The sequence below is a fragment of the Lepidochelys olivacea genome, assembly GCF_965140295.1.
Source record: "Lepidochelys olivacea isolate rLepOli2 genome assembly, chromosome: 1".
In the NCBI taxonomy this organism is placed as follows: domain Eukaryota; kingdom Metazoa; phylum Chordata; order Testudines; family Cheloniidae; genus Lepidochelys; species Lepidochelys olivacea.
Genome location: NC_140411.1, coordinates 226,617,692 through 226,678,639, shown reverse-complemented (window position 1 = coordinate 226,678,639; position 60,948 = coordinate 226,617,692). Strand labels below are relative to the sequence as shown.

General features: G+C 40.7%; 2 protein-coding genes across 2 annotated transcripts in view; one reads left to right on the top strand and one right to left on the bottom strand.

Annotated features, from left to right (window-relative positions):
- Positions 1-7,377: 7,377 nt before the first annotated feature.
- Positions 7,378-37,505, top strand: PPARA (peroxisome proliferator activated receptor alpha; the record flags this gene model as incomplete). The annotated part of the gene is given in 8 exon segments (XM_084634718.1): positions 7,378-7,397; positions 7,399-7,482; positions 7,484-7,575; positions 14,158-14,318; positions 15,892-16,030; positions 17,367-17,569; positions 29,316-29,763; positions 35,468-37,505. Coding segments are annotated over 8 exon segments (1,395 nt in total). The 3' UTR covers positions 35,716-37,505.
- A 13,742-nt stretch (positions 37,506-51,247) lies between these two features.
- Positions 51,248-60,948, bottom strand: part of CDPF1 (cysteine rich DPF motif domain containing 1) — a 20,014-nt gene continuing 10,313 nt past the window's right edge. The window contains exons 2-4 of the mRNA XM_084634719.1: positions 58,541-58,661; positions 55,743-55,854; positions 51,248-51,423 (exon numbers count right to left, since the gene is read on the bottom strand). Of these exons, the coding sequence (XP_084490845.1) occupies positions 51,274-51,423; positions 55,743-55,854; positions 58,541-58,653 (375 nt within the window). The 5' untranslated portion in view covers positions 58,654-58,661 and the 3' untranslated portion in view covers positions 51,248-51,273. The remainder of the gene's footprint in view (positions 51,424-55,742; positions 55,855-58,540; positions 58,662-60,948) is intronic.

Below are 60,948 nucleotides of genomic sequence, written 5' to 3'. Positions count from 1 at the left end.
GCAGAACATCTGTTTATTCCCTACCATTCCCCAACCCATTTCTTGTGAGTCGTTTCAGTGCAGAACATCCCCTGTAGTTCTCAGAGCATAGATACTGTTACTCTGGGCTGCCCATACATGGGCCACACAAGGGGAAAAGGCTCTTTACTCCCTCCTTTCACTGCATGGCCATGTAAGGGGGGTTGCAGTCTAACCCTTTGTTTCCTATGTATTTCTTTTGTGGAAGAATTTCCTTAACTAAAGTAATGATGCTTGATGATGTACTTAGTAAAATGTGAGGTGCCTCGTGTAGTCCCCCAGGGACCAGTGTTGGACCTAGTTTTATTTAACATATTTACTAATGACCTTGAAGAAGTAGTAAACAGCACATTAAATTCAAGATAATGCTAAATTGGAAGATGTTGCTAGGGCAGAAGTTATGCAAAGGAATCTAGAGATTAGAGCTATTGGCAGAAAATAACAGTGATGTTAACCCCAAATAAATGCAGCCCATTTGGTTTCTGTTACAGAAGCACGGTCTTTCCAAGGCCTCAAATTTATGTCACATCTGAGTTTCCTTTAGTTTGCAAGTACTATTCTGAACACGTATGGCTGGCTTAGCCATAAAATCCATGTCTGTGGATAATGATGATGACCATCCTTGCCACCTTCATTGAGTATATGGCCTCCCAGTCTCAAAGCATTAGGTTTAATGTTTCTAAGCACAGTCCTAACTATAGTGCTGTTTCTGCAACCCTTACTTATGTTGCTGCTGCTATTTGCTTTTCTTGTTATAACTACGTCCCCTTGGGCATGTAAGCTATACTCGTATTGACTTATGACAACTTATCGTGTCTTGTACATCTCTATTTATATCACCTGTGAGTCTGGTGAGCACCAAATTTTATTTTTCTCAGTGATGTGGCCAGATTAGTTCAATGGGTTTTGTAAGTGAAATAAATAAATAAAGATCCTTTTATGGAGACTGATGACCAATTGTGTCATAAGTGAGCTGGATGTTGAGGGAAAGATAAGACCCTCCTCCAGGAGCACAGAGGATTGTTATACCATTGACAACAATATGATTTTCAAAGAAGATGAGTGTGGAGATTTTCCCTTTTATATAACCACTTAAAATTACATCAGATCAACAGGGACCATCTACTCAATAGTCATTATCCTCAGGGCCATGTTTAATTATCTCTAATATTATATATTAGGGTTCTAATAATATATAAATATTTACAATTAATCACAATTTGTATTGTTTGGACACTCTTAATTGAACAGCTGAGCTACCCTTTAAGTTCATCCCTCCTCAATGAGGTTGACTCATGTGGGACAGCCTGAATTGATATTGAGAGCTCAGATGTGGTGCTGTCAGTCTGTCACCTTTCCCGGGAGTAATACTTATTTATATGTTTTCCGCACATTTGGTCAGGAGAAGAATTCTGTTGGAATTGGTCTTGCCCACTCCTTCCTTTCCAATCATGCCATTCCAAAGCTGCAAATCATGTCCAACTCTTGCATTAAAATTGCCAAGGAGTATGAGCTTGTCCTCTTTGGTGATGGCGGAGAGAATTCGGTCAAGGTTGGCATAAAATCTTTCTTTTGATTTCATTATCAGCATCAAGGGTTGGAGCATGTGCACTGATGAGTGTTGCATGTTGACTTTTGGCAAGTTTAAGACAGAAGGTCCTGAGTCATTCATTGATGCTAACAGGTAATTCTGGGAGTTGGCTGACTATTTTGTTTTTGATAGCAAAAGGAACACCATAGATTCGTTGTTCATTGTCGCTGTTCCTTTCCAGAAAAAAGTGAAACCACCACCTTTTTCCTTGAGCTATCCTCCTCCTGTATGTCAGGTCTCACTCAGTGCAGCAAAGTCGATGACATGCCTCCTGAGTTCTCTGGACACAATTGCTGTTCTTTGCTCTAGCTGGTTACTTTTCAGGTTGTCCATCAGGCTTGAACGTTCCAGGTTCCAAATTTCATTGTTCACTTTCGACCACAGTTAGGTGATACCTCTGGACACGGTTATCCAGTCGGGGGGAGGCAAGGCAGACTGTTAAGGCACCTTCAAAAAATAGTCAACACTTTCTCTGTGGCCTACAACAAACTTGGGCTCATACTCAACACCAAGAAAAATGAAGTACTCCACCAGCAGGCTGTAAATCACCAGGATCCTGCTTCTATAATTCAGATCAATAAAGAGACCCTAGAGAATGTTGAGCACTTCCTTTACCTGGGCAGCTGTCAGTCGCAGAAAGCTGACATTGATGATGAAATTCAACACTGCCTTCAATGTGTCAGTGCAGCTTTTGGACGCTTGAGAAAACAATCTTCAAAGATCATTACATGAGAATCAAACCGAGCTTCACGGGTATCAGGCTGATGTTATCCCTTCTCTCTTGTATGGTGCTGAAACCTGGTCAAGTACAGTAGACACCTCAAGGTTCTTGAATGATGCCAGCAATGGTGCCACTGAAAAATCTTCTGAGTCAAGTGAAATGACCGATGCACCAACATCAGTGTTCTGTCCCAGGCCAAAGCCTCCAGCATTGAAGTGATGATCATCTACCACCAACTCCATTGGGCTGGTCATGTTCTTCAAATGCCAGAAAACCAACTCCTGAAGCAGGTCATATTTTCATAACTGAGCCATGGCCAAAGGATGAGGGAAGGCTCAAAGACATCCTTAAAGCCAAGGAGAGAGGGGAGACCTGTCCTCTCTCTGGTCCCGCAACGCCTTGAGATGCCTAAAAAAAGGATCAGCTGCCGCTGGAAGTGGTGTGAGGAGCGCCAGGAGCTGGGAATGCTGGTGCCGCAAATAAAGACCCTGGACCACACCATCATCACCCCGACCGCTGGAAAGGATGCCATCCGCTGCCACTAGGCTGAGAACCTCAAGCAGAAGTCGAACCAGGGCAAGGTATTCGAGGTGGGATCCAGCAAGTGGGATGCCAGCAACCACTTCCTCTCCAGGGGGCAGCTTCACCAGGTTCGCTGACTGGCGGTTCATCCACCAGACCCGACTCAACTGCGTTCCCCTCAACGGAGCCATCCGCCACGGCAACCGGGACAAGCGCTGCAGGAAGTGCGGCTACGCCAATAAGACCCTGCCCCACCTCCTGTGTGGATGCAAACAGTACTTCGGAGCCTGGCAGCACCGCCACCACACCATCCAGAACCGGCTGGTGAAAGCCATCCTGCTGTCCCTGGGGAAGATCACTGTCGACTCTGCCATCCCTGGGACAGGCAGCTGACTGCGACTCGACATTGTCATAACCGAAGCAGAAAAGAAGGAGGTCCTCATGGTAGACGTCACGGTGCCATTTGAAAACAGGTCACCAGCCTTCCATGAGGTCCGAGCACGGAAAGTCTTGAAGTACACCCCACTGGCTGACACCCTGAGAGTCCAGGGCTACAAGGTCCAGATCCACGCCCTAGTCGTGGGAGCTCTGGGAGCATGGGACCCCCACAACGAGCAGGTACTGAGAGCGTGCGGAGTCGGTCGATGCTATGCCCAGCTCATGAGACAGCTCATGGTGTCTGACACCATCAGGTGGTCCAGAGACATCTACACGGAACACATCACAGGACACCGCCAGTACCAGATCGAGTAACCAAGAATGCCAACCAGGGAATAACCCACTTTCTTCCCTGACGAACCGAGGGATACACCCTACCCATGTACTTATTCTCTACACCAATACTGACTTGGACTCTTAATACATCCCATGGGTGGCATACCCAAGCCCACTTATCCACTGATGCTTTAAAAACTCCCACACCCCAATCTGGATCTGTGCTGGTTATGTGATATGTATGTACTTCGTGAACCTTGTAGCTGATACTTGCAATCCCCCATAACCCAAGCCCGACCCCAGATGTACAGTACCTTCCCTCTTGCCCTTGTGTATATTTGATTTTAAACATTGACTTAAACTCATGGGAGACCCAAGCCCTTGGCTGATAAATAGAAAAAGACCTTGTGGCAAGCATCCCAGTATTTTGAGAGCCAGCAGAGATAACAGGAAATGGAAAAATGGGAAAGGAGGAAAGAATGCACCACAGCCCAACTCAACAATCCAGATTTGCCTTTTCCATTGGGAAGTGTCTGCATCAGTTGTGGATCCCAGATTAGCCACCTGTGTATCCACCAGTGATAACTGGCTATAATTTTATGGAAGACAATAATCCACAAACTCCGAGAGATCACTGATGGCTTATTTATATTTGGAGTTCACTTTAAAAATGTTTGTATACAGTTAAATTAAAGGAAATTAAAATGTCCTAACCATCATATTACCTATCAAAATGGGCAGCTGGCACTTGAGTTGATCTTTTTTAAAATCACAATGTAATGTATAGAATAAATTGAGTGGAACTGCAGCAAATCAGACTAACGTTAGTCAGAACATGACCATCGCCTGTGGCAGCATCCAGTTGATGGATAGTTTTATGATGATTGACTGAATAATTCTTGTTAGTCTCAGTATCATTCTTCTACCACAACACCTGATCTAGTACATCTGTTTTAGTTGTCATCACTTCTTTGCCCAGTCTCATTCTGTAGCATAGATGTTTTTAAATGTTATAAATTATAAAATGTACTTAGAGATGAGTTGCTGCTATTTCAAGATCTGTCCTTTCTTTCTGTCAAATTGATTTGTATTTGTAATACTGTTTGTATTACATGGGTTGTGCCTGGCTTGAGGGAGCAAATCTTGCCAAGAAATCTAGCACTATAAACAAGATTGTCCATTTTTCGGAAATGTCTGGCAACTAGACAGGGAAAAGCAGTACTTCCTACTCCCAACCAAACCGCCTACCCATGTAAGGTAGAGAACCTTTTTAATAATAGTTGTCTCCATATCTTGAGTTTGCAGTTCAGCCACAGTCATTGTCTTTTTTTTATGCAGCCTAAATAAATAAATCTTGAATGCTGTTCCCTTCTTCTTACAATTTGCTACCTGCAGTTTTTTTCAGTTTTCTGGTGCACAGAACATTTCCCTGGTCTGGTTTGTACAATGTTCTTCCTGGAAAAGCTTGTATTGTAAATTCTCTGGGCCAAATACTGAATTCCTTAACCAGTTTTTTATTTGGGTAAAACACCCAATTGGTGTGATGTGGACCAAATGAAAACTGAGTGAAGGCCCTATATCTATGTGTCTGTACTAATCTTACAGTTCTTTTCCTCCAGATACATACATGTTGTGTTAGGCCATTGATTATGGTGGACCCTGCATTTCTAAAATAACCCAGTGTTATACATTACTATGTGGTTTGAAGAGGAAAGAGCCCCACAGTAGTAGCCAAACTTTCCTGGCAAGCAGATCAGGGAAGCAAATCCCAATTTAAAAAAATACTTTGCCTTTATGTACAATGTCTTTTGTCAGTGGACCTGAAAGTGCTTTACAAAGGTGAACAGTGTTTTCTCCATTTCATGGATGGGGACAGAAGCAGAGAAAAGCTTAGTAGCATGCCCAAAGTCATACAGATCATAATTAGATGAAAACAAATATGCTGATTTATGGACACATACTCCAACTCGAAGCATACTCCCTAACTTTAAGGATTAGAATCTGTATTCCTAGTCATCCATTATGATCAGAATGAGTGAGTGTGGATAAGTAAGATGAACCACAGTTATTCAGGGATCTACTTGAGAACTGGGGGACTTTAATATTAATATGGAATTTGACAGAAAGCCAGTGCAAACATTGTAAATGACATTAATTGCTCAGACAGTCCTCTGTTGGTAAGGATGCAAGCTACAGCATACAAATTACTTTTATATATACTTATCAATTGCTGTTTCCTATTTTAGTTTTTTACCTTACAATGTAATTTGGTATAATAAGCACACACTGGAAAACAGTACAGAATTTTTTGTATATGCTAGTGAACTTTTGGAAAGTATAATGAATATCTGAGAGACTGCACTACTATAACAGCACTTTGATCATTAAAGATGACTAGTAAAAACTGTGTGTGCAGTGTGCATTGTTGCAAACAACTTTTTTAGTCTTGCACAGACTCATGTTATACATACTGAATCACTATCTGCCCTCAGTTACACCTCTGCAACAACTTTGATGGGCCAGACTCTACGTGACAGGTCCTCCCTGAGTGTTTCTGATGTTTATTAGTCTTTAAAGATGATTGTCCTTTGCATTGTAAAAGATAGATCCCCAGCAATCAGCACAGCCTGTCAATCATAACTCTGCCCTTGTTTCAGTTGCATGCAAAAGAAAACAAATTAAAAATTTTCTCCCAAGATAAATGCTCAAAACTTAATGAGCCAAATGTATTGTGCTGTGGTTATGCGTGGAAATTGAGTGGTTCCAAGCAAGCATAAATTGCTTGCTATTAAAGATATTCACAACTTTTAACAATGTCAAATAAGAAAATGACTTTGGGGTTGGGTGTATATGTTTAAAACTTCATTTGCTAGCATATACCACAGTTTTCTCGTAAACTTAGAGGTAAAAATTGGTAAGAACATGGTATGTTGGTAAATGTCAAGTCTTCATGGTGACTAAAGTAACAGTCAAAGATTTCTGTAACCAGCAGTGCATATTCAGTGCATGGACATACTGAATTAGTATGTGTTCTTACACCAGTTGAAGAAAATGCAGCTATAAGTGTAGTTTCAGCCTCAAAGGCCAGCTTCTTTTAATAGCAGTACTTCTTGGCGTGAGTAGCAACATTATACAGTATGTGCCATTGTTTCCTTTTCTGGCAGATTCAACTAAAGAAAATTTTAAAATGTGAAATCAGGGGTGAGGGTATTCCAGTGTAACTTTACTGACTTAGCAGGTTTGCATCCAGAATGAATGGCTCATTATTTCCCAGAGGTTAATACCATAAGGTAAAGTTGTGATCTCTGCGGAATCACAGGATATACTGAACAAATTTGGGAGGGATGAAGATAGCACCTGATGCACATCTTCTGACCCTAGTCAGACTACAGCTGTGGATAAACTACTCCCTAAGTAAAGTATTTTGATGTATGATTATTCATAATTTGTAGATTTATTTATTGACATTTGCCATTTACCTAGTACAGTTCAAGCTGAAATACTTATTGTCTGCAATAGAAACATAATTTGCCGCTTTCAACAGCAGAAGAGAGGGAGAAGGCAACATAGATACTTACTTAGCCATAATCTTCTTTTGTGTGGTCAATCTATGGGGATTTTTGCCATCGTGTCAGTATTTCATTTTACACAATGCTTCTGAAAAAACATTTTAGTACAAAATATTTTACTGCAAATTATGGACTCCCTTATTTTGTACCTGTATGTAATTGATTCAGTTTATAGAGCTTTTAAATGTGCTATGATATTACATATATATCTTTTTTTTTTAACAGTCTAATATGAGGATTAAATGGTGGATGCAGAAAACCAGTTTTTCCCCCTTAGAGGAGGATGATCTCAGAAGCCCCTTATCTAGAGAGTTCCTACAAGACATGGAAAACATACAGGGCATCTCTGTCTATTGGTGATGATAGCCCTGGAGCATTCAGCGTAACAGAGCTCCAGTCTTTGGGAAATGGTCCAGGATCTGATGGATCAGTCATTACAGGTAAGAGTTTAGAATACAGTAAATCTTCATCATTTGAGATAAGATGTATTTAATTGAGCTAAGCAAATCCTTCCTTTACATTACAACAGTTGTTTCAGATGTGTAGATCACACTGGAAACAAAAACCTTTTAGCTGTTTATAATGTCAATAAATTAACTCCAGTCTGAAATTTGTGAGTCAAATGTTACTCCATAAAAAAGTGATATTTTTAAAACAAAAATTTTAAATTATTTTATTGGTTTCACTGATGAGGTGAGGTGGAGATAAAAGTATGTTGGCTTGTTTTGTATAAATTTGTGCTCCCTTTAAAATGAAATTTTGCTGACTACCTTTAGTGTACACCATTTTTTACCGGTATCTTTCAAAATAATCACAACTGTTACTACAAAAGTAGCTACATTCCTCTCCAACTTAGCAGATACTGTTTAATATTTATAATACCTCAAAAAATTTTCCACTGATTTTGCTGTCTTTGAATCAGTCCCATGAACTGCAATCTGTGTGACTCTTATAACCTACACGATATGTATAGTAAAATCTGTGCGAAAAGGAGATTTGTTATTCTGACTGCTAAAAAGTTAAACTAGAACTCAGTGAAAAGGTTTGTCTGTAACTTTTCATCTCTCCAAAATGCCTTTATTTAAATGTTGGTTTCTCTGTTGATATCAGTAACACAGTTATTTAGGCAGAGAGCCATTAATCCTCAGATCTTTGATTACATGAGGTTTTTATTATATAAAAGGCGTAAATGAGGACTGTAGTGCTGCCATTAAGGTTATTATGTACCATTTTTGTTTATCCAGTACAGTGACAATAGGAGGTTTTTTTCCCACCACTTTTGGAGGACATCCGATGAAGTGAGCTGTAGCTCACGAAAGCTTATGCTCAAATAAATTTGTTAGTCTCTAAGGTGCCACAAGTCCTCCTTTTCTTTTTGTGGATACAGACTAACACGGCTGCTACTCTGAAAGGAGAAGAAGATTAAAGTTACTTTAGAATAGTGTTTGAAATCACAGATCTTAATGCTGAAGGTGCATAATCTGGCATGTTTATGCAAATGAATTTGTCCTAACTTGCTTATTGAGTAAATATACATGATTTATTTACATAAATGAGATCAAACGTTCTGATTACCAGAACGTAAGACTGACAAGGCTACAGCATGGAATGAGCTTTAGGAACATAGGGATTTTTATGCTCCTGGCTGACTCGGGTATTTCCCTAGGCCAGTGTCCAGCTAACTCTGGAAGCTGTGCCTTGTTTCCCCTAGGCCTGGAGTGGATGCATATGAGGCTGTGGCTGGGTTATTAGCCCGTGTGGCTGACTGCTTCTTGCCCTCTGCTGTCAAGGAGATCTGGTTGCTTCTTGCCATCAACTGGGAAGTGCTCTGCCTGAGCTGCTATACCTGGGTGTTTAGTTCTGGCTTCTCCTTTCTCTTTGGTTGACCTCACCTACTGTTCCCTGACAGGAGGGTGGGAGCTGTGGCTGCTGCATGCTTGTCCCTGTGGCAAGGGAGAAATGGCTAGAGCATTGCCCAGTATCACTCAGGTATCACTTGGGAGTCTGTGACAGAGATGTAGCCTAGAGCAAGAGTCATTTACAGTAGAAATCCTGCCAAAAGTGGCCCTAATCATAAAGATGCCGCCTAGAATATCTCCTTAGCGCTCAAGCTTCTGTGCAGGAACAGTTCAGAAAGCGGATTTAAAAACAGGATACTTCTGGCCAAAGCAGGAGATGTAACACATCTGAGTTTGTGACATGGTGTTACCAACTCTCACAATTTTACTGCCTTCCTGATTGCAAAGAAAAAATGGAAAACATGAACCCAAAGGCTCAAAATTTGGAAGGCAAATAAAAGAACTTAAAAAAAAAAACTTCTAAAACATTTAAAAAAAATCATTTTGGGTGGTCTGAGTCAAGATTTTTTGAGGCTGTTGAGGTTGGCAATACGAGTTCTGAGTTAACCTGATTCTAACATCATATGCCTTGACCTACATTCATATAATTGTTTTAATGGATTTGTTCAAATAAAACACCTGTGAATTTGGTAAAATCTTACAGTGTACTACAAGATATAAGGACAAGTCTTCTAGCTTTAGAAAATTTCAAGTTTGGTGGAGTTTAGGTTCTAGAACAGTGATATTCACTTAGATCTACCAGCGGGCCGATTTGAGAATTTTAATGATGAGGCAGGCTATTTGTGCAGAAGGCTGACAAAATTAAAAACCAAAACCAAAAAAAAACTTCGGCTGCCAATAAATAAAGACCTTGATTGCAACATAAGTATTAGTGTTTCTATCTTTTAACGAAGTTTATAAATCAACATTATTACCTGTGTTTGTGGCAATCTCTAATGGGAGAGGTGATATAGATGATTGCTGGCAAGTTTTGTGAAGAGTGGTTTGTAGGAGGTCAGGGCAAGGTGCATGCACTGGTGAAGATGCTTATCTGCCAGGTGATTGCAGTGTTGGTTTTAATAGTCACGTTAGCAAACCCAGATTCACAGAAGTACGTTGATCTGAACATTGTTAAAAGATAGATGGCTAGATTCTGGCTATTCTGAAACTGGTCTGCATATTGAATCCAGAAATCACAAAGTCCCACTTCTCGGAATTTTGCCTTGAAGACATCTGAGCTCTGGAGTTTTACAATTTCTAATTAAAAGTCACCTTCATCCGTTGAATCAAGAATGTTCTTTGCTTCAGAAAGGCAAGGTCCATCGGCAGTTGCCACAAATGGATCATGAACAAACAAAAATGAATCCTTTGGAATTTTAAAATTCTCAAATCACATTTAAAAATTTGCGATCGGATTGTTTAGGAATTCTTGCATCGTTTTCATTGACGTTTCATCTGTAGCAACAACACACAATGTGGGAAAGTGCAACATCTTTCCTATTAAGTTTGTCTGAAACGTTTTAAGATTCTTCTGAAAGCACACACTTTTTCAGACCTCCGACACTGTTTTCATGGCCTTGGAGCTGGAAGTTGAGGCAATTCAAGTGACCAGTATATCGCACAGAAAGCTACCTGTGACATAGAGGAGACATCATTCATAAATTCGAGGAACTCACATGCCTTGTTGGTCTTGTGATTATTTCTTTTTGAAGTGCACAAAACCTCTTTAATGCGCGCTTCCTACTTAACCAGTAAACGTTGTGCAACAGATCACTGTATTCGGCTGAAACGTCTTGTAAAAGACCTTTAAAAAGACAACGTTGCAAGCTAGAACTTGAGCATATGTAGTTCGCTAATCTCATCACAATACCCATTGTTGTTGTTTTTTTTTCAAGTCCCCAGACAATTTACTGGTGTAAATTTACAGGACAGTCTGGTGAATGATTCAGTGAAGTGTTTTTAATGAAGGCTGTATCAGTGCCAAATGTGAAGCAAAGCCCTTCTCTTTCCGTGTCATAGAGGGACCTCCATCTGTAACAAGCAAGTTTACTTTCTGCAGATCTATACCATTTTTTTTTCAAAAAAGCCTTTTACCTTTTCAAAAATGATCTTGCCTGTGGTGTAGGTTTCTAATTGTACTAAGCACAAAAATTCTTCCTTGAAAATTTCACCATCATAAAATCTAACAAACAGTAGCTGGGCCATGTCACTTAGATCGCTTGCAAGAGACATGTATTTGGTGTTTTTTTTTAAATCAGAAAGCAGTGATGACAAACAATCCTTGTAAATTACCTCCAGTATTCACATTGCTGTGGAATCAAACAGGGGAGCTTGCTTCACATGCTTCACAATGTCATCTTTTTTTTATCTCTGACAAAAAGCTCCTCCAGCATTTCCAGCTTGTACTCCTTCACAAGCTCGGCAGCCAGGAAAGGCTTTTTCTTTTTAGCTAGTACCAACATTATCTGAAGAGAAGCAGCTGTTGCTTTGTCCTTTTTTGTTTTGTTTTTATTTTTGTTTGTTAAAATTACTGTGCTTTGATTCAAAGTGGCATCTCACGTGGGTGACTTTACAGATGGATACAGTGGTTTGGCATATTAAACACCAAAGGTTTCGCATTTAAATAAGGTGGCATAATAAAAAGAAAATCCACTGTCCAGTTTGGGTTAAAAGCTTGGTTTTCACTGTCAACTTTGCAACATTTTACTCCCACTCTCACTCCTTTTTTACTCCATTTCCATCACTAATGAAAAAATGGATGACATCCTAGCTCAATCATAGCCGATGCTATCGCAAGAACTTAAGATCTAGTAAGCAGTGCTTAATTTTTGCTCGGGTAAGTTACTTACTAAAGAAGTTGTAGGCAAATGATAGGCAGCACATCTCTGTTTGTGAATTTAATGATAAACATTTTTTAAAGATGAGCTAATGGGCCATGCAGGAAGCCTTGGTGGGCAACATTTGGCCCACGGGCTGACTATTGAGTATCACTGTTGCAGAGGATTGGTGCGGAGAAGCTCATGGTTTGGGTGGCGATGTCCCTTAGGGATGAATTTATGAAAGGGGGAACTCTGTCTCCTAGGATCTCACAAAACTGGGTCACTGGGCAACAGAATGGCAGATGAAATTGAATGTTGGTAAATGCAAAGTAATGAACATTTGAAAAAATAATCCCAACTATACATACACAATGATGGGGTCTAAATTAGCTGTTACTGCCTGAGAAAGAGATCCCTTAGAGTCATTGTGGATAGTTCTCTGAAAACTTCTGCTCAATGCGTAGCAGCGGAGAAAAAGGCTAATCGTATGTTAAGAACTGTTAGGAAAGGGATGGAAAATAAGACCAAAAATATCATCATGAGCCTATATAAATCCATGCTAAGCCCACACCTTGAATACTGAGTCCAGTTCTGGCCGTCCCATTTCAAAAATGGATATTGTTCAACTCAGAAAAGTTCCGAGAAAGACAACAAAGGTTAATCAAGGTTATGAAACAGTTTCCATATGAGGTGAGACTAAAAATGAGGGCTGCTCATCTTTTTTGAGAGAGAGACGACAAAGTGAGGATATGATAGAGGTGTATAAAATCATAATTGATGTGGGAAAAGTGAATAGACAAATGTTATTTATCCCTTCATGCAGTGCAACAACCGGGGGTCACCTGATAAAATTAATAGGCAGCAGGTTTATAGAAACAAAGTAGTACTCTTTCATACAACACACAACTAACCTGTGGAATTCATTGCAGAGGATGTTGTGATGGCCAGCAGTATAACTGGGTTAAACAAGAACAAGTTAAGTTTTATAGAGGATTGGTTCATCAATGGCTATTAGCCAAGATGGTCAGGGATGCAGCCCTAAACCTCTGACTACCAGAATCATTCCATAATTGCCCTGTTCTGTATGCTCTCTTTGAAGCTCTGGTTTGGGCCACTGTTGGAGACAGGGTTCTGAGCAAGATAGACCATGGTCTGACCCAGTATGGCAACTCTTCTGTTCTTATGGGGGTTTTTTGGTGTTTTTGGAGGTGGTTCAAAGTGAAGCGTTTTAATTTTGCAAGATGGTTAAATTTTACAGAAGAGCATTGGACAGTTTCTGCTTAGTTATTTTACTATTTGAGTTGTTGAGCATTGTTTTCCTCACATTTAGAGAGGCGAGGCAGCACAGTCAGTCAAAGAAGGTTTTGATTGTCAGATCATCTACATTGTGATCCCTAGTTTGTCTTCCTTTTGAAGCTTTTCTTTAGCCTCACTGCAGTTTAATCATATGGCCTGTTTTCACTCCTCTAGTAAAGGGCAAACTCTTCAGAATGGCATTAGAAGCGCAGCATCTCCTGTCTTAGGCCCTAGTTCACGAGTACATGAATAGTCCCACTGAACTAAAATGGGACTTTAAACACATGCTTAAAGATAAGCATGTGCTTAAATGTTCTGCTGACCTGGGGGCTTTAACCAGGAAGGTATGTTTGCTGTCTTTCCGTAACAGCAGGTCTGACTCTGACCTGAGTAGGCTAAACTAAAGCGCGTGTCTGGAAGTATCCTGGGCAGAAGATGTAATGGCCAGCTGTGCTGATTATAACCATAGAGAAAGGGTGGTCCATTGGCTGCCTGGGCATTATGATGATACTTTGAGGATCTGGTCCATGGGCTTTGCCCCAGCAACATGTATCAGTCTGTTTGGCCAGTGCCACTCTTCCATTTATAACTTACATTATTTTATAACTAGTAAAACATCTGAAAAATAGATAATTACAGAGAATTATAATGAATAAATTCTCTTGCAAACATGAAATAGTCATTCATTTAACAAGTGATTTCAAAGCTTTAGTTAGATACTTTTGGATCACAATCTAAATTATTCTAAATTTTCTGTGCATACTTACGAACTGTTGTTGAAATACCACTACAACTTCTTTGGTTCTGGCTCTTAGCTCTCCTATCCTTTTGTGTGTGCATTGTATGTGTCATCGACATTAGCTGTACAGACCCTGTATTTGTTTGGTGCACTATTAATAGAAGCATGAGCTAGTTTTCAAACAGATTTGTTACTGTTAAATTAATAGTGCATGTAATGATTTTTTTTATTTCAGGCTTTTAAAATAAACTTTCCTATGTGGATGAAATTTAGCACAGAACTGGTACTGATTTTGGTAGTACAGAATTTGAGTGTTCCTTTTTCTTTTAGATACCCTTTCACCAGCATCAAGTCCTTCATCCATTAATTTTGCCACAATTCCAGGTAGCATAGATGAATCACCCAGTGGAGCATTAAACATTGAATGTAGAATTTGTGGGGACAAAGCCTCAGGCTTCCATTATGGAGTACATGCTTGTGAAGGTTGTAAGGTACAGTTGATTTTTTTTAATAGCCTAAACCATATTGCTTTATTTACAGGGTTATATGAAGAAAAAACATAGTTGCTTTGTAAAGTAATTAAAATCAGTCTAACTGTAAAAAGAAAACACAATTTAAATAAAAATTCACTTGTGATCTTCTCAAGAAGTATTTTTGTCTAATACCGTAATTGGATACTAGAACTTCTTCAAGAAAGGCAGTTGATGATGATTATAAGTAGTGCTTTTGTGAAAAGAACTAGTTATCATTAGAGATTAAAATAATTTAAAAGGAATAAAAAAATGTTCGATTAGTGTTTTCTTTGCGTTGGGAATATGCTATGGGAACCATGTGAATTTGATACATTTCCATTATATTTTCAATGAACAAATCCTGAATGCCTCATCACCACCACATCCTAACTGAATCACTTTTAGTACAGTGTTTTATTGATTATAAATTTGGAACCAGTACATGGTCACAAAGCCAAACATGCTTACCATCAGTCTTTGAAGTATAGGATAGATGACCAAAAAGATGTAAAGGTTTTATATTTTATTTTCTCACGTATGTCTAGATTTTTTTTTTGTTTTTTTCTGCATCACATAACAGGACTTGAGAAAGTGAAGCAATTTTAAAACATTCAAAAATGTTTACAATCACTCAGTCTTAACTCTTGAGTTAGGATAATAAGGTTCAAATGTAAAGTTTTGTGGATTAATGTTCTGGAATTGGTAGAATAATTCTAAATTCAAATCTGAAGATTTGCACTCATTCTTTTAGAGTTAGAGAAATAGGTCATGATCAAATGTGGCACTTTGTGACATGCTGGCAGTGCAACATCTTGCTTCACACATCATAACGTCTTATCATGACACAGCGCTGTGTAGCAGTGTTTGTAGAGACTAGTATTCCATTGCAGGGTCACTCAGAACATCATGGTAAGATCATTTATAGGCTTTTCTCTGGTGCCCATGTGCCTGTGCTTAGCTCTTCCTCTACACCCTTGCACTTTCCTGTGCATCCCCAACTCTTCCTGCTATTAACATGTGCTCTTCCTTCATGTAACCATCTATTGCGGTATGTGTGTGTGCATGTACGTGTATGGCAGATGAGGATTCCCTCTCACAGGGAGAGGAGGCTGGCAGAGCGTATGCTAGGGTAAGACGGTGCAGGGCACAGTGCATGGTGGTTCTGCTTGATCCTTAAAGGCTGCTCTGATATTACCTTAAGAGGCATCTTGGTCCCCACAGCCTGCAAAGGATCAGGAGTGCAGAAAGGAGGCTTAAAGCTACCTTTCCCACCCCCCACATTCTATCTGTGCCAAGTGTAAACTCAATGCAGGTGCGAATCTGGCCTCCATGTAATGCTGTATTTAGTGAAGTAGGAAACTGTTGCATTTTGACACATACTTTACTTATATTTATCTAGATTAACATTTACCTTTAGTTTCTGGTAGTGTCAACTGTGGAAAAATAAGACAGAAAGAAAAGAGAAAATGTAGTGATATGATTAAGATTTATTGGAAGACTTACATTAGCTCACTTTTTGACAATATATAATGTTCTCTTAAACATTTTACAGGGATTTTTTAGGAGAACAATTCGACTTAAACTCATCTATGATAAATGTGATCGTACCTGCAAAATACAGAAAAAAAATCGTAATAAGTGCCAATACTGTCGTTTTCAAAAGTGCCTTTCAGTTGGAATGTCACATAATGGTACGTAAGAGTGCCCTTAATAATTTGTTCCCAATTCCGCAAGCAGGCATGTGAATAACTTGACTCACATGAGTAGTTCCACCGAGTTACTTGTGTGAGCAAGTGTTACAGGATTCAGTCTCAGGTGTTTACAGTGTGTTAAAATGAGGCCCTGATCCTGCATTGAGAATGCTTGGGTGCAGGATTTTGTTCTCAGTATAGGATCAAGGTCTAATTAATGGGGTTCATTTGTGTTTTGCTTTCCTTCTTTTCCTCTGCTCTGGAGTAATCATGTTTTAGGTGCACGGTGTATGGACAAATTTTAAAGGTCATTTTTCCCCAAAAAAAAACAAAAGTTTCCCTTTCAAAAATTAAGTGTGGAAGAGGCATGTAAGCATGCTTGACTGGGAATGAGAAAAAAATATTGAAGGCTAGCTTAAGAATGTATGTTTGTGAGATTTCTCCTCTGATGTGTAATTCAATTTGATCAACAAAATGAAAGGTCACTAAAAGTATGTATTAGTTCACTTTTACAACTTTACTATTGGGGTCATCAGAAAATCGCCTTTCATTTCCAGAAAATATATCTGAACTTTATAGTTGCTATTTGTTTGTCTGGTCCTCTAAATATTCTAAAATCATTTCAATTTTGTTTGTCACCAAGTAGAATAAATCTACAGTTAAATACTTAGTGTGTGTCTGAAATGTGTCTGAAATGCAATTGTCATTAATATTATTTTAAAAAACTTTAACTTTTTATTCTATTACTTCCTTATGTGCAAGACATTGTTTGCATTTTGGAACTTGTTTTATATGCGGATGAATATATTTGTATTCAAGCACCCCATATCTTCTGAGGATTTAAAAATATAGTGAATTTAGTAATTTGGCTTAGTACTTGATCTGAGTGTTCCAAATTTTATTTATGGGACATAGGTCTACTGGCTGTTTTCCACAGCAAGTGTATAATCATTAAATAAATTTCTAGTCTGGTTTAGTCTCCTGCCAGCATGGCTAGAATAGGATGCTTCAACTGAAGTCAAACAGTTAGTAGTACATTGCCCTTTCCCTCTGCATACAACAGACTGCATTAATTCTAGACCACTGCAGCTATCAGCTTATGCTCTGAAGCATGACATTTGATTATCCTCATTGGAGATTGGTGATTTAATAATTAGGGACTAATTATGTGGGGAAGGGCTGTCTTCTTTAATTCATGGCTTTATAGGTAGGACAGGCTGCCTCGAATAGTCATTACTCCTTCTAGATAGAAATCTGACTGCTGTATTCAGGGAGGGAAAAAAGTATAGACTTATGTAGAATTTATGTATTTGTTTCATAATTGTGTTTCTACCAGCAATTCGGTTTGGACGAATGCCAAGGTCTGAGAAGGCAAAGTTGAAAGCAGAAATTCTAACAGGTGAACAAGATGTGGAAGATTCAGAAATGGCAGATCTTAAATCTCTTGCCAAGAGAATTTATGAGGCCTATTTGAAAAACTTCAATATGAACAAGATCAAAGCCAGAGTCATCCTTGCAGGGAAAACCAATAACAATCCAGTACGTGTTTTTGCTTTAATTTTATTGTGGCGCTAAAATGTATTAGTGGTAATACAATGAACTGTAGAATTCTTAAGCAAATCATTTAGGAATAAGTGGTGTACTACTATGTGGTAGACTTGAAATATGAAAAAGTAGTACCTGTCGTAAATCTGGTCTTTGATATGTAAGATCAGTATAATGGGAAGCTTTAGAAAATAAAGTTGTGGTTAACTTGTAAAAGAAAGATCTCAGTAAACTACTAGATGATGTAGAGCAGCATAATAGGGTTGGCCACCTCCTGAGCACTCCCTCGTGGCTGTGGCACACTGCTTCTTGTAACCCTGGTTTCCCCTTCTCATAACCTACTAATTCCATGGAAGCTCTGCTCTCTCAATAATACCCCTCCGTTGGACTGGTTTATTATTAAAATTTTATGCAAAATAGTCCATAACAATAGTCCCAAAATAAAATTCATTTATCACACTCAGTTTAAATAGTGATTAAGATCCCAACAGCTAGTCCCTCAATATGCCCTATACAACACACCAGCCACTTTGACCACACCCAGACCCTGTCAGTCCTCTGCTCTTCCTCTGGCCCTGGACAGCCACCCCAGCCCTTCCACCTGGCATGCAACCCCACTCTTCCATGCAGAAACAGCCACAGCCTCTCTTGCCAAAGGAGCATCCCTCACTCCCCCTGGCCCTCTCTTTGTTCCTCTGGGTTCAGTTCTCCAGCCCTGGAGATGTTAGCAGGTAAGCTCCTCCTCTGCTTTTGGCCTTTGGCTCTAACTCTTCAGCTTAGGGCCAGCAGGCAACTCCCTTTGCTGCTCCCTGGCCTTCAGCCCTACCGCCCTGGCTCTCTGGCTTGGGGATGCCAGCCAGCAAACTCCTCCACTGCTCTCCTGCCTTCTCCCAGGGATCACATATAGTTTGTGCCAGCTTTTATCTCACACTCTAGCTTCTCCTCCCAGGCAGCCCTGACTCACCAGGTCTCTGTTTCCCTAGGGCTCAAGTGCCCTCTTTTAAATCCAGTTAATTGGCCAAATTGGAATGTGCTGCTCCCTCTTAAAGGGCCAATGTCACCATGTGATAAGGGGCTAAATGGTGGGGGAAGTAAATTTAGTTATCAGAAAATGAAATGTGATATCTGACTTCTGACTTGTTTTAGTATTGGGGAAAAAATGTATTTATTTCCCATTAAGACTATAATAATGGTAATAAAATGTAGAATTTGTATAACACTTTTCATCCACAGATATCAACGTTCTTTGCAGAGGTAAGTATTGTTATCAGCCTTTATACAAATGAGGAAACCATGGTATAGAAAGGTTGTGCCTTGTTCCATGATCACAAAGAGAGACTTAGTGACAGAGTTGGCAACAGAATGCAGGTCTCCTGAGTCTTATTTTCCAGCTCTAGGCACTGGTCCACACATTTTCCCTACTCTAATTTTATGGTTTCCTTTGAAGGGGGAAGTGAACAAGGTTGAAAAGGAATTTGATTTTTATTATGGAGCTTATTTTTCTTCAACTATAACCTAGCCAGTCTCTTATATTAAGTGGTGAACACTATCTGATTCTTACTCAGGAGTACCAAAATCATTACTATTTTGTAGGAAATTGTGTAATATTTGTTTCTCTTATGAGTTAATCAATGGTTCTCTTGTGGTATCCTTGATACGTTAGCGCTCTGCCATCCCATTGTGTGTACCCAGTCAGTAAAGCACTTAAGCACATAAATTGTCCCACTGACTTCCATGGAACTCTTCACATGCTTTAAATTAAGCATGTGCTTAATTTCATTGCAGGTTAGGGGCCTACAAAAATCTAAAACATATAGTATGGATCTGCACACAGTACTTCACAAACTCTTCATAAGTTATAATCAAGACATCTGGTTATGTATCTACTGTAGGTGCAGTGGACCTGAATTTCTAGACCTTGCATTTTGTGTATTCATTTACATCTGTGCAAAATTGATGTACAAATTGCCAAATCCAGAAATTTCTACTCATACCAATGATAGCATTTTGCACTTACTTGGGGTAGATGTACATGAACAAGACAGTGGAGAATCAGAGCTTGTATATTCATAAATAAAATATATTTCCCCCTGTACATGGGAAAGAAGAGGATTTAGATTATTTAACAAAGTCTTTCCTTGTGTAACCCTTCTGTGAAGTGGAGTCAGCAGCAACAAGGGTCACCTTCAATATTGAGGGGTTCTTCTTAACCATTCAAAACAGAACTAGCTCAAGCCTCCACCCAATGATCTGGGAAAATGTAATAACCACCCGTGAGCGCCTCTGAGAGGCACTACTTCCCCACTTGCAAGCACTAAGTCTGTGTATAACAAAAGAGAACTGTTAATAAAAGGGAAGGGAAACCAAGCATAAGTTTGGGAAAACACCACAACTGCATTCAAAAGCATGCAACCATAAGCAAAACCTGACCCCACAATGTATTGAGCAGTGTTCTTTGCCTAAGTTTTCCACCTTGTGGTGGAAAAGTCTGACAAACAAATGACCCTTTAAGGAATCACATACACCCCTCTGCTGCATCCTACTCACAGTTGGCTGTCCTTGGTTAGCAAAGACCGAGAGTTCAGAGGTGTGTTCACAGGGGTTCACCTCCCATTCCAACAAAGGGGGAGGAGTAATCAAGCAATGTCTCTGTGGTTGCTGTCTGCCTCTGCAACTGGTTGTTTGCTGCTGCCTCCACTGCTTGTCTCTGGATTTTCTTTCCTCTCACCACTGTGCCTACACCAGGTCTAGGGCATAGCTTCTAGATCTGATCATTAGTGATTCAGCTCTGGTAATCGCTGCACAGAAACAGTGACTCTCAGTTGAGTCTAATTAGCTCTGTCTTTAAACACTGGAGAGCGGAAAGTCAAATGGTGTGTAGGATTCTTTGAGTAGAGTCCACACTACCATGTAGGAACATCTGACCCCACCTGTCTCTTCTTTACTGGTATTTGTCATCCCTATCATGCTTAGTGAGTGAAGTTCCATTTAAGGTGACCCCTTCAATCCAGGCATGCTAAGTACAGTTCTGCTGCCCAACATCAGCCAAAAGTGATAATTTTAGCAAAGCAGCTTCATCATGCTATGCTAAGGTGACCAGATGTCCTGATTTTATAGGGACAGTCCCAATATTTGGGGCTTTTTCTTACATAGGTGCCTATTTACCCCCCCATCCCCTCTCCTGATTTTTCACACTTTCTATCCGGTCACCCTATGCTACGCACCTAGGCCAGTAGGCATATCTATGCAAACACATTCTGTTCCTGAACTCTCTTCCCTCAGCTCATTGCTAGATGTCAGAGGAGAGTTCATTCATACCTGCTAACACTTGTAGAATATGCCTTTTAATATTTTTTATTTGACAGGGTTTTATTTTTTTTAAACATGGATCCTTCAGGTTCAGTTGGTGGTGATGGGAATCCAGCTTACTTGTTGCTGAACAGTACTTTAGCAGTTAATTTCAATAAATTCTGATTCTTCTTCAAGTAACGTTCCTACAGGTGCTCCACTCTAGGTCCGCTGTGCCTTTGACCTGAGATTTCTCATAGCAGAGTCTGCTCAGCCTGCACATGCGTTTGTCAGTCTCATCCCCCCTGCTGCTGTTATATAGCACAACGTGGGCAAGCCACCCTCAACCACCTTGGGCTGAGATGGAGTTTTAGCAGTTGTCCTATATAGATTTCCTCAACTCTATTTTTCTCTCTTGGTGATTGTTGTAGTGTTAGTGTTAATTTTTCCATAGTTAGTATATACTACTATTATAGCTTTTTTCTTTTTCTTTTTTTTAATATTTTTTCTATGTACTATTTATATAGACTTTAGATCTGACATTTTTTTTCTGACTGGGAGGTGATGCCCAGTTCTCCTGGCTTCAAGCTATGTTTGTCGTGCCAGGAGGCAATCCCAGGCAGCCTCAGACATTCCCTCTGTATCTATTGCTCAAAAGTGCAATTTTTGTCTGGCCTTTAAATCAAGAGCCAGAAAAAACAGAACTGAAGCTTCGCTTCCTCGTGATGGAGAGCTCTCTATGTCTGACCTCCAACCCAGGCCAAGGGAGCCCCCCATATGTCAGTCCCCAAGCAAGTCTGCTGCCTTGGAGTCCCACAGTTCCAGGGCACCCAAGAGGAAGATACAGGACTCCTCTCTCAAGTCCTCAAAAGAAAGTGTTCGCCACATAGAGATTTTACCTCTAAAAAGTCAAGGTTATTGGTTCACTTAGCTACTCCAGCACCCCATTCAGGTACCTGGCTCTCAGTTCCTAAGGTACCCAGGGTACAGTTAGATCACAAGGCCACGGGGCCAGAGAGACCCTTGGTACCATTATCAGATCGAGGCAGCAAGAAGAGCTCTTCCTCAGTATGGAAGAAGTCCACTGAGGTTCCGACAATGCCTTCCTTGGGGCACATGAGATCTTCGGCTCTTTCAACCACTGTGCTTCCCTCTGAGCACCTGAAGACTGTGGTATCATCAGGGTCCTCGGCCATGACTGACATCATGAGCCTTGGTATTGATATTCCTCATGTTGCTGCAAGAGTTCTGTTTTTCCCCAGGACCTGGCTATAACTGAGACTCCTGACTCGGCTCTTCAGCTCTGATTTGCTGTCAGTACCAAGAACATCAAGATCACCTGAAATGATTTCACCTCAGATCTCTCCAGGAGCTCCACCATTCCTGAGTGAACCTGAGGAAGAGGATTCTGAGGAGGATCTTGCCTTGGTCTCACAAGCATCAGTCCAGAGGTGGTCTCCTCAGTCCTTCAGAGGGCCCTTCCCAGAGGCTTCTGCTGAAGCTGCAGCTACTTGCAACCCATGATTACCACCAACACCTCACTGTTATGAGCACCCTTGGGTGCCTCCTAATATGCCTTATGCAGCTCCTCCTTGGCCATATTGCCTCCTTGGCTTATTGCCAAGAATTTTCCAGATCGTCCAGTACCACCCACCATAGAGACAGGCATCCTGCATGACCTGCTCCCTCCAGAAGACCTGACCCTCAGGAGGATTCTTTTGAGGAGCAGGAAGCCAGTGAAGAGGTTTCTCTTACAGGAACATTTCCTCTTCATCTACAGATGAAGCAGTCATGCCTCCTCCTCCATCCCTGGTGGGTGATTTAAAACATTGTCAGGATCTGAGCAAGAGAGTTGCAGACTCCTTGCAGATTCCCCTCAAGGAGGTTGCAGAGCCTCATCATAAGGTGCTTGATATATCCTTCGCTCACCCTCTTTGGCATGCATAGCTTTACCTGTAAATGAGGCTCTTTTAGACAGCTCTTTTAGATCTGGCTCCAGCTTCTATTCTGCCTACCTGCAAAAGAATGGACAAGAACTATTATGTCTCAGCAAAGGACTCAGATTTTATTTCCCATCCCTCACCTAACTCCTTGGTGGTGGATGCGGTGAATGAATGTGGTGGGCAGCACCACCCTAAATCCACGCCTCATGACAAAGACCATAAGCGCTTGGACCTACTAGAGAGAAAGTCTTACTCTTCAGCTTCCTTTCAATTTAGAATTGCCAGTTATCAGGCTTTGATAGCAAAGTGCCATGTCAATTATATCAAACTAACTTCATTTGTCGATCATCTACTGGAAGAACACAAGGAATAATTCCAGGCAATTGTTGTGGATGGCCTCCTACTTGCTAGGACAACCTTGCAAGGCTCCCTTAATGCTTCTGGTACTGCTTCCCATTCAGTCACTACAGTGGTGGTGATGAGAAAAGCCTTTTGGCTCCAGCTGTCCGGTTTCCCAAAGGAGATTCAGAATACAGTTGAGGAGCTGTAAGCTGTTTTCAGATAGCACAGACAAGTCTCTGCAACCACTGAGGGATTCTAGAGTGACTTTGCATTCTTTTGGCATTTATACTCCTACATACAAGAGAGAACTCAGCAAATCTCAGATGGTCCAGAGATTCTACCCCGTCCAATTCCTTCCCTCTGAGAGCAGTGGTCTCCAAACTGGGGTGCGCACACCCCCAGGGGTGCACGAGATGATCCCAGGGTGTGCGCAGCAGCAGGAGTGCCCCCGGACGGCACTCCGCCATATTTTTTCTTCGGCGGCAGCTCTGCACGTCCCCTCCGGCGGCCCACCTGTGGTTAGTCTTCCGTTCTTCTTCTGTCTGCGGCGTGTCTGCGACAGGTCTTCCGGTATTCACCCTGGGGTGCGCGAGCCAAAAAGTTTGGAGACCACTGTCCTAGAGGACGTATGAGCCACACCAAAGAAGGCATAGGTTTCAAAGAAGGAAACCATCCACTTCTCAGCCTCCTTCCTCACACACCAAGCAGCAATTTTGACGTGGTGATTAAGGCTCTGAACCAGTGTTTCCTCAAATTTTTTATGTCCATGTGTGGAATGAATTTTGTTACGTGCACCAATATGGAGGTGATAGTGGTGAGGTTTGGAGTGTGGGAGGGGGCTTGGGGCTAAGGCAGAGGGTTGGGGTATGAGGCAGCATGGGCTCTGGGTTTGGGGCTGGGGATGAGGGGTTTGGGGTGCAGGTTGCAGCAGCTCGGTGCTGGGTCAGAGGCTCCTCTCCCAGCCTATGGCAGCTCTGGCTGGGCTGGGCTTAGCTGGGGTCAGGCTCCTCTCCCTGGCAGCTCTGGCGGGCTTGGGCTGGGGAAGGGCTCTTCTCCCTGCCTGCGTGGCCCTTTATAGCCTGCTGCACAGCTTACAAGGAACTACCATTCTCATCCTCTTCAGCTTCACTGGTTCACCAGCCTTCCTCCCTTCTGCGACTGCCTTCGCCACTTAAGTAGAGCCAGGGAGTCTATCACTACAGACAAGTGGGTCTCCACAACCCACTTTGCCTCACTTCCACCAATGAACCATGCTCCCCATCCCTCTTCAGGGACCCTTCTCACGACAGCATGCTTCAAGATATAGACACACTCTTATATATGGGGGCTATAGAACCAGTTTCCATATAGCACAGAGGGAAGGGACTTTATTAAAGTATTTCCTGGTACCAAAAAAGAGTGGAGGTTGGAGACCCATCCTAGACCTGAAACTACTCAACACCTCTGTGAAGGCACAGAAGTTCAAAATAGTGATGCTTACAGTGATAATTCCATTAGAGCAAGGAATTGGTTCTCAGCCCTCTACTTTCAAGATTCATATTTCCACATCACTATCCACCCATCCCACAAATGGTTTATCCATTTTATTGTTGGCCAGGACCATTATCAATACTGATTGCTCCCCTTTGGCTTATCATCCGCCTCAAGGGTCTTTTTGAAGGTCATGTTGATGGTAGTTATGCAGGAAAGTATTCTCTTACCAGGACAATTGGCTGCTGAAAGGAGGAGCAAGATCCTCTTCCTTTTGCACCAAGACATCAGACTCTGGAACTGGTGCATATGAAACAAGCTCACTATCACGTTGGCATTCAGAATGTGAAGGCAGACTCACTCAGCAGACACTTCTTCCAAGACAAGTGAGAAATAGACTCCAACATATTACACCACAGATTCTGTCAGTGCGGTACCCCCCAGATAGACTTGTTTGCCACTTCTGCTCAAGGGGCAGATTGGGTCACCAATCCATAGGGGACACTTTTCACCCTCAGTGGATGTCAACCCTACTGTATGCACTCCTGCCAACTCTCCTAATAGCCAAAGTTATGCTCAAAACAGAGCCAGAGTAATTCTAATAGGTCCAACTTGGCCCAGGCAAACATGGTTTTCTTGCCTGATACAGCTATCTGTTTGCCCTCTGATCCCTCTCTGCATCACTCCCCATCTCGTCTCGTAAGAGTGCAGGAAGATTTTTTTCATCCCAATGTCACGATGCTTGGTCTCAAAGCATAGCTGTTGGTGGCTCATGCGATTAGAGGCAGCCTGCTCAGAGGACATAAAAAGAGTGATATTACACAGTAGGAAACAATCTACTTACTACATGTATTCTGAAAAATGGATGTGGCTTGCCAGTTGGTCTGACCACGGGCAGCTTTCACCAATGACTACATCGCTTCTGGATATACTAGACTACACCCTAGCTCTGAAAACCACGGGTCTATTGATGAGCTCCATAAGAGTCTCCCTGTCAGCCATCATGGCTTTTCACCACCCATCAGAGGGCTATTTCGTCTTTACCCACCCGACCACAGCAAGATTCCTTGGAGGGATGGGAAGAGAAATCTTTTATCTTCCGGTTCAGTTCCCTACCCCAGTATCGGACCTCAGTCTGGTCCTCAAATGCCTCACAAGACTGCCCTTTAAACCTCTGGCTACCTGCTCACTGCTCCATTTGCAATGAAGATGGCATCCCTGACAGTGCAATGGGTTGGAGAAATAGAGGCCCTAATGGCATATTCCCCCTTCACAGTGTTTTAAGGACAAGGTCACACTGCGGCCCCACTTCACATTCTTACCTAAGCTCTCTTTTGAGTTCCATCTCTATCAGCCCATTCATTTGCTTGTCTTCTACCCCAAATCGCATCTGAATTCCCAGGACACACTGCTGCATACCCTGGATTTTGTCTAGACAGAACAAAGCCCTTCAGAAAGATCAACAAGTTATTCATCTCGATAGCAGACAGATCAAAAGGGTCAGCAGTCTCTAACCAGAGACTTTCCAAGTGGATATCAGACTGCATTAACTCGTTACCAGTCTTGTAACATTCAGCCACCTTCACTTTCACGCTCATTCTACAAGCTCTGTTGCCACTTCCATGGTCTTCTTCTAAAACCTACCAATCATCAACATCTGTAGAGCCACTATTAGGGCATCCATCTGTACATTCTCCCAACACTACGCAATAACTCACGACTCCACCTCTGATACTGTGTTCAGCTCGACTGTATTTTCCACTGTATTGGACTCAGCTCCGAAGCCTCTTCCACCTTAGATGGCACTGCTCCATAGTCACGTAGAGCACCCGTGGGGAGGCTACTTGAAGAAGGAGGAGGAATGGTTACTCCCCCTGTGCAGTAATTGTGGTTCTTCAAGATGTGTTCCCCTATGGGTGCTCCACTACCTGCCCTCCGTCCCCTCTGCTTCAGAGTTCTCAGCGATGGGGCTCTGCAGTAGAGAAGGCACAGAGGGCAGTTTGCCCATGCAGTGCTATGTAACAACTGCACTGGGCACAAGACTGACGAACACAGAAATTTCCAGTCCAAAGCGCAGGGAACACTAGCGAACCTGAAGTGGAGCACACATAAGGACAAACATCTCGAAGAACTAGAGTTACTGCACAGGGTGAGTAACCATTTCTTCTTGGCACAACTGTAGTTCATTTTCAGAAATTACAAGCTCTTTTACCTAGAGACAAGGTAGCAATATTAACTTAGGGTCCCAAGATGGATTTGGCAATAAACTTCTCCCCCCGCCCCCCACCTTGAAAGAACAGCATTTTATACTGAAAAGGTGTTAAACTTTAATGACCCACAGTATTTAAAAAATAGGTTAAACCTTTTAAATGGTTTAGAAACTTGGATGTTTTGTTTGCCCCCCATGAAGTTATGTTAATAATATTTAGAAGTACTGAAATGGTGCAGAATGTAGCTACCATAAGCAGATCAAAGATGGACAAGTACCAGTGAAATATCACTGACTCCTAAGAAATATATTAGTTATCTAAATAGAGATTAACCTTTTCACTCTGTTAAATCTTGAAGTCCTTACTCCAGCAAAACTCACTGACTACAAGGAGAGTTTTGCCTGAAGGAGAACTGAATAAGGACTTCACCCTATGGTTTACTTACCTTAGATGGGAAATACTTTGATTAACTTAAGGAACCAGATTTATAACTGGTGTCAACTTCATTCATTTCATAAACCTAGTTTTTTTTAATGGCTAGCCCTTTTTTCTAATTCTTGCTCTTCAAAAATATTTTGAGGCTTTATAGTCTGGTTATCATTTTCCTGAACTCTGATCACTCTTTTAAGAAATTGTGGCTTTTAATTAATTTTTGAAGGAATCATCTCCTCAGTTTGCACTACACAGATTTCTTTACTTAGAGCATCCTCATTCATGGAGAAAGTTCTTGCTAAGTGCTGAATATTTTTATTACTTTGTGAGACACTGTTCTAGTGTCCTGAAAATCATTATCAGTAATAACAATCCAACACTAACCTTCTTAAATAAGAATAATGGCTAGAGCTCCTGCAGAAGATCAGTTGCACAGATATAACTTAAAATAAATAATTCAATAGTGAACTACAAGAACAATACAAAAGTCCAATTCCACTGATAGTTGTAAGCGGACTGCGTAAATATGTGAAGTGTCAACCTATGTTTAAATGACTGAATGAATTCCTCATAGTCAAATTCCACAGTCCTTAGCGCTTACATAGCTAATATCCCACTGAGGTGAATGGGATGTGTCACAGATCTAGTCAAATGCCCCCTCTTGACTGTTCACCAGACTGCTGTGAGGAGCAGCAACTAGATTCCATGTGCTTTAAGCCATCAGAGCCTGAATAGAGATCATGCACTGCCCTTATCTGGGGGTCCCAGACACACTCTTGTAGTACAGACCCTTTGTCTAGCACCTCCTCCTGACAACAGACCTTGTAGTCCAACTGGCCAGCCCCTGGCGGACCACTAGTTACCCTCAAACTTTTCATAACTTTAACACGGTCTCCAAGGAACTGTAGCCATGTGGGCGTTTTAGGTTCACAGGTTAACTCTTTTTAAGAGCGCTTGAGAGGTGCAACACATAACACACGTGTGGACTGACTTTGTGAAGAATTCTAAACTGCCACTGCTCTTTACGTAACCACTTAAGATATACACAGGTCTATATTAAAATAATACCTCCTCCACACATTTCCCTGCAACACTTCTCATCACTACAGAGAATTCTTTGAACTGGGATTTGGATACCCTAGGGATGTCCAAGATCCTCCTGCTGCAGCTCATGGCTTGACTTCTGATTTATAGAGCTTGCTTTCTCTAACCTTGGTTGTTCACATAGCTAAATCCCCTTGCTCCCACTATGAAAGCATGCCCAAACTTATCCCCCCGTCTCTAGCCCAAAGCTTTCTAGATGGCTCTGTAAGTCCCTCAAGTTCATATGTCCCACCAGTAGTCCCTGGTTCTTGTGTCCTGCTGCTGGTAATTTTACATTCTCCAAGCCCTTTACTCCTTATAGAAGAGCTGGAGGAAGTGACTTGTCCCGGCTCCAGCCAACCTCCTTAGTATACGTATTGACCAGTCAGAGCACAGTCATTAATGTTAACTGCTTTCCATTGTTTCTAGCCTGGGGCCATGGCTGTGCTATAGTGGTATAGCTATAGTGTGGCAGGCTACACTGACAGAAGGCATTTTTCCATCACTCTAGGAATTCCATTCCCAGAGCAATGGTAGCTAGAGCAACAGAGGGATTCCTTCAACCCAGCTGCATCTACATCAAAGGTTAGGTTGGTATAACTATGGCACTCAACAGTGTGGATTTTTCACACCCCTGAGTGCCATAGCTATGTCATCCTAAGTTTTAAATTTAGACCAGGCCTGGGAGAGTTGTGCTGATAGGTTCATCAGCAGTGGCGGATACACATTGACATAGAGACATTCCATGATAGTGTTTTTCATAAGAACAACTTGACCATTGCAACCAGAATTCGTAAGCTCTGTAGATAGATTTCTCAAATCATCACAGGATGCCATCTGCATAAGTGCCAAATAAGAAGTAGTAATCTGGTCCTTATCCTTTTAATGGCTGAAGACTGATCAGTGTGGGGAATTAAATAGTCCTCAAAATATTTATTTTGTAAATGGATTAATTGGTACCTTTCTCTGTAGCCATTTGTTATACATGACATGGAAACACTGTGTATGGCAGAGAAGACTCTCGTGGCAAAACTGGTAGCCAATGGAATCCAGAACAAGGAAGCAGAAGTTCGAATCTTCCATTGTTGCCAGTGTACATCTGTAGAGACTGTAACAGAACTTACTGAATTTGCCAAATCTATCCCTGGCTTCTCAAATCTTGATTTGAATGATCAAGTGACTCTGTTGAAATATGGAGTTTATGAAGCCATTTTTGCCATGCTAGCTTCTGTAATGAACAAAGATGGGATGCTAGTAGCCTATGGAAACGGCTTTATAACTCGGGAGTTCCTGAAAAGCCTAAGAAAACCATTTTGTGATATTATGGAGCCGAAGTTTGATTTTGCAATGAAATTCAATGCACTGGAGCTGGATGATAGTGACATTTCGCTTTTTGTGGCTGCTATCATTTGCTGTGGAGGTAAGAGATAAATATCTGTTCTTTGAAGTAATATTTATGATTTCACTCCCATCGTTTAGTAATTAAAAATGGAAAAGTATATTTCGTTGTAATTTATGGAATTATGACCATTCAGTTCTGTCACTAACAATGTTTGTCTCATGTTAAATTATGTTTGGTATAAGATAAATACTCATTAAGGCCTTAATCCTGCAATGTATTGCACAGGGGTCTGCCCATTTACAACACGTTGTTGGATTGGTGCCTTGGGGCTTTCTAGTTTTAAAAGTGGGATGTGAAGAGTATCCCTTCCTTGAGGAATAGGGTTGGGCATGAAGAAATATTTCTAAACTCTGAAAAAGGTGGGGAAATACAATATGGGGCTGATAGTGGAGTTAGATATTCCTGTTTCTTTTAATCTCATCCTTAGAGGCCAATAAAATTATGGCTTTGATGTTGCTCTTTGGTACATGTGAGTGGACCCACATTGAAATCAAAGGGTTTTGTGCAGCCACAGCATTCTGCCCAGGCATTTCATATTGCAGGATTGTGACCTTAATTTTAATGTTTATTTCCAGAAAATAGCATTCTTAAATTTGAGTTAAGATTATAAATACTTTCTATGTTACAGTGCTTAAAGTTGTGCTAGATCAGTGGTTCTCAACCAGGGGTACGCAGAGGTCTTCAAGGGAGTACATCAACTCATATGGATATTTGCTTAGTTTTACAACAGGCTATATAGAAAGCACTAGCAAAGCCAGTACAAACTAAAATTTTATACAGATAATTACTTGTTTATAGTGCTCTACATACAGTACACTGAAATGTTGTAAGTACAATATTTATATTCCTGTTGATTTATTTTATAATTATATGATAAAAATGAGAAAGTAAACAATTTTTCAAGTAATAGTGTGCTGTGACACTTTTTTGTATATTTTGCCTGATTTTGTAAGTAGTTTTTAAGTGAGGTGAAACTTGGGGTATGCAAGACACATCATGCTCCTGAAAGGGGTACTGTATCTAGAAAGATTGAGAACCACTGTTCTAGATGATTGACAGACGACCTCAAACAAACCACTGCCCAACATTGTTTACACTCTAAATTTAATAACTTGGGGGGCTTAAAAGAATGTAATTTAAAATAAACAGAATGGAAAAAAACAGAGTTAAGGTTTCACTTTAAAACTCCTCACAAACATTTGGAAATACACAGTCAAGGTGCTCCAGACTCTACCCTTGCAGCTCTGGATCCTTATCCACCCATATTAACAGGACAGCCTTTCACCTCTTCTCCCAGTATTCACAAAATGAGGCATATATCCCACTGTACTGTCCCATACTTAACATACTGCACCAATTCCTTCACTACATATAAGCCACCTGCCCAAGCTATATCTTCCATCTTTTATTTCATGTGCAGACCAAAAACCTCTGCCCCAACATCCCAACTTCTTACTGTCATCAAGGTACCGCAGCTTATGACCTGATACCCTCTAAGTACAATCCACAAACATCACCCCCCCCATCATGATTTACTATAAGACAAAAGGCCCAGTATACCTTGTGAATATTATTTTTTACTGCACACAAACTGTTAAAAGAACATTATTTAAGGTTGTAAACTCAAGCACTCAAAAGTTAGAAAATGCTGGAATTGTCCATGCCTGTGCAACTCTATTTCAGCCCTCTTCTGCATATTAATACGATCCAGTTTTTAATACATGATCACATGGGTATTTTTTTTCACAGGACCCCTGCCTCATTCAGTGCACAGGATAGTGCTTTGGAGATGCAGCAGGGCTGTGTAGCAAAGGAGAGCAGGAGCCCTGCTTTATTTGTTACAGAAGTTTGAAGGTGTGTAGTGAATGAGATAGAAGGTGGTCACTAATTGTGTGTGCGCCTCATGTTCTGGGTGCCTGACCTGAGACCCTGGGGTCTGATTTGCAGAAGAACTGAGCACTTACAGTTGCAATTGAAGTAAAAGGAAGCTGTGCTGTGAATATAATAAACACTCTATAATTCTAGCTACACTTAACAATCAGGGCCTAGGTGTCTGAAATTTGGGCACCCAAAATTAGTGGATACTTTTGACTGTAATCTCTGTGTGCCTCAGTCCTCATCTGTAAAATGTGGATAATAATATCCCCATATCTCACAGGGTGTTGTGAAAATAAATGTATTAATGACTGTGAGATACTCGGATACTATGGTGATGAGTGCCACAGAAAAGTTCATGAAGAAATTAATAATTCTATCTTCAGGGCAGGGTATGCATAGTGGGCAGTAAATAAAGCCTGGTGCCACACACAGAACAAAAAGGAGAAAACAAAATATTAAATAGCTGCTCATTAAGTGAGCACCAGCCACCCAATGCACTGAATGAGGGAGTCCTGGGGGGAGGAGAGTGAGGGGAGGGAGATGTGATCATGTAAGTAAAGACTATATCGTAATTAGGCTTGGCAGAATTCTATTTTTATATATAATTTCAATGGATAATATTGATGTATTTTTTTTCTATTTTATCACTTTCAATTTTCATAGTTGTGGGAGACTGCAGGAGCAGGCAATAATTATTTAATGACAGTAGACGTAGAGTCAAAAAGTTACAGATTTATAATGGTTAAAACTAGGGCTGTCAAGTGATTAAAAAAATTAATCACAATTAATCACGCAATTAAAAAAATCACGATTAATCGCACTGTTAAACAATAAGAGAATACCATTTACTTAAATATTTTGGATGTTCCTTACATTTTCAAATATATTAATTTCAATTACAACACAAAATACAAAGTGTACAGTGCTCACTTGATATTTTTGATTACAAATATTCGAATTGTAAAAAGCAAAAGAAATAGTATATTTCAATTCACCTAATACAAATACTGTAGTGCAATTTCTTTCTAATGAAAGTTGAACTTACAAATGTAGAATTATGTACAAAAAATAACTGCATTTAAAAATAAAACAGTGTAAAACTTTAGAACCTACAAGTCCACTTAGTCCTATTTCAGCCAGTCGCTCAGACAAACAATTTGTAGGAGATAATGCTGCCCGCATCTTGTTTACAATGTCACTCAAAAGTGAGAACAGGCGTTCACATGGCACTATTGTAGCCGGCATCACAAGATATTTATGTGCCAGATGCACTAAAGATTCATATGTCCCTTCATGCTTCAACCACCATTCCAGGGGACATGCGTCCATGCTGATGACAGGTTCTGCTCGATAACAATCCAAAGCAGAGCGGACCGACACATGTTCATTTTTATCATCTGAGTCAGATGCCACCAGCAGAAGGTTGATTTTCTCTTTTGGAGGTTCGGGTTCTGTAGTTTCCTCCTCGGAGGGTTGCACTTTTAAGACATCTGAAAGCAATCTCCACATCTCAGCCCTCTCAGATTTTGGAAGGGACTTCAGATTCTTAAACCTTGGGTCGAGTGCTGTATCTATACTTAGAAATCTAACATTGGTACCTTCTTTGCATTTTGTCAAATCTGCCGTGAAAGTATTCTTAACACGAACGTATGTTGGGTCATCATCCGAGACTGCTATAACATTAAATATATGGCAGAATGAGGGTAAAACAGAACAGGAGACATACAATTCTACCCCAAGGAGTTCAGTCCCAAATTTAATTAACGCATTTTTTTTTAAACGAGCATCGTCAGCATGGAAGTATGTCCTCTGGAATGGTGGCTGAAGGGACATATGAATGTTTAACATATCTGGCATGTAAATACATTGCAATGCTGGCTACAAAAGTGTCATACAAAGACCTGTTCTCACTTTCTGGTGACATTGTAAATCAGAAGCAGTCAACAGTATCTCTCGTAAATGTAAACAAACTTGTTTGTCTTAGCGATTGGCTGAACAAGAAGTGGGACTGAGTGGACTTGTAGGCTCTAAAATTTTACACTGTTTTGTTTTTGAGTGCAGTTATGTAACCAAAAAAAATCGACATTTGTAAGTTACACTTTCACAATGAAGAGATTGCACTACAGTATTTGTATGAGGTGAATTGAAAAATACTATTTTGTTTATCATTTTTACAGTGCAAATATTTGTAATAAAAAATAATATAAAGTGAGCACTGTACACTTTGTATTCTGTGTTGTAATAGAAATCAATATATTTGAAAATGTAGAAAAACATCCAAAAATATTTAATAAATTTCAATTGGTATTCTATTGTTTAACAGTGCAATTAATTGCAATTTTTTTAATCCGTTAATATTTTTAGTTAATTGAGTGAGTTAACTGCTATTAATTGACAGGTCTAGTTAAAACACAAATTGTCAACATCACATGTCAAAATATACAAAATAAATATCCTTAAATCAAACTCTTAAGTTCTCAGGCAGCATTTTTCTTACTCTATGCATGCCTGGATTATTATCAATGGAAACACTTTTTGTTTCGTGTGTGTATAGTGAAATCCAAATTTCCTGATAAATCTGATCTTTCCAAGCCTAATCATAATGCTTACACCCATCCCTGACTCCTTGTCCCATTCCTGTCCTCTCCTAGCCAGTCATCTTCACTCTTGAGGCGTATCGTTGCCAAGCAAGTGGTAGTCTTGCCCTTCTGGACTCACCACCCCAGTCCCAGTCAACTTCAACATCCATACCCAGTTCCCGTCTTCCCCCCCCCCCCACTTCTACCAGCTCTTCATCTAATCTGTCTCTTTCCCCCACCACAGCCTCCAGTTGATGCTCCTAGTTCAAATTTCCCTACCCAGGCTCCTTGTCCAATTTCATTGTCATCCTCCCACTCCGAGGCACCTTGTCCAAGTCTGTTTGCCCAGACAGTCCCAGTAGTCCCTGTGTACCAATGCTACTCATCAGATCCATCTCCCCTTCTCCCACATCCTAAAACAAAGGCCTCCCTTTCATTTGCCAAATTTGAAATCCCTGTTCCAAAGTACAGGTGTGCTATATCTTTCCAAATAAAAGATTTTTTTTTTTTTAGCATGGACAACATATATGTTTTTCCCAGCCTCATACTTGGAAACAGCTGAAGTTCTAGCCCGAGGCGCACACCTGGCATGGAAAATTTCAGCCCACATATTTGTCAAAGTTACAAGCAACTGAAAACATGATCTGATAATGAGAAGTGTCTCATAATCTTAATAATAATAAATGGTGTTGCCAGCCTCCTCTATGATTAATTGCATGATGGTAATATCTATCAAGTACCAATCCAGATTGGTGACTCATTGTGTTTGGCACTGTAGTAACATAGTAAAAAATCTTCCCTGTTCCAAAGAGTTTACTAAAAACACCCAAATGCTTAATCGTATTTATCCTTCTGATTGGGATTGGAGACCCCACAACCTTCATATAGAGAACATAAAATCAGATATCCAGGCTAGACATATCCACTGTACTATAGCAGAGGGTTTGTGAGTCACGTAGAGAATTCTCTCTTCAGCCCATCTTGAAATAACATTGGCAAAAGTCATGAGGACCTATTTATTTATTTTATTTAATAAAGTTAGTCTGTACCAGTACTCCTGACAGAGTATTCCATAGCTATTCAGTTGTATTTCAGAAGTTCACTGATGACAAGATTTTACTTTGGGCCTGATCCAAAATCACTGGTGTCGATTGGAATAATCTCATTGTCTTCAGTGGGCCTCTGGAGCAGGCCTTACATGCAGATAAAATATGAACAATGGTAAGATTATATGACGTGTATTCTTTTGTTTGTTTTGAGAACAGATCGCCCTGGTCTTGTAAATGTAGAATACATTGAAAAGATGCAGGAGGGCATTGTGCATGTACTAAAACTTCACTTGCAAAACAACCATCCTGATGACATCTTCCTCTTCCCAAAACTCCTCCAGAAAATGGCGGACCTCCGACAGCTTGTCACAGAGCATGCTCAACTTGTTCAGATAATCAAAAAGACTGAATCTGATGCACTCTTGCATCCTTTATTACAAGAAATCTACAGCGATATGTATTAAGGCTTTTTTGTAATTTTTTCCACAGTATTTAAAGCCAAGAGCAATATTAATAATAGATTGGAGAAAAATTACTTTGTACAGTTATCGGCTGTGCTTAATTCAAGAACATAAAAAATCTAAATTGTAGGTAACTGGAATGTCATGCTTCTTTTGTCGTGGGTTCTTTAAGTACTTTAGAGAAATTACATAGTGCTCATGAATTTGCTCATAAGAAGCTTTGGTTAATTTGAAATTTGAGGGTTAGCAAGAATGTATATGTACTGAACAAGTAGATGTTTAACAAATCTGAATCTGTTAACTAACAAACAGACCTTGATTGATCAAAATTATATTCTGTATCGGGCTAGTCGTTGAGCATTAATTTACCAAATAGGGCAAAATTTGTTCAAGATACATGCACTATCTTCTAGAGATTATGTACTCTTGGTTTAAATACTTTCATGTTCATTATTGAGAACCAACTAGCACTTTCAATTTTTTTCTCAAACAAGAGTCAGGCTAGATGTATCAAGTGGCTGGGTATAACTATACATGCACAGGTATATTTATTTGAAAGATACGTACTTTGTTGCTGTCTGAATTATGGGAGAAATAGTACTACTAAAGTAAATTTAGGATTAGCCTTTTGAAAAGTCTTTTTTTAAAAAGTTAAAGGATTATCATGGTGTAACTCACATAATTGCTTCCCTGCCATTGCGGGAGCCTGAGGCACTTAGGTGCACCTTGATCCCTTCTAGTATCCCATGGGATGTAATATCCAATGACCAAAATTAGACCAACCAAAGTATCAGTGTGTGGGTCCTGGGTGATGCTGGTATCCTCTGATATACAGGAGGTCAGACTAGTTGATCTAGTGGTCCTTTCTGGCCTTAAACTGTACTACTCTATAAACTATGGAAAAGATACCTTAGCAAGATGCTTGTTAGTGAATTATACTTTACAGTGGGGGAATGCTTTTTCAAAAGTGTTCTAATGAAACTAGGGGAAAGTCCCTTTTGGGTGGAGTATATTGTGTGCATCTTGGAGAAGTCTTAATAGCTTAAGATGAAATTTTTACTTTAAAATGCCATTTTGAATTAGCAGGACTTGGGGAGTCTCCCAGAAGTCTGATTCTTGCCCCAAGGAAGCTGAATTCCAGATTGTCAGAATACAATAGCTTCAGGTGGTGGTCTACTCTGAAAAATGATTGTACAAACATGGCACCTTTATTCTTAACAGATCTTCAACCAATATGTTTTCAAAGTGTTACATATTTACTGTTCTGAAAAAATATTATTTTACATTCTTTGCTTATATTAGCCCCTCAAACCTTAGTGAACCGCCTTCTGTTCCTCCTTACACATTGTCAACAGAACTATTAACTAAATTCTAAATGCACTATATTCTGCCCTCCTTTTACTCTACCCCACTGGAGGCAACATGTACAGAAAGCAGAATTTGTAGACACTGATTGCACAGTTGTAAAGGAAGGGGGCACAGCTTGGAGAAAATAGTTTCATGTAATTGAGGGCAGAATCTGAGCCACGGTGTACTACTTACTGGTGATGTAAACCAGAATAACACAGCTTTAGTTTATGTCCATGTTGTCTGCGGGACTGGCAGTTAGAACAATCATGGTACAGTAAACTGAGCACATTTAATCTGAAAATTATTGAAACATAATAGACATGAAACTCCATCCTGCCACTTTGCAGACTACTGTATAAAGAATGAAAACAACTGCTAGCCATGAGTTTCTTTTGGGAGTAACATTTAAAATATTTATTAAAGACGGTCTCTTTCTGCTCTTACCTTTCTTTTCCTTTTTACCCTGACAGTTTCTCTATTGATCTTTTTTTATTGGGTGTTAAAACAATGATCTTGACAGCCAATTTTAGTAATACTTTCATAGTAATAATTTCTGTGGCAGAAAAGGGTCAGTTTTCATGTCTGCTTTATTGCAGCATGGTTTCAAGGCTTCAGAATCATAACCCTTCACTAACAGAATCAACTTGGGTGTAAGGTTTGATGAATCCCAGAACACAGAACCGTGATCTCTGTTTTTATCATTGAACTTGTTTCTGCTAGAGACTTGTTGGTACAGTTAGGCTTTTGGTCATTTGAGCCTTACATATTATAAGATGATTAGAGTGATTTTTTTCAACTTACACATTACAAGTGTTAAAAACAAATTATCTATACTTCCATCAGTGTGTTTGGAATCTATTGCAGTTTCTGTGCTTATGTAACCTCTCAGGCACACACAGCTCAAACTGGAGTGTGTGTCTGGGGGAGGGAAAAAGTAAAGAGTGCATGCACACAAAATGATGACATGCATACTACCTTTCCCATCCACCATTTTTTCTTTCCACAGTCAAAAGTATGGATATAGTACATCTGCCTTATCTATTCAATTAGCGAATAGATTTTCATGTTTTATCAAAAAATTAGTGAATTGAGAAATGATCTCCTTTTATGTATTATGGCAGTACATGGTGTCTCTTCAGAAAAATGAGAGGATTTCAGCAGTGGTACTTTCTGCTACTAGAAATGCCCATTGCCAGTTGCAAAAGTTCAAAAATCATGAGTCAGATGCCAAAAAATTATGAGGTTGGCTTAAAAACTATAAGATATATAATATCTTGGATTCTGGGGGGCGAGGGTGGTCTTTTAGTTTCTGAGCTTTAGGGGCTTTTAGGTCACAATTTCAAACTTTACTCCAAGAATGAGGGCTAGGAACCTAAGTGAAGGCTGAGATTCTCACATAAAGCCCCATCTTCAAGAAAGAAGTGATTAAATAAAATCAAATATTGCAAAACTCATAATGAAGTCGTAAGAGTTGCCAGTATTTGAGTTCTCAAGTTAAATATGGACCTGAATGCTCTGGATCTGTTAAAATACTTCAACTTCCTATTATTGTTATCTGTCCTTCTGGAAATTTATTTCAGACTTGTTCTGGGTTCATTTCATTTCCTGTACACTCTCCCTGTTTGTTTCCAACTTTCATATAGGTCCAAATTCTGGACCTCTGCACAGACCTTAAATAAACAAACATTGCTCAGGGAAAGGTCCATGGGAGTCAGGGAGGGCAACATTTTTACCCTATTGAGCAGCACCCATTACACTTACTTTTCTCCATGTAGGTGATTAGACTGGTGGAACCACATAATCATTGTCAGACTGGCTATACCCTTGCCCATCCCTCACCATTCCTACCACCAGCCACTAGTCTGCACTGCTTTGGAGGAAGCCAGTGTGGAGTCAAGTTCAGTGCTGTCCAGAATGCACACGGTACAGAAGAATCACAGTGATTCCACTGACTAAGTTGCTGTGCTTCCGTTGAGAGGGAGGTAGGGTTTGTCCCAGAATGAATAACTATTACAGTGAATGATGAATTTTTGGTTTTGCCATTTGGGATAAAATGTGATGTTTTGTTGCCTGGATGGTTGAGCAAGGACAGCACTTTTCAGAGAGAGACAGACTTCAATGCAATGCTAGAATTGCCTCGGCAGGTAGGTGATATGCATATGGAGTTACTACTGTTTATAAAGCATAGATTTAAGCATTTGTTCCTCAAAACTCAAACCCTCAGAATGTTTGTCCTGTAAGGGGGTGTGATGCAGCTGACTCAGTTTTAGTTGTTTGACTAATAGTAGTCCCCATAATTAAGTCTTTGACCATCAGCCATTATGAATACCTGCTCTGTTATGAGCCCTAACAGGTAATTCCTTGCTGCCTGGTGGTTAACGAGACTTTTTTTGTTTTGTCCATTCCCACCTCATCTGCTGAATGAAACAATCTCATTTTCCTTCAATCTTTCATAAACGCTAGGTCTTCCTGGTGCCACTTTGTCTGATACCAAGTACAAAGGTGGAGCAGAACCTATTAACCTCGCTAATGCTCTTGTTTAGTTACATTTGGTACACACCACATCTCCCCAGGTGAGGCAGTACACGGTCCCACCTCCACGTGTATATGCTATGACTACGAGTGTCTGAGTACATCAACATGCATGCTATCACAACATGTATTTTCAAACTTAACACCAATAGTGCTACCCCTACTGGTGGTCTCTTCAGCTGTAGTTGGCATCTCTCTCAGTATTCTTGATGTATGCAGCACCCACATGTGTGTAACCGTCTGAACAGCACACTTGGTGTGAACCTGATTACAACAGTAGCAATGGCACACATCCAGAGCCTCTTTGTTTATCAGCAAAGTTCCTGATGTAGATGTTTGATGAATGAATTTCTAGAAGTTTTTAAATAGGAAAAAACAGCAGTCGCATTTCAAGACCAACTAATGTTTGGATAGTTTCCATAACTATTTGAATTTTGATAAGAGTTTTAAAGAGCTACAATTAGCATTTAAAATATATGTACAAAAAGTATTTGTCTAGGGGTTACAGAAACTTGAACAAGATGTTAACAGATCCTAAAATTCTGGGAGATTCTACTGAGTGCACTACAGAGATACCTATACTGCCTTCCTAGAATACAAGTCACAGAACAATAGTCTCAACTGTAAATTTAGTATTAGTATACAGAACTTTATTTTAGCATTACGTTTTTCACAGATATAGCTCAGCTACCTCAACAGATTATCACAGTAGACGCTAACAAATTTGATTTTCAAGATGGCTGCTTTTGTGAAAGTTTACAGTTTGAACTAACTGTAAACAGATTCCTGAGTAACTTTCATCATGCACAAAGGAGTCAAATCATTCAAGCTTTAGTTGTGTTGTTCTTTTTAAATCAATTCTATACAAGAAAAAGTGATCTGTCTTAAAAGAGAACACTATTACAGACTTGCTGGCCTGTTTGGTACATCATTAATCTGACTAGCAGCAGGTTTTAGGGGAAATTGTATAACCTTAATTTTAATTCATTTGGTTATTCTAGTCAAAGCTTTATTCTAATTTCAAAGTGAGTGCATGCAACCTGCATTAATACAAATGAAGTTACTTGTGGATACCAAAATATCCCTGAATTTCAGGACACCATCTCTATTTTAAATGCACTAGAATTAAAATGACAGCCAACCAGAATGTTTTCCATTTAGTCAAACTGAACTTTTTTGGCATTTAAAAATGTCTTAATTTTCATTTTCCTGTGCCTTTGGGTTTCTGGTTCCAGCCAGCTGCTAAAGTGTTGAAATGCTGCCAAAGAGCTTATGTTTGCACTATTTCTGGCCCAAACAGATTTAGGAAATACCAGCAATTGTACCAGAGTCCATTCTCATGAGATTTCTAACACAAGTTTGTAGACTCATGGGGTTAAGATAAGCATCTAAACATGTATTTGTTTATCTTAAATACTAAATCTCTGAAGGTTTACTTATTGCTAGAATTAGGTCCCAGACTGAACTAGCATTTCTATGTTGTCTTTCATTTCTAATGGTCAGCTTTAGGGTAAGAAGTCTTAGACAAAGCAGTTGGAGAAGATTGCATTGTAGCTACCTAAATTATTTCTAGTCCTCTTCCGTTTCAGCTAAGTTTGTCCCTTAATTTTCAGTCACAAAGCTTCTATCTGAACATTTTTAAAGAAGAAAAAAAATCAGCAGTTATTTAAAAGCACTTAATAGTCATTGTACTATTTTTATAATAAAATTAATGAAATGTTGAGTATGTCATAAAATTGGTACTTCATTCAAAGCCATAATTCTTTATTAAGGCTTGTTGAATTGAAAGGCACAATATGAGGCTTGCCTGTACCTTAGTGCTATTTTAATAACCACATTCAAATTTGAATATCTGTGTTTAATCAAGTTTGTTAACCCTCAGGTAGTGAATGGTTAAATTTACAGTATGGAGGTTTGAACTAAGATGACTGGTATTGTTCGGTTTTATCTTTTGTTTTAAACTGAATGTGATAGTGTTTCTTTAAACTTCCATTTGTAAAATATACAAATATAATTGCAAGACAAACTTTTAGTAAATTACACCACAAAAGCTTTAAAGAAAAAATGTAAATTATTTAAGTGAAACACTATGGGCCTGATTTTGCAAACCCTTAGCCACAGTGTGAATACTTGTTTGAGTAAGGGCTGCAAGGTCTCAAGTTAAAGATGCTATTAATTTGTTTGTGGACTTAATTGCCATAAACTGTATAAAGGACTGTCATGCTCCCTTGCCCTGGACTCTGCCTCAGTTTCCACTCCATCTGTGGAAATGAGTCCTGAGCCAGACTTTTACCATTTTAGAGCCCTCATTCAGAGGATTCCAATAAGTAAACAGAAACTAACGCAAAGAAACAGTCTCAGCGAATAGTTTGTCTCTCTGGACTCTTGTTCTTCTCTTACCGAGAAAGAGTCATGAACCACCCTGCCACCTCAGCATTGGCTGCTGTTCCCCATCCACACTGGGGTTATCAGTCTCTTGTTCCAAATTGCCTGCGTTCACTATTCCCTCCCCACAAACTAACTCCTTTTCAAAGGACTTTCCACCTTCCTGCTCCCCCCCTAGAAACTAGTTTCAGACTGCAGGCCTTTCCTGTCCAGAGGCACTCACCAGCTCTCTTTGCAAAGCTAATAGGATTTCTCCTACTGTCTCTCTTCTCTGATAGTTTCCCCTCAGGCTTCTGCGTACTACTTCTAAGCCCCAGTTCAGTGTTTGCCCTCTGCTCTTCCTCATGTAGGGTCCTTTCTAACCTGTAGAGATCTCAAGCCTTCCCCAGAGAGAGAACACTCTTGGTTGCTTCCTTCTTATACTACTCAGACAGTCTCCTTATAGAGTTCAGCTGCTCCATTACTAATTTGGCTGATGAGGCATCACTTGGAGCACCTAATTGTTGTATTGTGCAAGTGTTGTGCAAAACTTTGGGACATATCAATGCGTGACTATTTGCAGTTGTAAACAAGGTTTGAAAATATTTGTATGTAGAATGTGGACTTCCTTTTATTTCTCTTTTGATACAAGTAAGTCTGGCACAGGATAAGCTGTAGCTGTAAAATATTTAGTTAACATAATTAAGGTTTGTGGCTCAAACTCACCAAGGTATAGGGTGGACTTCAGAACCACTTTCATCTTTCCATGCACTGCAGTATTTTGTTTTAATTACAAGCCTAGTCGGAAAACTAGAGAGAGGTTGTTTTTATATAATTCCTGTAGATCTACATTTCTCTCATAATTTATACTTAAATTTTGTGAGTTGATTTTTGGCTTAACAGGAATAAAGCTGTCCTATTGATTTTGTTTATATATAAAATAATTTTGGTGCCACACACACTGAGGTTGAACTATGATTTCTTAGACATTTCAAAATATGTAACTGACTATACAATGAAAACTAAGTAATAATTAAAATATGCAATAACTTGGAAGTCATTTATTAATTTTTCTATAGAAACATTCCTTTTTTCCTTATGATTTTAGATCAGTGGTTTTCAACCTTTTTTTTTTTTTTAATTTTCGGACCCCTAAAAAATTTCAAATGGAGGTATGGACATCTTTGGAAATCTTAGCCATAGTCTGCAGACCCTTGGTGGTCCACTGACCACAGGATGAAAACTGTGTTCTATGGTAAAGACAACCTTTCGCAGTCCCCTTAGGTGTAAGTCTGCGGACCCCAGGGAGGCGGGAAACCACTGCTTTAGATACAGACTAAGACAATCTATATATAGGCCCTGATTCTGCATCCTGTGACTAAGGTAGAATTCCATGTTTGCAGGGATCTCTTCTAGCAAATCCTGATGCAGGATCAGGCCATAGACACTAAGTTAATTATTTGTAATGGTTGAATTTTATTCTGAAGAATTCAAAAATGACACCCAGAACAAACACAGTATGTTCTAATTGTTCTAGCCATGATTTATATTTGTTGCTGTTTTGTTTGCAGTACATAATATCACATCTTATAATGTTGGTGCAACTTTAAAATTGTAGATGATATGTTATCATCCAAGTCCTCTGTGTTCATCGACGTGTCAAATTTTTATTAAGAACTTATTTGTAAAAGATATACTATGTTTTGTTTTTGGTAATCTATTTTTCTGCACTGGATTAACGGTCTGAGGCAGCAGTAAAGTAAAACCTGCGAAGAGCTACATCAACTATGTCATGTTATACTGTAACTGTATAATAGATGTGTTTCCTGTTAACTAAAACCATCCCAGGGGCAAGGTGCTTTTCTAAGCAATATCAATGTGTTTAATAGTTTTAATAAGGCTTCTTTCAGTTTCTGAATCTATTTCAATCCTGGCCTCTTGTACCTTTCTTAAGTTTGTCTGCCTGTCAGATCACAATTGCAGGGAAAGATGTAATGGAGCAACAGAATAGTTAATGCTGAAGACACAGGGCCAAATCCTTCAGTCTTGCTGATTTGCCAAGGTAAACACCAAGGTCCCAATCCTCAACAACGTGAGAAGCCTGTACCCATTGGGCCTATTTGCCTAAGTAATGACTACTCACAGGAATATTAGTAGCAGGACTGGCCCTGAGTAAGGACTGCAAGATTTGGCCCAATTTATTTAATGTAATGTAAGCATTTTGGAGTATATGCTCCTCTTGCTATGCATGTTGGCTCCAATTGTTACACACATTTGAAAAATTCTGACTCATAATTGCTGTAAAAAGTTACATGGTGACTCTGAATGTTATCGTTTACCTTCCGGAGGTTAAAGTACTTGGGTTTGGAACAATGTTAACCAGCTGAAACACTGACAGTAAGCAAATGGGGCATCCTAATTGACTGCATATGAGTTCAGTAAAAGTAGCCACTATCTGTTGTTTGGTTTTTTTCCCCTAACTTGGCTTTGTAAGACGATTTCTGTAATAAAATTGCTGGATTTGTATACAAGTCAACTTCAAATACATCATAGCTGTACTTTAATACCGCTGATATATTTACATAACATAGGTATATTTTGCCACATGGAAGCCAGGACTGCCTTCATTGAGGCCCCACCACTTCGTACTGCCTTCTGCTTTCCACGCTAATAAAGCAGAATGGTTATTAACTAGTCTTGATGCCATGTCCCTGACCCCCCTCTTCCCCCCCCCCCCCCACACACACTCTGCCAGTATTCCCTGACATTTCTACTCAGGAAGCTTCTACTAATCAGGGTGGCTAATGCTCAACTAGCCAGCATTACCTGAAGGGGGAAAGGGAAGAATGATGCCATGGAAAGAGGCTTTCATGCATTCCCACTCCTGGAGTTGATTCCCCCAGGGTGAGTGTGTAAGGGGAGCATGCTGATGAGCCAGGATTCCATTATGTCCTTGAACCACAGACAGCTATTAAGTATTCCCCTTGGCTTGCAGAAGTGGAACAGAGTGTTTAAGGCTTGATTTATTTCTTTGGTAATTACAGAGAAGTAGTCAAAGTTGTAATATTACTGATTTCACAAAAGAAATGTCGTCAAACAGTAAAGATCAGTTTTATTGACTTCTCAAATGATCTACATTGCAGATTAAAAGTAGTGAAACAGGAGTAGAAACAGCTGTTGAATGATTTTTTTATTAATGTAACACACCAATGTACTTGCATAGTGGTGTTCATTATAATTTTTTAGAATGACCTATAGTATCCAATGTGGCACAAAAAAATGACCACTTTTTTGTCAATGCTGCCGTTAATTAAAATCCTTACCTGTGGGGGGTCATAAGTGGTTAATTCAGCACAAATATAAAAAACATTTTATGTCAGGGTTTCCTGTTGTCTGTCAAACTTTTCTTGGGTGCCTTTTACTGTATTAAATGTACAAAAGTGTAGTGAAAAATGTATCAAACTCATTAGTAGCAGATATTGCTAAGTGCAGAGGAGTCAAAAATAATTGTCATTGAGTGATTGTCTTCCTGTAAAGTATCAGTAACTCAGGTTAAATCCCCTAGTACTTTTTAGTCACAACAGTGCAGGTGATGTTTTAAAAGAGGGAATGGAAAGCCCTGGTAACATATGGACTTGTGGGAAAGATACAGTTAAGAGGTCTTTTGCACTTCTACAAGAAATTTTTTTTAATTACTAAATAAAGGATTCTGAATGTTTGTTCTAAAATCAACAGACTGGAAACAGACATGTAAGTTGAGTTACTTCAATTTTTACTTTACATTCTGATTTTTCTCTCTTTAAGAATAAGGGATTGAGCTGATTAGTGATTGTGTCTGACTTGTAAGAACCGTATGTGCTTAAAAAGTCATACTGTAAGACTGATGAATGTAAAGATGGTTAATTTAAAGCTATGGTTTTGCCTTAATAGTTCAAAAATAAAATATTTTTTAAAATTGGATCACAGGTTTTAATGAGTGGTGCATCACGAATGGTGTTTGATTTTCTTGGTGATTAAAAGACACATTCAGAGTGATCACAAATGTGTCCTGTATTTTTAAAGCAAACATCTTTGCCACCCTCTGCTGACCACATCTAGCACTTTATCAGAAAGAGCTGAAAGTCCAAACTGGGTCCCTCATTCTGTAAACACGTTTTTATATACACATAAATAACTTTTACAGGTAAATAGTTCTGTTTTAAACTCAGTGGGACTACTTACTTAGCTCTTCACATGCATCAGTGTTTGCAGGGGTCAGGGCTTAGGTTAGTATCTTTCATGAAGCTTTGTCAGATAAAGACCGATAGGTGTTGCTGGAAAAAATGTGTTCCTTTGCAACATCCTGCACCACTACAATAGAACTGGTTTAATTTGTCATAGAGCTTTGTCTTAATGGTTTTTCCATCTCCAAGCTTCTGATATGCAGAAATCACTTAGTGAGTAATCCCACTGATTTCAGTGGTGCCACGGGTGTGGCGCTGAGCATACAAACAAGTGTTTGCAGGATTGGGGCCTAAATCTCTCATGGTAACATGTAAAGAATACGTGCTGGGTATGCTTATTACAAACACCACTTATGCACTGTGAGAGCAGTTTTTAAAAGAATATCAAGAGCATATTTAGAAAAATGCATCCTATCCCAAAGCTTGGAGATTAAGTGTGATAGGCTGCTTCTGAAATGAATGAGACTACTTATGTTAGTGTGTTAGTGAGCAGAATGGCCCCAATTCAGCGAAGCATTTAATTACATACTAGTCATCCCTGTTCAGCTAAACCCTGAAGCACATCCTTAAAGTTAAGGATGTGCTTAAGTCCTTTGTTGAATAGGGATGACTGTTTGAATCGGGCCTTATGCTGGGTAGTAAGTGTTGGCAGGGTCAGGCCCCTATTTTGGAATAACAGTGAAGAGAGTCCCTGAAATATCCCAGAGAGTAATTACTAATAACCGGAACAGTTGCTTGAATGCATTTGCATTTTGTAACTAGAAAAAACTTCAATCATTATTCTCCCACATCTAGTTTATATCATCACAAGTTACTGTATTATCCCATCTGCCTGGACCTTTGCTCTAGCTCACTTGTTCAGTGCTAAATATCCTATTACATCATCAAACACATTCAGTAAAATTTAGTTAATAGTTAAAGTACCAATGTCACGTCTTATTCAATGTGTGCAACCTCCCCCTCTTGTGGTTGATTTTTTGAATGTGCTTTAAATTTACATAGCTAAACATACTCCAATAAACTACTTCCAGCATACAGAGGTTACGCAACAGCGTATAGGTGTTCATGTTTTAACGCATCTTGAATTTCACTTCAGCCTCCAGATCTGACTAATTAAAGTTAGGAAAAGATGCCAAAAACTTTAAAAATCACCCCTAAAGACTGTGTCACTGAGTTTGCAAAGGACAAATTTCACGTTGCTGGTAATGTGTTGTTCTGTACTGTGTGTGGCAAGGCTGTAGATTACCTTCAAAGGTGGACAATTTTTGAACACATGGAAAGCGCTAAACATAAAAACGAAACAAAAGGCTAAAACAGTAGGGCCATTGACAACAGTAAAGAAACAATGCCCTGTGATGTGAGCGTTCCAGCTGGAACACTTTTCAACTGATACCTATGTATATAGTGGCTAGGGAAACTGAAGTTCAGTGTTTCATTTTAATTGTGGGAAAACATGGATTTCTATGGGGGGTTTTTATTGAATTTTTTTTTTCCACTAAAAACTAGGATCCCTGATCATCAGTTCACTCCTGGGAAAGTTGGAGCATTTATTAGTTAGGAAAGAAAAATGCTGAAGAGAAAGCACTGAAGAGGCTGGAGAAGCATGCTGCTGCTCCAACCATGCAGAGATGAGTGGTGGTTGATGGCCTGTATGTGCTAGTAAATTTTTCCTCAAGTGTAGTATAAAGAAAGGGGGGTGATGTGGATGAAAAACATATCTGACAAGAGATGGGCTTAAGTTAGATCTTCATGCTAATGCAGCACTTAATGATGCTCTCCAGTTTAGGCCTCACCCCAGCACTAACCTGGCAGGTGGATAGTAGCATTCTTGTTCATGCAGCATTGGACTTTCCTTGTTTAGCTCATCCCTTTTTACTATGCTCTGTGTGCAAAACACTCTGCACCTGTGTGTGCAGGGCCAATGATGAAATGTACCTGTTAATGATGTGGTATACCAGAAGATGAATTCGTTTCTGTTTAAAAACTTTGGGATTTTCATATTACTCTTTTATCCCAGATACTACTGACAATTGCTTTAAGAAGGTTGGGTTGACTGTGAGCATGAGCGTTTAAAACTATTATTTCAACATGTCTAAGATGGTGTATGCTTCTGAAGCCTACATTCAAGACAGCAGCCTTTCTTTTCCCTCATCTGTTTTAAATGCTGACCAATTTGTGTTAATTACTGTTTCAGGGGGTTTTTTTTTAGAAGGACTCCTGGTACAAAATTACCATCCACTTTCACATAAGCTGACAGACACCAATACATAATTACTATATATATTTTTTTAAAAACAAAAGTACATTACTACCTCCCATCATGTATCTCTTTCTGCTTTTTGCAGTTTTAGTGTTAGATGAGACTCAGTTACCAGCCCAAGATTAGCTACAATTTTCAAAACTTTTTTTTTCTGGCGGTAGATATTTAACATACATCTGAAATTTAAAATGCTCTGTTTTACATTGTGGTAAGTTTAATGTCCCAGATCTATTTTTTCTGGATGGGAACACTTTCTGTTAGTAAAATGTTCATGGGAAACATTGCATTAAGAAGGAAATCCAACAGGTTAAGTTCTGGCCTACACTCAAGTGTAGATAATGCAAAAGCATGTATGTTCTTTGATCTTGTTTGTGTGATGCTGTAGAAGTGTGCAGTGCTATTAATCTATGCAAAAGCAATTTTTTCCCATAAAAAGCACATAGCTCAAAAGTTTGCAAGCTAAGTTGTAAATAAGTCCTGCTCCTGCAATTTATCAGCAAACATTTTTGTTCCTGCTGCATTCCATGGAACTCCATATGGCTCCAAAGGTGTCCACACACAACCAGTTCCAGGACTGTGGGAGACCTAAGAGTCCAATCCTATAAGCCATATTCTTGTGAGTAGTTTCACAGAGTAGCCCTTGGACTCTGTGTTTGTTTGTTGTAACCACCTGACTTCAGCCTTGCAATTTATTCACCAGTGATAGTTATCACAGCAGAAGCCACCCTCATATCATTATAATACACAGGTACTGTAGTGATCAGAAAGACCCTGCTGTCTAAATTACATTTCTATAGGATGACTGGACACTACTGTTCCCACAAGCAATGTGGAATTGACTAGTACGCTTTTAGTTAAGATATCAAAGCTGTTTTCTGTGGGACTAGATGGCTCAGAGGAACAGTAATGAGATCTGGAGTTTGACCTCTAGGCCAGTGGTTCTCAACCAGGAGCCTGGGGCCCTCTTGGGGGCTGCAAGTTTAGGGAGTCTGCCAAAATAAACCCAACAGCAGGGCCAGCGTTAGACTTACTGGGGCCCAGGGCAGAAAGCTGAAGCCTGAGGCCTGCCACCCAGGGCTGAAGATGAAGTCTGAACAATTTAGCTTTGCAGGACCCCCTGTGGCATGCAATTGCCCTGCTTGCTACCCCTTAATGCCAGCCCTGGCTTTTCATCTACTGGATATGCAGAACAGTAGTAGCTGTGGAACATGTGGTCCATGGAATTTTTATAGCATATTGTGGGGGTCTCCGCAAGAAAAAGCTGGAGAACCCCTAATCGAGGCCACTAGCTAAAATCTGGCCTGGGTCAGCACTCAGTGAAAGTTATGACAACTGTTTAATTTACACTACATGAATAAGTGGGTAGTCCAGCACTCAGTCACATTAGTCAATGTAGTATGAATCTGCAGCCCTAGCAGATCAAAATATTGCACTCTGTGTCCGTCTCTCTAAATATTCATTCAACACTGATCTCAAACAAATCGCCTGGTATAGCTAACTCTAGTCAAGAATCAATTATTTTGGCAAATTAACCATTTACTTGTTATAAAAAAACTTCAATCAGGTTAAAGTTCACATTGACTTTATATAAAATATCCCATGCAAGTAAAGCAAAAATCAATAAAGGCCATCATTTCAACTGTTTAAACTGTCACAGCCTAATTTAAATCTCTTGAATTTCTCTTTAATTGCCCAAGACAGGCAAGGGTTAATCTGACAGAGTTTACTGGCTGAACTTTATTATTTCCAAGTAAATCATATTGTCCAGTCAAGATCAAAAAATGATCTGGAAAGCATTCTCTTTTTCTAATTTGTAAAGGAAACGCTGCACCCAGGAAGGAACCCTTTCCCACTCCCCCACCCAAAGGCTGTTTCCACCTCATTGGAAGTTGGAGTGAAAAGTGGTTGCAGTCTTGTAAGTATCAGCTGATATGTTCCATTGCAAGTTTAATGCCACACGATGACTTCTGCAAGCAGATATAGTCTTGACACAATGGCCTCCAGACAACATACTTTTCTATGAATATCTGTTCTGATATGCTCTGTGATCTCATGCTGCAGAACAGAAACTTAGGGGGGGAAAAATAGTCAGGAGGCATCAGGTTCTTTGCCTACCATAACCTTAGTGAAGTGATAGTGTCAAGTTAACTGTTATGGGCCAGATTCTCAGCTAATGTAAATGGTCTTCAGTCAAACTATATTGACAAACCAGCTGAGAGCATTGCCTGTATTTTTAAAAAGAAAAGGAGTACTTGTGGCACCTTAGAGACTAACCAATTTATTTGAGCATGAGCTTTCGTGAGCTACAGCTCACTTCATCGGATGCATACTGTGGAAACTGCATCCGATGAAGTGAGCTGTAGCTCACGAAAGCTTATGCTCAAATAAATTGGTTAGTCTCTAAGGTGCCACAAGTACTCCTTTTCTTTTTGCGAATACAGACTAACACGGCTGTTACTCTGAAACCTGTATTTTTAAAAACACTTGCAAGAAAATGTCTAACACCCTAGCTTATGAAAATTGAAAAACTAAAATTCTTGACCTTTTTTCCATCCTTTGTGCTGTTGAATATTTGCATTACATGTAACCTGGTCAGTGACCACAGGCCTGGCTGCTTCCCTTTCTGGTTCTCCAGCAGCAGCCCAGTGCTGGAGTGCCTGCATTGCAAACACGGCATGGGAATACCTAAATCCAAACTAACTTAAAGCACGGTCATGAAAATACTTGTACTGGTAGTAAACTGCCTAATCATCATCATTACAAAAATCTACATTTTAGGGCAAACAAAAAAAACACAACCTCTGAGTGGTGTCTCTTCCAGTTGCTTTTAATTTAAGTTCTTGCATCTGCTTTTTTGGAGGGGTGGGATTTTGAATGAGACTTCCTTTTCTCCAAGTCTTGTCGTATTTCCAAAGGAAACTCCCGTAGGTTTTCATTAACGCAGGGGAGGCAGAACCTTTTTGAGTAGAAAAGACTACATTCCTGTAAAAAGAAATAAAAATATATATATGTAATTAGCAGTATAGAAAAATGGAATTGGTTACATTACAGCTTCTCTAAACAGTGTTTTTTCAACCTTTTTGATCCCAGGGACTGGCTTGCTGCCATCTTAAGCTATGTCAGGGAGACTTCAGGGACCAGCACTGTCCATGGTCTGGTTATCGAGAACCACTGCTATAAACCAGACTTTGTATTCACTGTTCTCCCTCCTCCGTTCAGCTCATGTCGCTTCCTCACTAATGGGGAGATCATTCCTGGTTCATTCAGCAGGGTAGGAAGCCACAAGAAGCTTTCTCCCTCCAACCCCCATTCAGGGTTAAAGGCAATTGCGGTCCTTACACATTGCTACAAAGGTGGTTATGTGAGAGACCATTTCTTATGGCAGTGCCTAGCTTTACTGTAACTTCAGCTGCACCTTGATCCATAGCCCACTACAAAATATACTATTCTTTGTACTGCTCTTTATGCTTAGTGTTGCTGCGGGCACAGATCCAGATACACAGATATTGTGGTGGTGAACTCCACAGAAATGCTTTATCAATGAACAACGGAATCTAAAACATAGTTTAATTCAATTGTGAAATTATCCACTTACCACTGCCTTCTTAAATTAGTTCTTTGGGGGGAGAAAAAGGTGATATTGAGGGGACAAAACTCTTGTAGCTAAATTGGAGTTGGCCATGTAGATTGCTTCTGCTTGAGTTTTTGCTGGGGTACTGCCACATCTGTTGTGAATAAGGCCAATGGTTTCCCTGATTCTATTGTGCGGTGACTCTTGGATCCAGCATATTTCACAGATGATTAGCCAATGCTGTAGGCCCAAAAATGTTGATCCAGTTGGCTCTAGCTAGGTACTTCTTATAAAGGAAGAGGTGAAAGCATAGCTGTGATATTTTAATCCAATTTGCAATTCACAAGTTTGCCAACCTTGAAGACAAGGTTATTAATGTATCTGTTTCTCTGCCCTGTAGTGGGACCACAGTTTATGGTTCTGCTGGTGTAGACCACTAGGTTCCACCTGCGATTCCATGCATGGAGCTGGCATTGGTATTGCTGGTGGATTATTCTTGGAGATAATGATTATTCTTCAGGGCTAATGAAGAATGCGCCTTTATATGGTTTCCTTACAGGTACTCAGTAAATTGGTTCTTTCATGCATTCAGTACTGAGACAGGTTGGTATCACTTTAGGACATACCTATATCTTGGAAAGCCCCATCTCTGAGGCATGGTCTGAAAAGGTATTTGTTATACCATCTAGACAGCCTACTGGCTGTTTGTCCCTAGCTGCTCTTCATTCTTTATAATGGCACTGACAGAGTGGTGATTTTCAGTTTTTAAATTGGCCATGCTATTATTATTTCTGTTCTAGCAGGTCACACCTGGGATCAGGGCATCGCTGTGCTAGGCATTGTCCCTACATATAGCAAGAGACAATTCCTGATCTGAAGAGCCTACAACCTAAGTAGACAAGAAGGAAGCATTGTATCCCCTTTTGGAGATGATGAACTAAAGCCCACAGAGATTGAGACTTGCCTAAGATTACACCCGCAGTCTGGGGCAGAGCTGGGAATTGAACCCAGGCTTCCCAAGGCCATTGCTTTAATCACAAGACTCTGCATTGTACTTAAGTCTTCTAAGATGTAGACGCTGGGTGTATTCAAGATCTTCTTCTTTGATGCTTGTCCTGCTGGGAGTCAGCCGTCCATTACCATCTACTGTTTAAGCCGTCCATTACCATCTACCTGCTATCATGCCCCCACTCTGCAGATAGTCAAGCCTTTGCTGTGGTCAGCATTAGAGAGCAAAATTCACTTCCCAGTCCTTCAAAAAAAAAAAAAAAATCTATATCTGTTCAGCTTTCCCGCTTTTGCAAAATACCCTTAAAATAACATCTGACCCCTTGGCAGTATATTTATCACTTCCCCCTTTGGGATGTATTGGACCCCGGAGTTTTTAAAACTGCTTTCTTTGCATGGCATTATACGCCGTACTGAAATACATTGGCCAGGGATGTTTTAAGATATTGCTGTTAAGTTACACAGCCCACAACAGAGTACAAATAGCTCCTCTGCTGGTTTATTTTGGGTTGAAACAGTCAAGGGAATCATCTATGCTCAAGCAAATGCTTGACTCAAACAAAGTATCTCACACGGTGCTCTCAGTATTATCACTAGTATAATGCGTGCTGTGAATCACATCAGAGCAAATGACCTCAGTGAGATTTAAGACTAGGAAAACAGATTAAGGTAATATAGTGAACACCTTGGCTAGTGAGTATATTCAGCCTGTATTGCTGAAGTTCTGGCTTTTTCCTTTTCACTTTTCAGATGAAAGTGAACCCATTATTGCCTGATAAATTTAAATGGTATCTCCAGACTAACTGAAGCTAAAAGCTGTCAGACCTATCCAGACAATGGAAGCTAGCAAATTAAATCCAGCATCTAAGGGGAGCCAGGTCCGGTTTTGCCAGATGTTTCTCTTGTACCATTGCACACTAACAGAAGAACTGAAAGCAACCTGCTATTATTAAAAAGTTGTCCTACATACTGATCTGCCTATTTACCACACTGCCCCAGTGAAGTGTGGCTTTCTTTAGCTTCAGAGGTTTATTAATCCACTGGGATGAGCCCAAATCTGGGAGCCACAAACTCCTGAGCTCTAATCCTAGCTCCGATTCCATGTATGGCCTTGGGCAAGTCACTTAACCTCTCCATGTCCTAGTTTCCCCTACATGAAAGAGGAACATTTACCTATCTCGCATGGACATCAAAAGGATTAGTTAGGTAACATTGGAAAAGTTCTACGGAAATGCTAAGTGTTATTGCTAAATGCATTTAGTAACCATCTTCACACATTTTGCTCTATATCAAGTCAGGCCAGTTTGGTAGGTATTCCCAATTCCTTGCACATCTGTGGCCCTGATCCCACTGATTTAGCTGTCTTTCTTTTGCCTGTTCAGGTTAGCTATTGAGGTGGGCATGTTTATTGCTGTCACTGTCACAGGTTTTTGTTAGGAAAGATACTATCTAGGAAAATCTTGAAAGCTCATACAGAAAAAGGTGAAATGAATTCAAACACTTAATAAACTGCACTAATCCTTTTAGCTGACAAATGGTAGCTCTCACTTTCCTATAAGAGTTTCAGAGTGTTTGGCTGAAACTCTGAATCCATGATAAATTTAATTGGTGGAATTGAAAATACTAGTTGAAAATCTTATGTATATCAGCTGTTAAAATATCCTGAATTTAGCAAAGTAATCAGTAAAGGGTGCCTGATTTACTCCTTTACATTGCTAAAGAACTCAGTGGCACATAAAAGCTTTAAGGGTTCAATCCATTTCCCACTGAAGCCCTCAAATGGCTCAAGTCTTCAGAAGAAGAAACAAATCTCAGTTTGTCATCTGATAATTTTCTGATTTCCATAAATCTAAGCAATGGAAGAGAATTTAAAAAGGGGAAATAAAGCTATCAGGAGAAAGTCTTAGAAAACTTGTAGATGTTATGACTTAATGTTTGCCCCAATTAACATAGGGAATCAAATCCATCCCTGGTGTAACTTCTCTGAAGTCAAATGAGTTATATTTGAACTTGACCCAGTGTTGCTGGCCCAAACGTATCTATGCTACATTCCTGCATTACCACCTTGATCAATGGAACGTAGAGGAATTTGGCCTCACTATCTTTCTCCTGTAGAATATTCTGTATTTTCCTCTGCTTCCTCAACAAATGCTGCCTTGCATCGGCATTTGAAATGTCTCAATTGCCCATTTGTGCTATCACACCATACCCCAATCTCCGCTCTGTCCCCTGCCCCAGCATGACTCCTACAGCAGGGTGTGCAAGAGGGGCAACAGAAAGGACTTATGGAGGCACTATGCTGTGGCTACACTGGGGATGGGACAAGTCCAGCAAGCTGTGGTACATTCATCACCCCTATCCATTGCTGGGGCAGTAAAGAGGGGGTAGAATTTGTCCCATGGTTTGTTGTAATCGCAAAGGGATCTGAAGGTTTGGAAAGAGATCTACGACTCCCTAGCACTTCTACTCACTGAAAGAGCGCTTCAGTTGGGAGTGTGAATTTCATTCTTTTGTAAGCATAATCTGCAGCAAGTTTGTACACATTCTCATTTAATACATGGAACAATGTTTATGCGCATTGGCAGGACAAAAAGGCAGCTCATTGAAAACAAACAAACTCTTTGGTTCTCCCCTGTTGCTGTTTGATCTTTCACCAATAGGTCATTGAGACTGGAAGAAAAATGAGAGCAAAAATATGCACCATGTATCACATGTTACTTACTGTGCCCACACACACCCGTCTGTTACACAAACTGCACTGAGATCCAAGGATAAGGAATTTGTCCTTGTCAGGGATGAAAGGATCTTTCATGACATAGCTTTCTTCCAGGAGGCTAGAAGAAAATAATTCCATGCTTTAAAAAAACAATTTCAATTTGTGTCTGTTGTTTCCACATGAAGATCTCTTAGCAACCAATACTTTATTATTGCCATAATAGGTATTCTACACAACTTTTAACCACATTGTTTTAACCCTCATATTTATTATTACGTAGCCAAATTAAACACCTCTTCAGTACAGTCCTTTCAACTATGTGGTTTTTAATTTGGAGTCTGTTTCAAAAGTTGGCATTTACATGTAAATGCCTTTACCACTCCTAGCTATGTCAAACCTGTAAACTTAAAATTCAAACTCTCATTGGTAAGAGCTGGGTGGTTTTTTTTTTTGGTTTTTTTTTTGAGGGACCAAAAGATTCAAACCACTTTATTTTTTTTAATGAAGTTAACAGTAAAACAAAATTCACAACCTTCCCCGCCCCCTCTCTTCAGTGCTGATTTGGCAGGCAGCAATAAAGTGATCTAAAATACTCTTGTTTTAACTCTTACAAACTCAGGCTACACTGTTGTTCAAGAGCAGAGGTCGGCAACCAGGGGCAAGCAAGCCGATTTTTTCTGGTACGCTGCTGTCAGCTGGGGTCCCAGCCACTGGCCGCACTCAGCCCGCTGCCTGCCTGGGTGAACGGAACCCCACGCCGGCAGCAGGCTGAGTGGGGCTGACAGCCGGGACTCTGGTTGCCAGGAGCCAGCGGTCAGAATCCCAGACCAACGGCTGGCTGAGCCGCTCAGCCCGCCGCTGCCCCACTCAGCCCGCTGACTATCTGGAGTTCCAGCCACTGGCCCCTTGCAGCCAGGGTCCCAGCCCCCAGTCCCGCTCAGCCTGCTGCCTGCCTGGGTGAACGGAACCCCCAGCTGGCAGCAGGCTGAGCGAGGCTGCAGCCGGGACCCTGACTGGCAGGAGCCTGACTGGGTGAGCCGCTGTTGGTCTGGGGTTCTGTCTGTCACCCTGCTCAGTCTGCTGATGGTCTGGGGTTCTGGCCACCGGCGCCTTGCCAGCTGGGGTCTCAGCTGCCGGCACCGCTCAGCCCACTGCCAGCCAGGGTGAACAGAACCCCTGGCCTGCAGTGGGCTGAGCAGGGCTGGCAGCTGGGACCCCGGCTGGCAGGAGCCGGTGGAACCCCAGACCAGCAGCAGGTGAGCCGGCCTGCTGACGGTCTGGGGTTCCAGCCAGCCGGAGTCCCGGCCATCGGCCCCACTCAGCCTGCTGCTGGCCTGTGATACCAGCCGCTGGCCCCGCTAGCCTCGCTGCTGCTCTGGGGTTCCAGCGCCCAGCCCCTGCCAGCTGGGGTCCTGGCCGTTGGCCCCGCTCAGTCCGCTGCCAGTCTGGGGTTTCGTTGGGGGACCCCTGTAAATGTAAAATTTATTACTGGCATGCAAACCTTAAATTAATGAAGGTTTGGCACGCCATTTCTCAAAGGTTGCTGATCCCTGCTCAAGAGTATTAAGGTGATGCGTTGCAAGAAGTTGGCAGCTTCAGGAGGGGGAAGTCAAAGGCCTTGGGCTTCCCAGGTGCTCCAGGTGGCTCCTCAATGAAGTCAATTATGTGTCTGCTCACAGCCCTGCAAGACTGGCTCATTATTGGATGAGTTTGATTTAAATCACAATTAAATTCACAGTGAAATGGACAACAGAACAAAAAAACCCCCAAAATAGTCTTATACCCCGATGCTGCCCTTTTAATGTAACTGGGAATGTGGGGGAAGGGAGGTGTTTACTCAAACACTGAACTATCCTGGAATTTTAAAGCATTATAGCTGTTGGTTCTGGGTAGAAAAGCTGGTCTATAAGCCTTGTAGGACGCTAGGCCACAAAGGATTAATTACACCTAGGCAAGGCACTGTGTATTCATGAAGACTCATTTACACCCTTAACATAGGGTTTATTTGATGCAAATCCTGGTCTTTGGGCATGTCTTCTGCTCTACCCTGAATTTTGCCCAGCTTGCATTAGAAATAGTGAGCAGAACAGAAAAACATGAACTAGGAGAGCATGGGGAATAACTTCTTTGGTTATGCTTCCATTTCACTGAATAACCCAGTTTTGTCTTCACACTCTTATGTCCCCATTGCAAAAACATGGTTCTTCGTTCTTCCGACTAGAGGGAGATTAGAAGCCTGCTGGCGCTTGGATTCATATATGGAGACCATCCTGATGAGGCAAGACTGTCTCCCATAAGTCATGGTCCAATGCCAGGCCAAGCTGGTACTGATCAACTGTTGTTACCATTTTACAGCATGCTCAGCGATCTGGCCTCAACCCAGCCAAGCACTAAGCACATACTTAATTTTAAGTCTTGTTGACTTGGATGGACTCCATGGATTTACTCATGTGCTTGAAGTTAAGCACATGGGTAAGTGGTTTGTTGGAGAGCTTGGCATTTGGCAAGATTGAACTCTGACTGCACAGTTGTTGGGCCAGACTGTACCTACCTGTTCTAGCAGAGATTTGTCTAATTCAGGCAAATACATTTCTAAAGATCTTTAAGATATATATTATATGAAAAACTATTTAAACAACCCTACAAAATGTAGTTTACCACATGCATTTAACTCAGGCATTAATTAAGGCACAAATTAGTTGATATACAGGGCATTTTGTGCAATATTGCATCATTCCACAGTGTGAGATTTATAAAATCCAAATACGTTCAATGAGAGCTACCCCAGAAGAGACTGTACTTACACAACAGAATGAGTATTTGGGGGTTTCTGCCCATAATAGCTGTATGGGGCTGTTAGCCCACATAGTTGGCATTCAAAGTCTCCTTTCGGCTGGGCTTCTTTGTGGGAATCCATCTATAAAGCTACATACATGAAAACAAATCATTTTAGATTCAAAATACAGTACTGGGAACACCCATAAAGGTAATTCAACTGACCTACTCCAATAGCCCTGTCTAGCCTCACCAATATCAGGGGAAGAATTTTGGATGATAGCACAAAGGGCCTAAAGAGTAAACATCAAAGGGAGATCCTCTTTTTACCTTTTCTCTTCTCTTCACATATTGAAAGCCATTTATTTTTTATTATTATTTTAGGGGGTAGAGGGAATTAAATAGGTGCTTACAGCTAGGGTCCTAAATCTGTATTTAGGCTCCTTCACAAGTGGCCTGATTTTTGAGTGCTGTGTCCCCCATTAAAGTAAGCACGCTGCTCATTTAGGGCCTAGATTTCTCAAAGCTGCCTGAGGATTTGAACAGCCTATGTGTCTAAATCCCCCAGACAGCTTTGCAAATTTCAGCCAACATGCCTAAAAAGGGCTTTAGGGGCCTACCTTTATGCATGTTTTTCAAAATCTTGGCTAATCAACAGTAAGAACTGTGTTCTCTCTAGTTCCCGTTCATTTTCAACCCAGGCCACATCTTTCTGAGTTTTCAAAAAGCTTGGTTTGATGTATGTTATAGATTGCATTCTGATATAATCAGACACATGCAGCCAATTTTAACACAAGTACTGTATATATGCATGCACCAAATTAACACACATCCACGAACAAACACCTGGCTACTTAGCTGCACACAAAGTTGCCTGATTTGTATGTACAAATGCACAATTCCATGGGCACAACTATTGTGTCATATTTGAAAGTCATCAAAAATGAGTTCTGTTTTTTCCAGTTTCCTACTACCAACCCCTAACCTTTTCAGGTCCAACAGCAGTATCATCTTGTACCGTAACCCTGTCAGATCTGGGCTGGGTCAGCAAGTGAACAAGACCCTGTCAAAGGGTATCTGCTCTCTGGGGATAGACTTATCCCAGCTTCCCTGGACTGGAGCAGGTGATTCTAGTCCAGCTAATTAAAGAGAGTTGCACTCCATCTGGGCTTATAAAGGGCTGCTATTGGGCAGCTGGGGGGGATAGATTACAGTGAAGAGGTGTTTGCACCTGTGGTGGGTCCCTAGAGCTAGGGGCATAGGGAAGCAGCCCTGTAGATCAGTGGTTCCCAAACTGGGGTTCACAGAATGGTACAGGGGGGTTGCCAGAAAAATTTCACTAATGGCAGCCAGAGGATCCCACGCATTGGAGGCAGCAGTTGCAGGGCAGGGAGGACCCCACGCATTGGAGGATGGTTGCAGGGCAGACAGCCCGAGCCCCAGGGAGAGCGGAGCTGAGCCATTTAGGCTGACAGCCCGAGCCCTGCTCCCGTCAGCGGGGAAGCCAGCAGCCCGAACCCCAGCGCTCCGCGCGGGGCTAGCAGCCCAAGCCCCAGGGAGAGCGGAGCCAGGCAGTTGGGGCTAGCAACCCAAGCCCTGGCAGTCAGCGGGACCTGCAGCCCGAGCTCAGTGGAGCTCGGTTGACCGGGGCGGTCAACAGGGTCCAGTAGCAGGAGCCCCAAGGAGTGAGGAAGAAATTTAAACTTAAATCCCTGGAAATATTCATTTTTAGGAGGGGGTTCACGAGATTTCACAATTTAGTGAAAGGGGTTTGTGGGCTGTTAAAGTTTGGGAATCACTGCTGTAGATGCTACCCCAGTGAGGAAGCAGAGCTGACTGAGGCTTAGGGTTGCCACGTCTGGTTTTCAGCCAGAAATTCTGGTCAAAAGGGGACATGTACGGTGTCTGATCAGAAGTACTGACTGGACACCAAATGTCTAGTTACTGCCTGCAGGGATGCTGGAATAGGGGGTTACTGCCTGCAAATGCCACTCCCAACCTGCTCCCTGCTAACTGGGGCTGGGGACTGGGAGGGGCCACGGTGAGGTACAGAACAGTGAGGCAGATAGGCTCCATGTCTGCTCCCAGGCTGGCTCTGCAGGCAGCAGGTGAGTCCCAGGGGAGGGGGAGTGAGTAAGTGGGGGAGAGGCCTGTAGCATCTGGTTTTAAGAAACTGCAAAGTTGGTAAATCCGCTGAGGTCAGGAGGCTGCTAGGAACTGGAGTGCCAGAGACCCCTGGGAGGGGTGGCCCTGAAACTTGGGCCAAGAATGGAGTTAAGACAGTGTTCTGGTTCCCCCCCACCTCTGTTTAAAGACCCTCCTCTTCCTAAGACTCTCACCTTGGTGCTGGTGGTTCGGACCCTTCCTTTGGGGTCAGTACTGTAGGAACGTCCCATCAAAGTGTGAGGGAGCCCTGGGCTGCTGGAAGGTCTATTTT